Genomic DNA, 69,911 nt, shown 5'->3' with positions numbered 1-69,911 from the left:
TGTTTTAAACCTAGTTCTCTGTTAGAAAGGTGGAACTGCAGTGGAAAAACTGAAACCCAAATCGTCACAACCTGAACATTATCCGATTTTTGAACATGGAAGGTAAAAGCACTGCTCACAGTGTAGAGAAACCGTACACGTGTCCTGTGTGTGGACGAGGCTTCAGCCAGTCATCTGGCCTGTCAAAACATAAGCGCAGCCACACTGGGGAGAAACGCTGGAAATGTGGAGACTGTGAGAAGGGATTCAATTATCCATTTGAGTTGGAAATTCATCGGCGCAGTCACACCGGAGAGAGACCGTTCACCTGCCCTGAATGTGGGAAGGGATTCACTCAGTCATCAATCCTGCTGAAACACCAGCGTGTTCACACCGGGGAGAGACCTTTCAAATGCAAAGACTGTGGGAAATGCTATAAAAGTTCTTGGGAACTGACGTCCCATCAACTTGTTCACACTGATGAGAGACCATTTACATGCTCTTGTTGTGGGACTGGGTTCAGGCGATCATCCGAGCTCACTGCCCATCAGCGAATTCACACTGGAGAGAGGCCGTTCACCTGCTTTGAGTGTGGAAAGAGATTCACTCAATCGTCCACCCTGCTAACCCACCAGCGCACCCACAATGGGGAGAAACCATTCACCTGCACTCAGTGTGGGAAGGGCTTCACTAATTCATCCAACCTCCTGACACACCGCCGAGTACATAGTGGGGAGAGAGCATTTACCTGCTCTAAGTGTGGAAAGAGTTTCATTGATTCATCCACATTGCTGAGACACCAGCGAGTTCACAAGTCACTACAGTGATGGGATTTTGCTGCTACTCACACCCAGGACTGAACCATGTTCATTGGAGTCCGTCTCAGTTGATATATTCACAGCTACGTTATTGGTGTTAATATTCTGGATAAAAGTCAAATCAGCTTTATTATGTATAGTGTGTTGACTCTTTAATATCTCTAACACAAGCTGTTTACTTTCAAAGGGCTCCTCCTCTCCCCGTCTCCTCCATCCTCACCAGCAACAAGATGCACGAGGACTTGACTGACTCCTTTGTCACTAAGATTGAGACAAACCACCGTTTCTGCTGCTTCACATGCTCCCATGAGCCTGCCTTGAACATCTCCCCTTGTCCTATCCGTTTACCCAGAACCTTCCCTAATTTTTCCTTGTCTCTCTGATGGCGTCTCAGTGCTCATTGCTTTGCATGACACTCACTTTCTCCCTCAAGTCTCTTGCAATTAAACTGTATGCCACTCATGGCCACATGCCCACTTTTTCCTTCATATTGTTAATGGTTCTTGGGCATGGGTATCAGGAACTCAAGCTGGCACAGGCCATTTAGCCAGTCATGCCTACTCTGCAAGTGAGAGTTCACATCTGACTTAATCGGTTGGATTCTGTTTTTGCAATGTCTGAGCCTGAACAAAACCTCCTCACCCTGAGCTGATATTCTGATACACATCTGTTCCATCAAGGCTGTCCATTTTCACTTCTGTGGCACCTCCCATCTCCTCCGCCTTCAGCCGATTTGCTGCTAAAACTCTCGCTCGTGCCTCTTCTATTCCTAACCTGACTATTCCAATACTCTCATACGGTTTCTGGTGTCGATCTGGAGCACTGTTGTCTTTTTTTCTTCTAAGTCTTTTGTGGGACGTGGATATCACTGATAAGTGCATTTGTTGCCACTCCTGATTTGTATTTTGAACTGAATGGCTTGCGAGGTTATTTCAGAGAGTGGTTAAGAAATGACCGACATTGCAGTAGATCTCGGGTCACATGAACGTTTGGGGAAGGACGGTAAGTTTCCACATGCAGAGTAGATCAGTGAATCAGATGGGTTTTCGATGACTCTGTTAGTTTCATGGTTGCCATTACTGAGACTAACTTTCAATTCCAAATTTGATTTATGGAATTTATATTTCATGTTGGGATTTGAATTGAATTGAGTTTATTGTCACATGTTCCGAGGCACAGTGAAAAGCTTCACCAAAATATTTCCAGAATATGTTCCAGTGGCTTTACCTGGGAAGGGCATCCTCACAGTCAGGATCGCCTTATGTAAGGAAGTTGGGTACGCTAGAGGTTATTAAGGGGACAAATCCCCAGGACCGAATGGGATCTATCCCAGGGTTGCTAAGGGAGGTGAGAGAGGAAATAGCTGGGACCCTGACAGATATCTTTGTAGCATCCTTAAACACACGTGAGGTTCTGGAGGACTGGAGGGTTGCTCATGTTGTCTCCCTGTACAAGAACAGTAATAGGGATATTCCGGGTAACTACAGAGCAGTGAGCCTGACGTCAGTTGTGGGAACGTTGCTGGAGAAGGTACTGAGGGATTAAAATTTGTTTATATTTGGAAATGAATGGGCTTATCAGTGAGAGGCAACATGGTTTTGTGCGGGGGAGATCATGCCTTACCAACTTAGAGTTCTTTGAGGAAGTGACCAAGTTGATAGATGAAGGAAGGGTTGTAGATGTCATACACATGGACTTTAGTAAGGTGTTTGATAAGGTTCCCATGGTAAAATAATAGTGAAAATGAAGTCACGTGGTGTGCAGGGTGTTCTAGCTAGGTGGATAAAGAACTGGTTGAGCAACAGGAGACAGAGAGTAGTAGTTGAAGGGAGTTTCTCAAAGGAGAAAGGTGACCAGTGGTGTTCCACAGGGATCAGTGTTGGGGCCATTGTTGTTTGTGATATACATAAATGATCTGGAAGAGGGCACTGTTGGTATGATCAGCAAATTTGCAGATGACACTAAGATTGGTGGAGTAGCAGAAAGCATAGGGGACTTCAAAGAATACAGGAGAATATAGATAGTCTGGAGAGTTGGGCGGGGAAGTGGCAGATGGAGTTCACTCCAGGCAAATGTGAGGTGATGCATTTTGGGAAGTCTAATTCTTGAGCCAATTATACAGTCAACGGAAGAGCCTTGGGAAAAGTTGATGAGCAGAGAGATCTGGGAGTTCAGGTCCATTGTACCCTGAAAGTTGCTGCACAGGTGGATAGAGTGGTCACGAAGGCATATGGTATGCTTGCCTTCATCGGACTGGGTATTGAGTATAAGAGCTGGCAGGTCATATTAGAATTGTACACATTGGTTCAGCCACATTTGGAATACTGTGTACAGTTCTGGTTGCCACGTTACCAAAAGGATGTGGACGCTTTGGAGAGGGTGCAGAGAAGTTTTACGAGGATGTTGCCTGGTATGGAAGGTGCTAGCTATGAAGACAGGTTGAGTGGGTTAGGATTGTTTTCATTAGAAAAAAGGAGATTGAGGTTTACAAAATCATGAAGGGTATAGACAGGGTGGATCGAGATAAGCTTTTTCCCAGGGTGAAGGATTCAATAACGAGAGGTCATGCATTCAAGGTGAAAGGTGGAAAGTTTAAGGAGGATACACAAAGCAAGTACTTCATACTGAGGGTGGTAGGCGCTGGGAATGCATTGCCAGCAGAGGTAGGCACGGTAGATTAATTTTCAGATGCGTCTGGACAGATGTATGAGTAGGTGGGGAGCAGAGGGATACAGATGCTTAGAATTGGGCGACAGATTTAGACAGTGGATTTGGATTGGCTCAGGGTTGGAGGGCCCAAGGGCCTGTTCCCGGGCTGTAAATGTTCTTTGTTCCTGTTTTGCCTTGAAGCAGTCTGGGAGGGCTTTCCTCCCAGTTGGCATAATAATGAAGCACTCTGAGAAGAGTGTGTCCTTACAGTTGGCCTAACAGTGAAGGAGTCTGGGAAGGGCGTCCTCACAGTCAACATTGCCTTGAAGCAGTCTGGGAAGGGGTTTCTTGCTGTTGGTATCACAGTGAACCAGTCTGGGAAGGGTGTCCTCCCAGTTGGCATCATAATGAAGCACTCTGAGAAGAGTGTGTCCTTGCATTTGGCCTAACAGTGACGCAGTCTGGGAAAGAGCAGAGAAAGTGTTCAGAATGCCTGAGTCGCAGGGAGGGAAGAATGAAGTGGAGAAGTTTTGTTTGATTGGCTAGTTAGGGACTGACATTAAATAGTAGTAGATTCAGAAAGGAGCACAACAATGTAGGACCAATCAAAGCATAATTTTTAACAATATGTAAAATCTAACTAACTATATTAGAAGTGATGCGGAAGTGCCAGTGTTTTACTGGGGTGGACAAAGTTAAAAATCACACACCTGGTTATCGTCCTTGCAGATAAACCTTTTGGACTATAACCTGGTGTAGTGTGATTTTTAACTATATTAGAAATGGCAGCACAGGTGATGTATTGTTTATTTTGTTTTCGAGCTTTGGATTCCATTACAAGCAGTCGCAACTGCACTGAGTGACTGCAGCTCAAGCAGCATCTGAATTGATGAACTGGAATCCAATCTTCAGACTCTGTGACACACCCAGGACGGCGAGAGTTTACATTAATGCTGTATTGCAGGCAGTCACAATGTGTAGCTTAAATATTTCAAATTTGGCCACTGGTGAGGGACAGGAGGGTGTGACAACCACTGAGGCAGGTAGAGGGATTCTGAAAATTGCACTGAAGGTGCCTCAGCTCTTCATCTTGTCCAAGAGCTCCAAGGTGCTTGCTCCCTGGATGGTTGGATGAGGAAAGAGGATGATTAAACTGACCACAGCACAATGATCCAAGAAGCCATGCAATAAGAGAACAAAGGAAAGTCGTAGCGGTAGAGGATTTGATCATTCGGGAGACAGATAGTGTTGTCTGTGAGGAAGACTGAGAGGCCTGCATGGTGTGTTATCTATCTGTTGCCAAGATGAAGGGCATAGAGTGATAGAGATGTACAACATGGAAACAGACTCTTTGGTCCAACCCGTCCATGCCGACCAGATATCCCAACCCAATCTAGTCCCACCTGCCAGCACCTCGCCCACATCCCTCCAAATGCTTTCTATTCATATACCCATCCAGATGCCTTTGAAATGTTACAATTGTACCAGCCTCCACCACTTCCTTTGGCAGCTCATTCCACACACGTACCACCCTCTGAGTGAAAAAGCTGGCCCTTAGGTCTCTTTTATGTCTTTCCCCTCTTACCTTAAACCTATGCCCTCTAGTTCTGGACTCCCTGACCCCAGGGAAAAGACTTTATCTATTTATGCCCCTCATGATTTTATAAACCTCTATAAGGTCACCCCTCAGCCTCCGACGCTGCAGGGAAAACAGCCCCAGCCTATTCAACCTCTCCCTATAACTCAAATCCTCCAACCCTGGCAACATCCTTGTCAATCTTTTCTGAACCCTTTCAAGTTTCACAACATTTTTCCGATAGGAAGGAGACCAGAATTACATGCAATATTCCAACAGTGGCCTAACCAATGTCCTGTACAGCCGCAACATGACCTCCCAACCCCTGTACTCAATACTCTGACCAATAAAGGAAAGCATACCAAACACCTTCACTATCCTATCTACCTGTGACTCCACTTTCAAGGAGCTATGAACCTGCACTCTAAGGTCTCTTTGTTTAGCAACACTCCCTCGGACCTTACCATTAAGTGTATAAGTCCTGCTAAGCTTGCTTTCCCAAAATGCAGCACCTCCCATTTATCTGAATTAAACTCCATCTGCCACTTTTCTGCCCATTGGCACATCTGATCCCATTGGAATCTGAGGTAACCTTCTTTGCTGTCCACTACACCTCCAATTTCTGGTGTCATCAGCAAACTTACTAACTATACCTCTTATGCTCACATCCAAATCATTTATATAAATGATGAGAAGTAGTGGACCCAACATTGATCCTTGTGGCACTCCACTGGTCACAGGCCTACAGTCTGAAAAGCAACCCTCCACCACCACCCACTGTCTTTACCTTTGAGCCAGTTCTGTATCCAAATGGTGAGTTGTCCCTGTATTCCATGAGATCTAACCTCGCTAACCAGTCTCCCATGGGAAGCCTTGTCGAACACCTTACTGAAGTCCATATAGATCATATCTACCGCTCTGCCCTCATCAAACCTCTTTGTTATTTAAGGAATATCAGAAATTAGGAACAAAATTAAAATGGGACCTCAAAGGTTGTAATCTCTGGATCGTAAACCACATGAAATTGGTAAGGAGATTAGAAGATAGGTAAGTACATGTTAAAGGGGTGGTGTGGGAAAAATGGATTGTATTTTGTGGAACACTATCGGTATTGAGACAACAGTCAGTGGGAGATTGAGGAGCAAATATGTCGGTAGATCACAGAAAATTGCAAGAATAATAGGATTGCAATCGGGGATTTTAACTTTGCTAACATTGACTGGGACTGCCACAGTGTTAAGGGCTTGGATGGAAAGAAATTTATAATTTGGGTTTAGGAAGAATATCTCATGCAATATGTAAATGACCTTATGAGAAAAGGGACAAAACTTACTTCCTCCTGGAAAGTAAGGCAGGGCAAATCATGGAAGAGGAGTAATTGGTGACCAAAATTCCTTCAGTTGTTAAAAAGCTATGGAAAAGGATAGGTCTGGTCTACCAGTTAAAGTTCTAAACTGGGGCAAGGCCAGTTTTGATGGCCTTAGACAGGAACTTTCAAAAGTTGATTGGGGGAGGCTATTTGCAAGCAAAGGGACATCTGGTAAGTAGGAGGCTTTCAAAAGTGAGTTAATGAGGGTTCAGGGCCAGTATGTTCCTGTTAGAGTGAAGGGTAAGGATGGCAGGAGTAGGGAACCTTGGATTGACTAGAATTATTGAGCCTCTTGTCAAGAAAAATACGGAGACATATGAAATGTATAAGCAGCTGAGATTCAAGTGAATTCCACAAGGAAGATAGAGGGTGGTCGAGTACACCTAAGAGAGAAAAGAGCTAAAAGGGGACATGAGCTGGCTTTGGCAGATAAGGTTAAAAATCACACAACACCGGGTTATAGACCAACTTGTTTATTTGGAAGCACTAGCTTTCTGAGCGCTGCTCCTTCAGGTGATTGTGGAGCAGGACCATAAGACACAGAATTTATCACAACAAGATTGTAGTGTTGTGCAAGTAAAATGATATATTTAACAAACCTTGATTGTTGTTAAGTCTTTCATCTTTTAGAATGAGTGACAGATTTTGGTTCCTTAATATGTAAATCCCAGAACTACTTTTAAGCCTCATTCTCAAGATAAGCTATCTGCCAAATTCAGCGCGTGTTGCCTTTTAGCTCTTTTCTCTCTTAGGTATAGTCCAACACCCTCCATCTTCCTCAAGGAATTCACTTGAATCCCAACTGCTTCTACATTTCATTAAGTAGAAGGTGATGGGGAAGCTGAAAGGTTTGAAGGTGGATAAATCACCCAAACTGGATGGATTAGACCCTAGAGTTCGAAAGGAGATAGCTGAGGAGATTGTCCAGGCATTGGTGGTAATCTTTCAGGAATCACTGGGGCCAGGGAAGATCCCAGTGACTAAGTTAACTTTTCATATTAAAAAAAAGGTGACATTTCAGCTCAGACAATGCCTTAAAGGTGTGAGGTCAGAGTCTGTCTGTATCCCAATCTTGACTCAGACTGGGTCTGTTTCCAAAGTGGAATTTATAAAATATTATATGGATTAACTGTCTGCATTGACTACCTAACAATTGTGTACTTTTTAAGCAAAATATAATTCTGCAAATACAAATCCACCCCATAGACTTATATGTGTGTCCGTGTGCAGGAGAGAGAGAAAGAGAGAGTACATGTCAGAGTGTGTATTTGTGTGTGAGTGTGATGGGGTATAAGCCTGGAAGAGGGTGTGAGAATGGGGTGTGTATGTGTGTATGAGAGAGAGCCTGCATGAGTGTGTGAGTAAGTAAGAGTGTGTGTGTGAGAGAATGTATAGTGTAGTGGGGTCACCTGTAGTGTGACATGAACCCAAGGTCCCATCCTCATGGGTACCTAAGCTTTACCAGTTAAGGTAAAGGAGAATCCAAAGGGATTCTACAAGTACCTGAAGGTCAAAGCAGAACTGAGTTGTACTTAAATACATGCAGTAAATGAAACAAGGTGTTGCACAGATTGAAATTGGCAGGTACAATAGGATGGGCATCAGCGAGCTGTGACTGCCAGGGGTTCAGATTCGGAACTAAATATTCAAAAGGATGGGTAGAGGGGGTGAAGTTCCCTTGTTAGTAAGAAATGAATTTAAATCAATAGCAAGAAGTGACAAAGGGTTAGGAGGCATAGAACTTGTGAGCGTTAAATTTTGTGAAGGAACCCCTATGACCACAGGATGGTAGCATTCACCCTGCAGTTTGAGGGGGAGAAACTGGAATCAGGTATAACAGTACTACAATTAAGTAAAGATAACTCCAATGATATGAAGGAGGAACTGGCCAGAATTGATTGGAAAAGGAGCCGAGGAGGGAAGATGATGGAGCAGCAATGGCAGGGGTTTCTGGGGGTAGTTCAGAATGCACAGCAGAGATTTATCCCGAGCAAGAAGAAACATACTGAGGAGAGGACAAGGCAACCATGGCTGACAAGGGAAGTCAGGAACAGCATAAAAGAGAAAGAATGCAATATGGTGACATTTACTGGGAAGCCAAAGGATTGGGAAACCTTTCAAAACCAGCAGAGGGCGACTAAAAAAGCAATAACAGGGAACAAGATGAAATGTGAGGATGAGCCAGCTAGTAATATAAAAGAAGATTGCAAGGACTTTTTTGGATCTATAAAAGGTAAGACAGGCAAGAGAGGACATTGAACCACTGGAAAATGAAACTGTAGAAGTAGTAATGGGGAAAGAAAGAAATGGCTGAGGAACTGAAAAGATACTTTGCATCAGTCTTCATGGTGGAAGATACTAGTAGCACATCAGAACTTCAAGAGAGTTAGGGAGCAGAAGTATGTGTAGTGGCCATCATTAAATAGAAGGTGATGGGGAAGCTGAAAGGTCTGAAGGTGGATAAAACTGGATGGATTAGTCCCTCGAGTTTGAAGGAGATAGCTGAGGATATTGTCCAGGCATTGGAGCCAGGGAGGATCCCAGTGATTGGGAAATGACTAATATAACATCACTTTAAGAAGGGAGGGGTCAAAAGACGAGAGATTATAGGCTCGTTAGCCTGACCTCAGTCATTGGGGAGATTTAAGAATCTATTTTTACGGATGAGGTTGCAGACTACTTGATAGCACCTGATAAAACAACAAATCTTTTCGAATTCTTTCAGGAGGTGACGAGCAAATTAGACAAAGGAAAGTTAATGAACGTCATTGATTTGTTTCTCCAGAAGGTCTTGGCAAGGCAGGATGCTGTGAAATAAGACAAGGTATTGGTGTGGATAGAGGATTGGCTGAGTGGCAGAAGGCAGAGAGTGGGAATAAAGGTTTTTTTTCCAGGTTGGCAACTATGACTAGTGAAGTTCTGCAGGGAGTCGCGTTGGACCATAATTATGCATGTTTTACATTAATGATCTAGACGAAGGAACTGAGGGCATTGTTGCGAAGTTTGCAGGTGACACAAAGATAGATGGAGATACAAGTAGCGTTGAGGAAGCGGGGGACTGCAAAAAGACTTGGACAGACTGTAGAGTGGGCAAAGAAGTGGCAGGTGAAATATGGGCAAGTGTGAGGTTTAGTGGGAAGGATAGAGGCATAGACTATTTTCTAAGTGGAGAAAGGCTTGGAAATCTGAAGTACAAAGAGAATTAGGAGTCCTCATTCATGATTATCTTAAGATTAACACACAGGTTTAGTTGGCAGTTAGAAATGCAATTAATTTTTAGAGGGCTAGAATACAAGAGCAGGGATGTACTGCTGAGGCTATATGAGTCTCTAGTCAGACTGTATTTGGAATATTCTGAGCAGTTTTGAGCCCTGTATCTAGGGAAGGATGTGCTGGCCTTGGAGGGGTTCCAGACGAGGTACATAAGAATGATCCCAGCAATGAGGGGCTTGTCGTATAAGGTGCAGTTGAGGAATCTGGGCCTGTACAGAAAGGAGTTTAGTTATGTGGGGTGAGGTGGAGTGGGCACTTCATTGAAAACCTAAAAGAATAGTGAGAGGCCTGGCTCAAGTGGAAGTGAAAAAGATGCTTCCGCTTGTAGGCAAGACTAGGACCCGATGGCACAGCCTCAGAGCAAAGGGAGACACTTCAGAACAGAGATGAGGAGAAATTTAGAAATAGCCTTTACAGGGCACTTAGCTTGGAGCAACAGCAGCTGGGAAGCAGGGAGGGACATATTAACCAGTCAGGCTATAAATGCAATGCGGTGCAGATTCAGGCCTAGTCTTTACAGGGCACTTAGCTCAGGACAGCAGCAGCAGCCGGGAGGTAGAGACACAGTAACTAGTAAGCCTATAAATCTAGCACTGTGTGGGATTTGGGCCCAGTCTTTACAGGGCACTCAGCTTGGAGCAACAGCAGTTTGGAGGCAGGGAAGGACATATTAACTGGTAAGGCTATCAATGTAGCACGGTGTGGTTTCAGGCCTAGTCTTTACAGGGCACTTATCTCAGGGCAGCAGCAGCAGCCGAGAGGTAGAGACACAGTAACTAATAGGCCTGTAAAATCTAGCACTGTGTGGATTCGGGCCTAGTCTTTACAGGGCACTTAGGATGGACCAACAGCAGCTGGGAGGAACATATTAACTGATAAGGCTATAAATGTAGTGTGGTGCGGATTCGGGCCTAGTCTTTACAGGACACCTATCCTGGAGCAGCAGCAGCAGCTGGGAGGTGGGGAAGAACACAGTAACTGGTAAGCCTGTATATCTACCATTGTGTGGATTCGGGCCTAGATTTTACAGGGCACTTATCTCAGAGCAGCAGAAGCAGCTGGGAGATGAGTACACAGTAACCAGTAAGCTGCAGAGAAACCACAAGCGGCTGATTTAAGTGGCATACTCTTCGGAGGGTCGCTTTGGACTCAATGGGCTGCATAGCCCCTTTCTGAAATGTAGGGATTCCATGTCTATAATTTCAGGCACATCAGAGGACAAATATGATGAAGGGAGGTGGTCAATGCAGAACTGAGGGTGCTATAATTAAATGTGTGCAGTATATGAAAAGTGCAGCTCCTGTTCATATCATAGAGTTTCAAAAGATGAGCAATGCTCCGATTCAGTGAGTTCTGGGCGCCTGACAATTACTGGTTAACCCTTTCTTATCATACAGATTTAAAGCAGTGGAATCATAGTTAGGTAACCTTTTCATAACCTTAGTGATAGAGTGGGGAATCGAACAAAGTAAGTCTAATAATTCTAGTCTAAGGCATTAATTGTAAGTTTAAGAGATGTCAGGTGAGGCCAGCCAAGCAGAATGTCTAACGTGTCACATGTGGGGTGTCTTGGATGCTGCCAGTGTCATGGATGACCACATTTGCAAGAAACTGCAGCTGCAGAAACTGGAGCTCCGGGTGTCAGAGGTTGAGCAATGGTGAAAGACATTGCAGTATATCCACAAGGCTAAGATGGCACTTAGAGGAAAGAAAGGATGGGTGACCACCAGCCAGCCCAGAAAGAACAGGCGAGTACTGCAGGAGTGCGCAAGGCTGATGAGGGTGCTGGTACCTCAGAGGAATGCAGTTAGATCTAAGCTCCTGGCACCGCGAGTGGCTTGACTGTACAGGGGAGGATGAAGAAGCAAGGAAGGTGAAATAGTAATAGGGGATCCTTTAGTCAGGGGAGCAGACCTGCGTATCTGCAGCTGATGATATGACTTGAGGATAGTGTTGTTTCCCTAGTGCCAGGATCAGGGATGTCACTGAACAGCTAAAGGGCATCCTGAAAGGGGAGGTTGATGAGTTAGAAGTCATAGTACTTGTTGGTATGGGCGACTTGGACAAAGGAAGGTATGAGGTCTTGCATCAAGAATTCAAGGAGCCAAGCACCAGATTAAAAAGCAGAACCTCAGTGGTTGTAATCTCTGGATTAGTCCCAGTGCCACGTGTTAGTGAGTATAGAAATAGGAAAATAGAGCAGATGAATGCGTGCCTGAAGAGTTGGTGCCAGAGGGAGGGTTTTAGGTTGCTGGATCACTGCTACTGTTTTTGGGGAAGGTGGGACATGTACAAGTGAGACGAACAGGTAGGTTTGCTTGTGCTGTTGGGAGGAGTTCAAACAAGTCTGGCAGGGGAAGGGGACACAGAGTATCAATACGCAAAGGAAGAAAAGGGGTGGTATGGTGGCTCAGTGGTTAGCACCACTGCCTCACAGAACCAGGGATCCGGGTTTCATTACAGCCTTGGGTGACAGTCTCTTTAGATACTCTGGTTTTCTCCCACAATCCAAAAATGTGCAGGTTAGGTGGATTGGCCATAGTGTGCAGGCTAGGTGGCTATTGTGGGGTTGCAAGGATAGGGCAGAAGAGGTAGGATGCTGTTCAAAGATCAGGGTGGGCTGAATGGCCTGCTTCCACGCTGTAGGGATTCTGTCAGAGTTCAGCTATGTTGAGTGTCAAGAGATTAAGGCAAAACTGGATAGGCTTTACTTTAATGCTATAAACGTAACAGGTAAAACTGATGAATTAATAGTGTGGATCATTCACAGAAACATGGTTGAGAGAAAGGCTGAACTGGGAACTCAACATTACTGGATGTAGGATCTTTAGGCGAGCATTATTGATTAATAAGCCAATTAGTGCAATAAGGAAAGATGATCTCTCGGAAGGGACCTCAAATGAGGTTTTGTATGTCGAAATTTGGAATGTTAAGAGGGCAGCCATTTTACTGGGAGTTTATTATCAAAGTGTCAGCAGGAAATAGAGGAGCAAATGTACAGATAGTTCACAAAGAGGTGTAAGGGTAACAATCAGGGAATTATACGAGGGATTTCAAATTTCCCAACATACATTGAGATAATCATCGTTCTTTTAATTCATTCATAGGATGTGGGCATTACTGGCTAGGCCTGCATTTATTGCCTATTTTTAATTGCCCAGAGGGCAGTTAAGTGTCAACCACGTTGCTGTGGGTCTGGAGTCACATGTAGTCCAGACCAGGTAAGGATGGCAGTTTCCTTCCCTAAAGGACATTACTGACCGAGATGGGTTTTTCCTGACAATTGACAATGGATTCACGGTCATTATGAGACTCTTAATTCCAGATTTTTATTTAATTCAAATTCCACCATTGGCCGTGGTAGGATACAAACCCAGGTCCCCAAAAACGTCACCTGAGTCTCTGGATTCACAGATTCACTAGGCCGTCACTACCCCCTAGTATTAAGGGTTGAGAGGGGTGTGGATTTCTTGAAACGTATCCAGGAGAATTTTTGTATTAACATGTTGAAGGCCCAGCAAGGGGCTGGATCTGGTTGTGGGGAAAGATGCCGGACAAATGTTTGATGTGGCAGTGGGAGAACATCTAAGCGATAGCTGGCACAACATGGTGTGGTTCAAATTTGTGCTGGACAAGAATAAAGATGGCCTGCAAAAGATGGCTTTGGATAAGGGGAAGTAAACAGGCAGGAGGCTGGAAGGACACAGCAGGCCAGGCAGCATCAGGAGGTGGAGAAGTCGACATTTCAGGGCGTAAGAGTTTGCACATTCTCCCCGTGTCTGCGTGGGTTTCCTCCGGGTGCTCCGGTTTTCTCCCACAGTCCAAAGATGTGCCGGTCAGGTGAATTGGCCGTGCTAAATTGCCCGTAGTGTTAGCTGCATTCGTCAGAGGGATATGGGTCTGGGTGGGTTACTCTTCGGAGGGTCAGTGTGGACTGGTTGGGCCGGAGGGCCTGTTTCCGCACTGTAGGGAATCTAATCTAATCTAAACCTTTCTTCAGGACAGGATAAAAGGATTATTGAAGTAAAGCAGGGTCTGGTCACTGTTGAGTGGGAACAGCTCCTTGCGGGTGAGTCTGCAATGGAGCAGTGGCAGGAGGCAATTCAGGAAAAGGAGTACGGGGGCGGGGGTTCAGGTCCAACATGTACCCTTTCGAGGGAAATGTAGGAGCAATGCGTTCAGAAAATCCTAGATGTTGACAACAATTTGGGACTGGGTGAGGAACAAGAGAAAAGCAAGTCCAAAGGGAGCAATTCAGCCCTCCAGGAATATGGGAAGTGCAAGAGGGATTTTAATCAGCAATTGGAAAAGCAAAAAGGACTTGCAAACAGGATTATGGAGAATCCTAGATATTTTATAAATATATTAAAGGGACGTGGTCAACCAGGTAAGAGCTGGGCCCATTAGAAACCAAGGGGGCAACCAGTGTGTGAAGCTATGGACATTGGAAGGATTATTAAATGAACACTTCCCTTCGGTCTTCACTCTGGAAGAGGTATGGAATTCAGGAAAAGGGTCTGTGAGGAACTTTCACAGAGAGAAAATGCCGACTGCAGGTGCTGGAATATCAGAGTCAAAAAGTGTGTTGCTGGCAAAGCACAGCAGGTCAGGCAGCATCCAAGGAGCAGGAGAATCGACATTTCAGGCATAAGCCCTTCATCAGGAATGTGGGGGAGGGGGAATGGGAGCTGAGAGATAAATAGAGGGGTGCGGGTGGAGGGGGGAAAGTGGCTGGGAAGGCGACGGAGATGCAGGAGGGGGTTTACCAGTTTCCTTATCCGTCCTCCCCACCTCATCTCAGATCCAACTCGGCACTGTCCCCTTGAACTGTCCTACCTGTCTATCTTCCTTCCCACCTATCCGCTCCCCCCCCCCCCCCCCCGCATCTACCTATTGCCTTCCCTGCCCCAGCACACACACACGCTCCACAGTTTACATATGAAATGGGGAGGTGTTGGAGATTCTGTAGGGCTTAGAAAGGGACAAATGCCCTAATCTGGGTGAATTGCATCCCCAGGCTGCTGTGGAAAGTGAGGCAGGGGCTCTGATTTTTAATTTTCAATTTTTAATTCCTCTCTGGCCACAGGGGAGGTGCCAGAGGATTGGAGGATGGCTAAGAAGGATGATAGGAATGAACCAAGAAATTAGAGACCGGTGTGTCTCATGTCAATGGGAGGGAAACTAGTGGAGCATATTCTGAAGGAGTGAATTAATACCCGCTTGGAAAGGAATGGGTTAATTAAAGATTGTCAGCATAGCTTTGTCAGAGGGAGGACATGCCGAACAAATTTGTTAGAATTTTTTGAAAATGTGTTCAAGTGTGTGGATGAGGGGAGTTTAGTTCAGATGTAGTTAATATAGATTTTAGCGAAGCTTTTGACAAAGTCCCACTGGGGAGACTGATCGAGAAGGATAAAGCACAAGGAATTGAGGGAAACCTGGCGAGTTGGATCAGAAACTGGCTCAGTAATAGGACACAAAGGATAGTGGTAGAAAGCTGTTCAAGTGACTGGAGGCTGGTGTCCAGTGGTGTCCCACAGAACCAAGACTGAGGCTGTTATTGATTGTTATATACATAAATGATACCGATGAAAATGTGGAGGGAGTGGTTGGCAAAATTGCAGATGACACCAAAATTAGTAGAGTGGTTACTGACGAGGGAACTGCATGGAGGTTGTAGGAAGATACAGATGGCTTGATCAGTTGGGTAGACCAATGGCAGTAAGAGAAAGTGAGGACTGCAGATGCTGGAGATCAGACTCAAGAGTGTGATGCTGGAAAAGCACAGCAGATCAGACAGTATCCCAGGAGCAGGAGAGTCGACGATTCGGGTATAAGCTCTTCATCAGGAAAGAGAAAAGCTCTTTCCTGATGAAGGGCCGATGTCCAAAACATCGATTCTGTGCTCCTCGGATGTATCCTGACCTGCTGTGCTTTTCCAGCACCACAATCTCGATCGAGACCAATGGTGGATGGTACTTAACCCAGATAAGTGTGAGGTGATGCACTTTGGAAGAAGAAACAAGATGAGGGAGTATTAACGAATGGCAGGACACAGGGTAGCTAAGAGGAACAGAGAGATCTTGGGGTAACTATTCACAGATCCCTGAAGTCGGCAGAGCATGCAAATAGGATAGTTAAGAAGGCATATGGGAGACTTGCTTTCATTTGTCGTGACATAGAGTATAAAAGCAAGGAGGTAATGTTGAAGTTATACAGAGCGTTGGTTAGGCCACAGCTGGAGTACTGTGTGCAGTTCTGCCCACTTCACTCCAGGAAGGATGCGCTAGCACTCGAGTCAAATAGAAGAGCTTCACTAGGATGTTGCCTGGGATGGAGAAATTGAGCTACCAGTAACGACTAGAAAGGCTCAGCTTCTTTTTCTTTAGAACAGCGAAGACTGAGGGGGAACATGTTTGAGGTATGCAAGATTATGAGCCACAACCACCAGATGAAGGAGCAGCACTCCGAAAGCTAGTGCTTCCAAATAAACTGTTGGACTATAACCTGGTGTTGTGTGATTTTTTTCTCCTCCCTCACCTCTATCCAAGATCCTAAAGGAGCCTTCCACATCCATCAAAGTTTTACTTGCACATCCACTAATATCATTTATTGTATCCGTTGCTCCCGATGCGGTCTCCTCTACATTGGGGAGACTGGGCGCCTCCTAGCAGAGCGCTTTAGGGAACATTTCCGAGACACCCACACCAATCAACCACACCGCCCCGTGGCCCAACATTTCAACTCCCCCTCCCACTCTGCTGAGGACATGGAGGTCCTGGGCCTCCTTCACTGCTGCTCCCTCACCACCAGACGCCTGGAGGAAGAACACCTCATCTTCCGCCTCGGAATAATTCAACCCCAGGGCATCAATGTGGACTTCAACAGTTTCCTCATTTCCCCTTCCCCCACCTCACCCTAGTTCTAAACTTCCAGCTCAGCACTGTCCCCATGACTTGTCCGGACTTGTCCTACCTGCCTATCTCCTTTTCCACCTATCCACTCCACCCTCTCCTCCCTGACCTATCACCTTCATCCCCTTCCCCACTCACCCATTGTACTCTATGCTACTTTCTCCCCACCCTCACCCTCCTCTAGCTTATCTCTCTACGCTTCAGGCTCACTGCCTTTATTCCTGATGAAGGGCTTTTGCCCGAAACGTCGATTTCGAAGCTCCTTGGATGCTGCCTGAATTGCTGTGCTCTTCCAGCACTACTAATCCAGAATCTGGTTTCCAGCATCTGCAGTCATTGTTTTTACCTAGTTGATTTTTAACTTTTTCCACCCCAGTGCAACACCAGCATCTCCAAATCAAGATTATGAGGGGTATGGACAGAATGAATAGAGACCCCTTGGTTGAGGGGTCAATAACGAGAGGGCATAGTTTTATGGTAAGGAGCAGGAGATTCAGAGGGAATGTGGAAAAGAAGCTTTTCACTCAGTGAGTGGTGGGAATTTGGAATACAAAGCCTGGGAAGGTAGTGGAGACCAGAAACCTTACATCCTTTAAAAAGTATTTGGATGAGCACTTGAGAAAACATTCAGGAATATGGCAGGAGACTGGGTAGCTGCGAGGAACAGAGGGATCTTGGGGTAATTATTCACAGACCCCTGAAGAGTGATAGAGATGTACAGCATGTCTGTGTGGAGTTTACACATTCTCCTCATGTCTCCGGGTGCTCCGGTTTCCTCCCACAGTCACAAAGACGTGCAGGTCAGGTGAATTGGCCATGCTAAATTGCCCATAATGTTAGGTGCATAAGTCAGAGGGAGATTGGTCTGGGTGGGTCACTGTTTGGAGGGTCGGTGTGGACTGGTTGGGCCGAAGGGCCTGTGTCCGCACCGTAGAGAATCTAATCTAATCTATCCATGCCCCTCATGATTTTACAAACCTCTATAAGGTCACCTTTGAGGAGAAAGTGAGGTCTGCAGATGCTGGAGATTAGAGCTGAAAATGTGTTGCTGGAAAAGCGCAGCAGGTCAGGCAGCATCCAGGGAACAGGAGAATCGACGTTTCGGGCATAAGCCCTTCCTGAAGAAGGGTTTATGCCCGAAACGTCGATTCTCCTGTTCCCTGGATGTTGCCTGACCTGCTGCGCTTTTCCAGCAACACATTTTCAGCTCTATAAGGTCACCCCTTGGTCTCCACTGGAAGGTCATTGCTGAAGCAGCTAAAATGCTTGGGCTCAGGACACTGTGGTGTGGAACTGCTGCCTCACATCGCCAGGGGAGGGGGTCAGGTTCGATTCCAGCCGCCCGCTACTGGCTCGTCTGGAGCTTGCACACTCTCCCCGTGTCTGTGTGGGTTTGCTCCGGTTTCCTCCCACAATCCAAAAGATGCGCGGGTGCGGAGGAATTGGCCACGCTAAATTACCCAGTCGGTGCATGAGTCAGGGGGAAGTGGGTCTGGGGTGGGTTACTCTTGTTGGAATGACCTGTTTCCACACTGCAGGGAATCTCAAACTTCTCCAGCGAGCTTCCTGGGGCTCGGCGTTTCTACCTACCCCCCCAAACGGATCCTTCCCGTTCCAGAGCCTTCAGTTTGCAAACCCCCAGTTCCCCAACCATGACACTGAATATTCCTTTCGGTCCTGCATTGTGTTACTCCCTCCAATGATCTCTGCCTGCATCCACCCTTGAAATGATTTGTGCATTGGTTCCTCACAGGGTTAATGCCAGGAACAGGGAGCTCGCTTTCCCCCCCCTGAAGTCTCGACACGGATTCCCAAACTGAGGCGGCGTTGGAGCCGATGGCCGTGATCCAAGCTCCCGCCCCCGCTCCATCCCGATTGGTTGCAGGGTGAGCCCGCTCCTTCGGATTGATCAGGACCTGCCGTCAATCAGCCAGGGCGCCGCCGGGGGATCTAGCCTCAGGGTAAGGGAAACGCGCTGCATTGGCTCTGCAGGGTGTCCCAGGGCGCTTGCTGAACAAGGGGCGGGGGGGAACCACTTGCAGTCGTAAACGTTAACGCGGTTTTCTCTGCACAGAGGCGGAATTTCTCCCGCACCTTCTGACCCAGATCTCCAGCAAACGCATTGCTTTGTGTGGTGCAGCCAGGCAGTTTTCCTGGCTGGGGATATGGACCCCCCCCCATCCTCTGAGGGAGAAGGGTCGGTCAACCCACTATTGGGTTGGGTGAGGGTATCAATGAGGCTCTGGTCAGGGAGGGAAACCCTGAGATACTGGGTGGAATTCGCCCAGTCTTGCCAGAACAAGGATTAGATTAGATTAGATTCCCTACAGTGTGGAAACAGGCCCTTCGGCCCAACCAGTCCACACCGACCCTCCAAAGAGTAACCCACCCAAACCCATTTCCCTCTGACTAACACTACGGGCAATATAGCATGGCCAATTCACCTGACCTGCGCATCTTTGGACTGTGGGAGGAAACTGGAGCACCCAGAGGAAACCCACACAGACACGAAAACGGACAAACTCCACACAGTCACCCAAGGCTGGAATCGAACCTGGGACCCTGATGCTGGGAGGCAGCAGTGCTCGCCACAGTGCCACCCTTAATTGATTTGTTTCTCAGTCTGTAGACAGGAGTTGGAGAACTGAAGCCCAGGCAGAGGAAAGGGAGGGAGGAAACTGGGAGTGAGGGAAAGAAGTTGGGGTTAAAGGGTCACACAGCACGGAAATAGACCAGGTTTTTTAATAGAATCCCTACAGTGTGGAAACAGGCCCTTCGGCACATCAAGTCCACACCGACCCTCTGCAGAGTCACCCACCCAGACCCATTCCCCTACCCTATTACTCCTGATTGATGCACCTAACCTACACATCCAGAACACCATGGGCAATTTAGCACAACCAATCCACCCTAACCCACACATCTTTTGGATTGTGGGAGGAAACTGGAGGACCTGGAGGAAACTCGCACAGACATGGGGAGAATGTGCAAACTCCCCACAGTCGCCTGAGAGCTGGAATCGAACCCGGGTCCCTGGCGCAATGAGGCAGCAGTGCTAACCACTGAGTCACCCTGCTGCCCCATTTCCTATCCATACACCTGTCCAAATGTCCTTTAAATGTTGTAATTGTACCAGGCTCTACCATTTTCTCTGTCAGCTCGTTCCATATACACACCACCCTCTGTGTGAAAAGGTTGCCCCTTTGGGGTCCCATTTAAATCTTTCCCCTCTCATCTTAAACCTATGCCCTCTAGTTCAGGACTCCCCCACCCCAGGGAAATGGCCTTGGCTGTTCACCTTATCTGTGCTCCATGATGTGAGGGGTTTGAATTCCAACAGGGGGGCGGTGGCAGCTATGCTGATCTGGGAATTTCCAGCTTTGGGGGAACAGGAGAAGAAAAATTGCTTCAGAGGCAAGGGAATTGTTTCATTTGAATTTCTGTTGTTTTACTGACAGTGATAACGTCTGTAAATTCCTTTTCTAGGACATTGGGAAAGATTCACAGATGAGAAACGCCTTAAACATTAACAGAGTCATTTGATTCACCCAGACTGGATACAGTTTGAAATAAATCTCAACACTCATAGCGAGGAGAGAAATTCCACGAATTGTGTGCATGGTTGGGGCTTCATCTGATTGTCCAACCAGGAGAGACACCGAAACACTGGAACCATGGAGAAGCCATGGAAATGTGAGGATTGTGGGAAAGGATTTACTTATTCCTGCCGGCTGGAAAGCCATCGACGCAGTCACACTGGGGAGAAGCCATTTGTTTGTTCCGTATGTGGGAAGGGATTTACTCAAACAACCTCTCTGATGTCACACCAGAGGGTTCACACTGAGGAGAGGCCTTTCAACTGCATTTACTGTGGTAAGAAATTCAACAACTCTTCCACCCTCACTGCACACCAGCGGATTCACACCGGCGAGAGGCCGTTCACCTGCTCCGTGTGCAGGAAAGGATTCACTCAGTCCTTCGATCTGGTCAGGCATCGGCGGGTTCATACCGGAGAGAAACCGTTCACCTGCCCTGTCTGCGGGAAGGGGTTTGCTCGCTTATTTGGCCTCCAGTCACACCACCGAGTGCACACCGAGGAGAACCTGTTCAGCTGCACTTCCTGCGGGAAAAGCTTCAGGCATTCCTCCACCCTCGCTGCCCATCAGCGCACTCACACCGGGGAAAGGCCATTCACCTGCCCCACGTGCGGGAAGAGGTTTGCTCAGTCCTTTGATCTGGTGAGGCACCAGCAAATTCACACGGGGGAGAGACCGTTCACCTGCCCCGTGTGTGGAAGGGGATTCACTCGGTTATTCAGCCTCCAGTCACACCAGCGCATCCACACCCAGGAGAATCCATTCAGCTGCGATTCCTGCGGGAAGAGGTTCAAGCATTCGTCCAGCCTCATGGCACACCAGAGAATTCACACCGGCGAGAGGCCATTCAGCTGCCCCGAGTGTGGGAAAAGCTTCAGCAGTTCATCCAAGCTCACTGTACATCAACGGATTCACACCGGGGAGAGACCGTTCACCTGCACTGTGTGCGCTAAGAAATTTGCTCAGTCCTTCGATCTGGTCAGGCACCAGCGTGTTCACACCGGAGAGAAACCGTTCACCTGCCCTGTGTGTGGGAGGGGATTTGCTCGCTTATTTGGCCTCCAGTCACACCACCGAGTTCACACGAAGGAGAAACCATTCAGCTGCACTTCATCCTGAGCAGAGTTTCAGCAGTAAATCTGCTAAATCTGCTGTGGGCTAATACCATCAAACCGGAGAGATGCCATTTACCGGCTCAGGAAGCGATTTGCGATAATTGGGTGATTGGGTGCTGTTGTTAATCACACCCGGGAATAGTGACACAAAAAGGTTTAGTTCATTTCTGCTGATATTAGCAGCTATATAATTGCCTGGAATTTAATATTCTGGATATGTTGCTGAAGTTTTAGACATGCAGTATTCTTTATTAATACCTGTATCTGTGATCTTTCGCCTAATTCAAGAACTCTCGACAGGAATTCATTCACAATATAACTGTGAAATGTTACTTCAATCCTAAATGGATCTTTGGTGTAAAATCTACAATTCAATGTCTGAAAGGTTCCACAGATGAACATCACTTATTCGAAAGTCTTGATTGATTTGGGTTGACAATTCTTACTGACATACACAGTGTGTTACAGTGAGTACACAGTACTCCAATATGAAACTAAATTGTCAGGGGACTTGAAACAGAATAGTGAAATATTTTACAATAACACCAATACAAACTTCATGAATCATCATTGATAGTGATTACATTTGCTGAGTTCAGTTACTTGTAACACAATATTGACTGAAGGCAGAACCCATGACAAAGACCAGTTTGAGGCCCCCATCCTGAAGAAATTGTGCTCTTCCCTCCGACAGGAATTCTGTTTTTTTTTTAATCACAGTGTAAATCTTCGTTGCTTTCTATTTCACTGCTGGCGTTTGCCAAAACTGGCTTTCACAGCCACATTTGTCAGTGATGGCCAACGACTCAGACTTACCTCACGTGAGTTTCAGCCTTCACGGGCATAAATGCTGTCCTCTCCACACTTCGTGGAAGCTCTGATGAAGAGTCATCTGGACTCGAAACGTTAGCTTGCTCTCTCTCCACGGATGCTGCCTGACCCGCTGTGATCTCCAGCAAATTTTTGTTTTCAGTCTAGTTTGAGGCCAACCCAGCAGAGATGGTATCCGCTATTGAAGCAAAAAGGACAGCCATGGCGATGCTCAATGGGCACAGCAATAGGATGAAAGTAGGCAGGAAAACTTCTCAAAAGACTATTCAAAACTGCCCATGACAGTTGAAGCTATTCAGCCCTTCGAGCCTGGTTGAATTTAGATTTAGACTAGATTCCCTACAGTGTAGAAACAGGCCCTTCGGCCCAACCAGTCCACACCGACCCTCCGAAGAATAACCCACCCAGAACCATTTCCCTCTGACTAATGCTCCTAACACTGTGGGTAATTTAGCATGGCCAATTCACCTGACCTGGACATCTTTGGATTGTGGGAGGAAACCGGAGCACCCGGAGGAAACCCACGCAGACACAGGGAGAATGTCCTGGTTGATCATCCAACTCAGTACCTTTCTCAGTCCTCCCCTTTGATCCCTTTCGCCTTCAGAACTATATCTAGCGACACCCATGTCACTTGAATGAATTAAAAAAAACTTGTAATCATTCAATGTTTAGCCTCCATCACTTTCTATGGCAGGAATTCCACAGGCTCACCACTCTCTGGGTGAAGCCATTTCTGCACCTGTTGTGGCCAGATGGTGAAGCCCTCACGGATGTCCTGCTGGGGTTGAACATGACTGAGAATTATACTCTGATGAAATTGACATCTCCCAGTCTCTGGTGCCCTCCTGTCGCGGTTGAGTTGACCAACAAAGCCGAAAGGCTGCAAAGGCTCTTGCTTGCTTTGCACACAAAGAGGCTGCTCCGGCATAAGGAACTCCTGCTGAACTGCTCAAACACAGGCCGTCTCCTCTACCCACACTTTCTCATCCATACCTTCCTCCTCTGCAAGGTCAACAGATCTATCCTACAGGATGGGTGATGGAACAAAATCACAATTTGCATGAAGAAAGGGGACAGAGAGGGGCTTGCAGTGACTACAGGGATATCTCAATCAGTGTCATGGGGAAAGCCTCCACGAGAATCATGTTTAAAAGAGCTCATCTACTCTCAGACTGAGTGCTTCCAGAAGCAAAGTGCAGGGTCCTCTGCAGGCCAATCCAGAGCAGACAGGATCTTCTCCACTCACCAATGCAAGAGAAGCAGGGAATAGGGTAAACTCCCTTACCTTACTTCTGTCGATCTCTTTAAACCTTCCAATGCTGTCAAGTAGAGCCAGATTCAACGAGATTTTGGTGAAATTGTCTGCATGACAAAGCTCCTCGGTCTAATCTAGTCCTGGACCATCTGACTGCACCACCTCCGACAGTTTCAGGATGAGGAAGGGAGTGAAATAAATACCAACACCAAAATCAGCAACCCACACTGCTTCCTGATAACCAAGAATAACAACTGCTTCTCTCAGCAAGATCAAACAGGGAGACATATCATTGTATGTTCATTATTTGAGCAATAAGTGCATTTAAAGTCCCGAACGGGCTTGCATTATATGATTCCTCCCCAAAGCCCTTTGTGGTGTAACCCCTTCAAAGCCTCGGACTTGGTGAGACCCCAGAGTAAAGTTTCGGAGGGGTATGAGGGTTGTTGAAGGCTGGTGGAGTGGGAGACATGTAGGTGGTTATTAACAGAATATTAATGTATTTGGATGACTAATACATTAGTCTGTATTATTTATCTTATACAATCTATTGATGCAGTTGACAAATAACTAATGTAAACTGATTATTGATAGCATATAGCTAAATTATTGAAATAATTTTATTTTTATTTATGTGCATCTTGATTATTGATGCAATAATTGCCTGATTAATGATGGACTGGGCAAGTGGTTATCAATGTAACATAAGACCATAAGACATAGGAGCGGAAGTAAGGCCATTCGGCCCATCGAGTCCACTCCGCCATTCAATCATGGCTGATAACAGGAACTGTATAAATAATTAGATCAAGATCATTAACGTTATTATTGTAATTATAACACTGAATATCTCTCAATTTAGACCCTGATTGTAGCTACAGTCGGCACTAAACTATTAATGTAATTGTGTTCTGATTATCAATGTGTTAGTATCCTGAGTCTTAATGTGATAGGGCTGAGCAATGGGAAGCTGATATTAATGTAATCAGTCTCTGAGCATTGATGCAGCAGGACCTATGTCATTGATACAGTAGAATTTTGATTATTAGTAGTCTATAATCATGATTATTAATACATTTTGATGTTGATGATGGATGCAGGGAGATCCTGATTACTGACAAAATCCGTTACAATAAGGAACAAAGCTCCAGGTTGATGAGAAAATATAGAATTCCTAAATTGCAGAAAGAAGCATTCGGCAGATTGAATCTGAATTGATTCTCCAAAGAGTATCCCACCCAGCCCCAGCACCAGACACAGACAGACACACACACACAGTATCCCCGCATTTCCCTTGGCTAATTGACCTAGCCTGCACATCCCTGGACACTTTGGGGCAACGTACATTGGCTAGGCCACCTAACCTGCTCATCTTTAGATTGTGGGAGAAACCGGAGCACCTGAAGGAAACCCACGCAGACACAGGGAGAATGTGCATTCTCCACACAGGCAGTCACTCGAGGCTGGAATTCAACCCAGGTCCCTGGTGCTGTGAGGGAGCCACCATGCTGCCCCATGTCTATAACAAAGTCTGACACCAAGCCACACGTGAGGGAAAATGAGGAAATGTTTGGTGAAAGAGTTTGGGCTTTTAGGAACTTTAGGAAAAGCAAATGTTCCATCAAACAGCAAATTCATTGTCAGTGGCTGTGAAGTTTGTGTTCGACTGCTATGTCATTTTGTAGGAGAAACTTACCTCTGGTGAAAGTGATCTGAAATGAAAAAAATGCAAAAACGGTGTCTTTAAGACGAGTTACTTATGTCATAACATCTTCACCGGTGTTTTAGCAGTTAGGGTTCAGTGCTGTCACTCCCATGGTATGGATTTACAATCCCATCCATTGAAACAGCAAAGAAAGACAAAATCAGAGTTTCACATCAAACCTAGCATATGGGGTTGGGAACAAATGTGGAGGAGTGACAGAGAAGGGTTGCAACCATTGGATAACAAGAGTCTTACCAGAACAAGCACAGAGAATGCTGGAGAAACTCAGCAGATCTGACAGCATCCACGGTATTGTGCCAATCAAAACATTGTTTTACTCTGCACACATGTGCCAGACCTGCTGAATTTATCCACCATTCTCTGTATTTGTTTTAACTCTCCAGCAGCCACTGTATTTTGTTTTATTTATTCCTGCTTTTCTACTGGCACAGATTTTAGTCCTAACCACTGAACCAGAACTGCCCTTTCAAAACACTTTGCCAGGTCTTTGCTGTAACTTGCTATCCGTTTACATTCCCCAACATCAAAGTTGCTACTTTCACAGTCATTCGGCCTTTTTCAGAGAATCGTAGAATCCCTACAGTGTGGAGACAGGCATTTGGCTCAAGAAGTCCACACTGACCCTCTGAAGAGTACCCCATCCAGACCCTTTCCCTATCCTATTACTCTATATTTACCCCTGCCAATCACCTAACCTACACATCCCTGAACACTGTGGGCAACTTAGCATGGCCAATTCACCTAACCTGCACATCTTTGGATTGTGGGAGGAAACCGGAGCACCCGGAGGAAACCCACACAGACACGGGGAGAATGTGCAAACTCCAGACAGACAGTTGTCCGAGACTAGAATCGGACCTGGGTCCCTGGTGCTGTGAGGCAGCAGCGCTAACCACTGAGCCACCATGCTGCCCATTTTTATGACATTATATATTGCATTCCCTGACCATGTTTTCAAGGTAAAGACTGATTTTTTAAAATCAGCCTTAAGAGAAGCAGCGACAGTAATTCTCTTCGCTGATTATTGAGCTTGTGGAGTTTCCCATTGTTGCTCAGGAGTCTGTAAACAGCACAACTCTGCTGAGTCAAGATGCCATCTGTCAGGCTAGGGGGATGGAAAACACATCTGACTAAGGTTTAGAAACTTGGAGGTTCAACATTTTTACCCGTTTTCTGACACTGAGTTCTAACTGGGGGTGGGGGGGGGGGTTATTCTGCTGTTAATTACTTAGGACAGAGGTGTAGTAAATGGCCTGTACACTTTGGATGCTGTACCAAATGATTTAACAATCAGTCGGGGCATTACGATGGCTCAGTGGTTAGCATTGTCACTTCACAGTGTCAGAGACCTGAGTTCGATTCTAGCCTCAAGCACCTATTAGTGTGGAATTCACACATTCTCCCCGCCTGTGTGGGTTTCCTCTGGGTGCTCTGATTTTCTCCATGACAAAGATGTACAGGTTAGGTGGATCGGCCGTGCTAAATTACCCATAGTGTCAGGGATATCTAGGCTGGGCGGATTAGCCGTGGGAAATGCAAGGTTATTGAGTTAGAGTAGGGGGTTGGGTCAGCATGGACTTAATGGACTGATGGCCTGCTTCCACAGTATAGGGATTCAATCCCTGCAGCTGCAATCATGATAGATCACATGATGATGCTGTCCCTTTAACAAGGTTATGTTGCCTTGGTTTTTGTTCAAGAGGGATTGTAAAGTCAGTGATGCCGAAATGGCTGACAGACCCTCCCTAAGTCAACAATGGAAAGAGATCTTTAGGTTTTTAAAAACAGTTTTACAATGAAAGGGGAGTGGCCAGTTCTCCCAGTTCAGGTTTTTTTTAAATTTGGTTTAGTTTCAGCAGGCAGTCAAAAACTGCTGAGGACCTAGAGAAGCAGCTACATTGAAAAGATGTTCCATGCTTCGACAGAGGTCTTGCTTTAACTTTCTCTCTGGAAGTCTCTCCTGCCTGTAAGAACCTGTATTTGAATTTACCTTTTGCTGAGGGGTGCGTTTATGGGATGTTGCAGGGTTTTGAACAGCTCCTTTGTTAACTCGCCATAGAGTTGGTTGGGTTTTCAAATGAGTTATTATTCTAATTGTTTTCCTTCGTGTTTTATCCGTAGTGTTTAAATACATTCTGTTTTGTTTAAAGCCAAGTGGTTTGACCAGCTGCATTACTCCTGCAATATTCCCTTTACAATCGCCTAAAAGAAATGATGTGGAGGAGCTGGTTTTGGATGGGGAAGACAAAGTTAAAAATCACACAACACCACTTTTGTAGTCCAACTAGTTTATTTGGAAGTATGAGCTTTTGGAGCGCTGCCAGTTAGCTAGTGGGGCGGGATCATAGCATTTATAGAAAAAGATCAAAGTGAAATACAACTGGTGCGATGTATTAAACAAACCTAGATTACTGTTAAGTCTTTAATCACTTAGAATGGGTTGCAGGTTTCGATTGATTAGTAGGTAAATCACCTTAAGTTATCTCAGGACTGTGACTTGAAAGAAGTTCTGGGATTTACATACAGTGGTCTCCCCGTACCCACAGGGGATACATTGCAGGACCCACTGTGGAAACCTGAAACCGTGGATAGGAGCGAACCCGTTCATTTCAATGGGAAACTTACCTTCCCGGCAGCCTCCTGGTCCCTGGTTCCCTATAATATGTTCGGGGTGCAGTAATCCGCAGGTAACTGAAACGGGGGAAACAATTCCGTGGATACAGGGGTTGCCCTGTATTAATCAATCGAAACCCTCATCCCCATTCTACGTGATTAAAGATTTAACAGCAATCTTTGTTCAATACATCTCATCAGTTGTCTGACACTTTGATCTTTTACTATAAATTCTGTGTTCTATGATTCTGCCCCATTAGCTACCTGATGAAGGAGCAGCACTCCGAAAGCTAGTGCTTCCAAATATATTTGTTGGACTAAACCTGGTGTTGTGTGATTTTTAACTGAAAAAACATAAAAAGTTAGGGTCTGGCCCACTGTTTAAAAATGTTTTGAGGGGTGTCTGGCCTGGTCTGTAACAAACAAAGCATTCTTTTATTCAACAACATAGCTTTTCAAATGACATGGATGTAGCTCAGGACGGAAGACATTGCGCCGATGGGCTGAATGGTCGCCTCCCATTGTGCCTTGTCCTGACGACACGCAATAATTGCGCAATGTGGGCGGAGCATAGGGCAGAGACCAGCGCATGCGCCTTGCGGAACCTGGGTACAATGACACCGAGGATCTCGAACGGTCAATCCGTGAGCTGAAACCGATTGTACGAGGATAATACAGATGGCGTTGTGAGCATGCAGGCTTCATAAACACGCGGTGATACTCTTTGGCCCCGAATAAAGAACGACTGGTGCCGGGGTTAACCCTGGACCGGCAGTCGCGTTTCCCCGGTGGAAGGTCCTTGGCCCACCGCCGCCATCTTTGTTGGGGGCAGGGCGGTGAAGCGCATGCGCGGCCCTGCACGGGCAGGAAGAGAATGACAGCACAATAGCTGGAGATTGTGGTCTGCCATGTGGGCCACAGCAGGTAAAGGTGGCCAGATCCTCTCCCCTGCAGGACATCAGGGAACCCGATGGGGCTTATCCCATTACGGGCAATGCAAGCCATCAAAAGTGAAATGGTGGTAGGGAGGAAGGGAAGGGACTAACTCAAAATGTAACCAGAGGGGGAAATAAAGCACTGTATCTCCCATGGTGCCCACCTCTGGAGGACTCCTTCTACAGGAGGTTAGAAGGGAAAGTTTTCTCAATGGGGTACTCAAATGAAGAACCCCAGATCAAGATCTGAAATCGTCGATTAATCAGAACATGAATACAAACAGCTTCTGAATGTGGAAGGATTGCAGGTCGTCTGTGGAGAAAAATTTGAACCTCAAAATGAAAAGGAAAAGACTGTGGCGAAATTATGACAGGGAGGTGAATTTTAAACAAATTTAGAAATTGCTGGAGAAACTGTGGCAAGAAAGCAGAGTTAATACTTCACGACCAACTCTTTGAAGACTCAGATCTGCTGAGTTTCTCCAGCATCTTCTATTTTTGTTTCAGATCTCCAGTATCCGAAGTTCTTTGTTATATTTTAGAGGTAAATTTTAATATTGAGGAGTGCTTAACCAGGAGCCTTTGCAGATCAATAGGCAGAGTTAAGGAACAATGGATAAAGGGGACATGGGGTGAGGAAGAACACAGCAGAGATTGTATGGTCCCAAGTTGATAGAGATTCATTATGGAAAACTGGATAGGAAGGTGTTAGGATCATCAAGTCTAGAGAGTAAGAAGGAATTGATGAGAGTTTGAGAAACAGCTGAGACGGAAGGAAAGTTGGCTGACGTTACTGAGGTGGATCTGCCTGATCACAGATTTGCTGTTTTGTTTCCTCCCCCTATTCCCCTGCACCCCCTTTGACTTTCACACACTCAATTCTCTTTCCTCATTTCTGAGGGAGGGTCACCTGAATGGAAACCTATACAATCTTTCTGTCCATTGATGCTACCTTACCTGCTGGGTTTTCCAGCATTTTCTGTTTTTATTAAGACCATAAGATGCAGGGGCTGAATTAGTCCAATCAGCCCATCAGGTCTGCTCTGCCATTTCACCATAGCTTCTATGTTTCTCAACCCTCTTCTCTTGCCTTGTCCCTGTGACCCTTGATCACCTTACTAATCGAGAACGTACATCTGAAATACACTAAATTGTTTTGCCTCCACTGCCATTTATCACAATTAGTTCCAAAGATTAACCACCTTCTAGATGAAGAAGTTCCTTCTTATCTCAATTCTAAAGGGTTCTCTCCTTCATCTGAGGCAGTGCCCTTGAGTTATAGCCTGTCTTACATCCACTGTCTCCAGGCCTCTCAGTATTCTGTAAGTTTCAATAAAATCCTCTATCGTCTTTCTAAACTCCATTGAGTAAAGAACCAGAGTCCTCAAATGCTCCTCAAATGACAAACCTTTCACCCTGGACATCCTTCAAGGCTACTACATCTTCCCTTAGATATGAGGCCCAAAACTGCCCCCAATATTCCAAATGCGGTATAACCAGAGCCTTATATGGCCTCAGCAGTACATCTCTGCTCTTGTATTCCAGCCAGTACAAAGTGAGGACTGCAAATACTGGAGATCAGAGTCGAGAGTGTGGTGCTGGAAAAGCACTTCAGGTTAGGCAGCATCTGAGTAGCAGGAAAATCTTTTCCAGCATCACACTCTCGACTCTTGTATTCCAGCTGTCTTGAAATGAATGCGAACGTTGCATTTGCCTTCCTAATGAATTTGCGTTTTAACCTGAAGAGAGTTCTGAACTAAGACTCCCAAGTCTCATCGTGCTTCAGATTTCTGAAGCCTTTCCCCTTTTACAAAATAGTCTATGCCTCTATTCTACCTACCAAATGCATAACCTCACACTTACCCACTTTATATTCCATCTGCCACTTCATTGCCCACTCTCGTAGCCTGATCCAGTCATTCTGCAGCCTCCTTGCTCCCTCAACGCCATCCCTCCACCTATCTTTTTGTCATCTGCAACCATAGCAACAATTCCTTCAGTTCCTTCATCCAGATTGTTAATATATAACGTGAATACTTGTGGTCCCAAAATGGACCCATTCAGAACTCCATTAGTCACTGGCTGCCATCCTGAAAAACACCACTTTGTTCCGACTCTACTTTCTACCAGTCAGTAAATCCTCTATCCATGCCAATACCTTTCCCCTAATACCACGGGCTCTGATCTTTTTTAGCAGCCTCCTGTGCAGCACCTTGTCAAAGGCTTTCTGGAAATCCAAATAAATCATGCCCACTGGCTTTTCATTGCTTGTTCCCTCCTCAAAAAGTTGTATCAGCTTTGTCAAGCATGACCTACCCTTGACGAAGCCACGCTGACTCAGCCCTATTTTATCATGCACTTCCAAGTACTCTATAATCTCATCCTTAATAAAGAACTGTAAAGTGTTACCAACGACCCAGGTCAGGTTAACCAGCCTATGTTTCTTGTCTTCAATCTCCCTCCCTTCTTAAACAGGGGTAGTACTTTAGCAATGTTTGAGTTCACTGGCACTCTCCCTGACTCCACCACTGAAGAGCAAAGTAATTTAGATGATGTAGATTTGTGGTGGGAAGCTCAACTTGGATTGAAATATTTCAACATGACTTTGACAATTCAGTTCAGCCTCAGATGCTTGGAGGGTGTATTCAGAACTGGCCTTTGTAGCAGAGACTGAAACAGTGGCTTCAGTCTTCCTAATGGAGATTTCTTCTCATTCTTTCTGCACTTCGGCCAAGTCAGGAAGTGTGTGGAGAGGAACTTGTAGCTGATGGAGTTCACATCTGCCTGCTGCTGTAGTGTTTCTCAGGGACGGAGATTGTTTGGGATTTTCTGTCAAAGTCCTGGTCACGTTGTAGCTGTGTGGAACACCTCGGTCTCTTTCGACTTATGTAGAGACCAGAGCCATGTGTAAGCCAAGGCAGTGTGGCTAGTATCCATTCCCTGAAGGTCAGTAGTGAGCCAGTTGGATTTTTATGACTGTCTTGAGGTTCATATGGTTAATAGTTTACTCATGCCAGATTCATCCACATCAAGTTCATAACCTGCATTTGTTTGGGATTTCTCTCATTCCCTTTTTTTCTGTTTCAAATCAATTTCCCAGGGAATTAGAACAGGAGGATTTGAAATCGGAAAACTGAAACCCAAAATCACATCTCGATCTGATGGAATTGTCCAATTTGTCCCACCTGAATAACATTGGACTGTGAACATGGAAGGTAAAAGCACTGTTCTCAGTGAGGAGAAACGATACATGTGTCGTGCTTGCGGACAAGGCTTCAGTCAATCGTCTGGCCTGTTGAGACACAAGTGCAGTCACACTGGGAAGAAACCATGGAAATGCGAAGACTGTGGGAAGGGATACAGATCCCCATCTCAGTTGGAAATTCATCGACGCAGTCACACTGGAGAGAGGCCATTTACCTGCCCAGAGTGTGGCAAGGGATTCACTCTGTCATCCAACCTACTGACACACCAGAGAGTTCACACTGACGAGAGACCTTTCAAATGTCCAGACTGTGGGAAGTGCTATAAAAGCTCTGGGGAACTGATTCGCCATCAAGGTGTTCACATTGATGACAGACCTTTCAGGTGCTCTCAGTGTGGGTCTGGGTTCAGACGATCATCTCACCTCACTGTACACCAGCGAGTTCACACTGGGGAGAGACCGTTCATCTGCTCTGAGTGTGGGAAAGGATTCGCTCAGTTCCCCAACCTGCAGAAACACCAGCAGGTTCACAGCGCTGAGAAGCCATTCACCTGCTCCGATTGTGGGAAGGGTTTCACTCAGTCATTCAGCTTGCTGAGACACCAGCGAGTTCACACTGGGGAGAGACCATTCACCTGCTTGCAGTGTGGGAACACGTTTACTCAGTCTTGCAGCCTGCTGAGACACCAGCGAGTACACACTCAGGAGAAGCCGTACTCCTGCTCCTTGTGTGGAAAGGGATTCGCAACTTCATCCAGTCGACTGGAGCATAAGCGAGTTCACACTGGGGAGAGGCCATTCAACTGCTTTGAGTGTGGAATGGGATTTACTAAGTCATCCACCTTGGTTAGACACCAGCGAGTTCATAAATAACTACAGTGATGAGATTCTGCTGTTAATCAGATCAAGGACAGGACCAAGTTCATTGGGTTCCTGCTGATACTAATAAACTTCTGCCCAGTCATAAGCATTAATATTCTGGATAAAAGTCAAATAAATCAGCTTTGTCATGAACACAGTCTGTCAAGTCTTTTAAACATTGCTAATAGAAGTAAGTTCCTTTTGATGGGACGTCACTCTCCTGTCTCCTTCATCTTCACCTCCAACAACACGTGTAAGGGAGCTTCTGCAACCTCTTTTGTCACTAAGATTAACATTATCTAACCGGCTGCCTCCCTGCTTTCCACTCATCATTGGCAGCAAAGTACCTAGATACATCTTGTTTGCCTGAGCCTTGAATCCACAGCTTTCTCCTCTGTCTCATCACACACTCTCTGTACCGCTCATGTTCATCAGTCCCACCTCCTGGTCCATTGACCCTATTACTACGAAATGCCTGATTCCCCCCCCCCCCCCCCCCCAACATTCTCATGTCCGTTACTTTGTTCAAAGATCTCTCTCTTTTCAAATACTGTCTCTCCTCCTCAAATCTGCTGTCATCACCATCTGCTCAAAATGTATACACCTGACTGCAATATTCTTGAAAACTACTACCCCACCTCCAAACACCGTCTTGTCTCAAACTCTCAGAATTGTTGCGCCTCTCAATAAATTCAGCCCATTGTGCCTGCACTGTCTCTTGAGAGAAACATCATTACCACAGGCCAAGTGATTTTTCTCCAAACCTTTGAACACTACTTCAAATAACCATCCAATGTTCTCTTGAATTGAGCCTACCTCCACCACATTTCCACGTAGTGCATTCCATACTCTATAAAGACTCACTGCGTGAAAAAGTTTTTTTCCGACATTGCTTGAGCTTTTATTTGCACGTCACTTTAACTCTATTGTTAAAGTGGAGATTTGAGGGAATCCCCGTGGACTCAGACCTGTAAAGCCTCTCTCTTGGTTCATCCCGGAGATCGTACTCTTTGGAAGTTTGGAATAAAACCCTCTTACGGACAGTTTAGTTTAATTTTAGCCATCCCCTTTATTCACTAATAGCATCACTGTTGCAATATAACACAAGCTAAACTAACTAGGTTCTAATAACCTAGGAGAGTAGGGTACCAGTTCTTCAAGTGCCCCAGCAAGCTTATCTGATGTAGTGATACACATTGGCTTACTTTATATACAATAGTTTAAAAAACATTGCCTGTTCTTAATTAGACAATGAAAGACAATAATTCGTAAAGGAGAAAAGTTAATTGACAGGTCTGTGCACACTTGATTAATCATTCCTACAGACCCTAAGCCATTCATCAGGTGGGAAAAACATACCCAGTTGAGTTAGGCGCCTGCTAGTGAGATAAGCTCTTATCATAAAGTCTGAGCTAATTGGAGAGTTCATAAGGTAACCTTGCACAGCTCACATGTCAGATACAATTCTTTTAATTCCAAACATATACTTTATTCATAAAACTCTTTTGAAATCTGTACAGTGGGTGATGCCATTGCACATCTTTACATACAGAGATCAGACTGAGTCATTTGTACGTTAACCATCCAGGTGTTCAGCTGACTCGTCAGCGGAGCCCAATTTCTGAGTGGGCCCCCTGTTCTTAAGCAGGCAGACCTTACACAGTCGTCTTTCCCCACCGCGCCTTAGCAGCAGCTGCCCCAAGCTTCAGCGTGTTCCTCAACACGTAGTCCTGGAACTTGGAATGTGCCATTCTGCAACACTCAGTTGGGGTCAACTCCTTCAGCTGGAAGATCAACAGGTTTTGGGCAGACCAAAGAGCGTCTTTGACCGAGTTGATGATCCTGCAGGCACAGTTGATGTTCGGCTCGGTGTGCGTCCCAGGGAACAGGCCGTAGAGCACGGAGTCCAGTGTCATGGAGCTGCTCGGGACTAACTTCGACAAACACCACTGCATTCGTCTCCAGACTTCATTTGCGTAGGCACATTCCAGAAGGAGGTGTGTGACAGTCTCATCCCCTCCACAGCCGCTTCGAGGGCAGCGTGCGGAGCGACAGAGAGTCCGGGCCTGCATAAAGGATCTCACAGGCAGAGCCCTTCTCACCACCAGCCAAGCCATGTCTTGGTGCTTGTTGGCAAGTTCTGGTGATGAGGCATTCTGCCAAATGGCTTTGACAGTCTGCTCAGGGAACCGCTCGATAGGATCCGCCCTCTCCTTTTCCCGAAGGGTCTCAAGGACACTATGTGCTGACCACTTCCTGATGGATTTGTGGTCAAAGGTGTTTTTCTTCATAAATTTCTCTATGAAGGACAGGTTATAAGGAACGGTCCAACTACTTGGAGCGTTCCGCAGCAGCGAGGCCAGGCCCATCCTTCACAACACCAGGGACAGGCAGAACCTCAGTACGTAGTGACACTTGGTGTTTGCATACCAGGGATCCATGCACAGCTTAATGGCCATCAGGGTGAGGGTGACATTGGGCATGTTTTTTTCCCCCATTGCACAGAGCTTTGTACAGCGAGTCCCTTTGGACACGGTCCATCTTTGATCTCCACATAAAATGTAAGATGGCCCGAGTGACTGCGACGGCACAGGTTCTGGGAATAGGCCAGACCTGTGCCATGTATAATAGCAATGACAGTGCCTCACACCTGATGACCAGGTTTTTTCACGTGATGGAGAGCGACCGTAGCTTACATCTGCCCAGTTTCTGCCTCACTTTGCTGATACACTCCTCCCTAGACTTAGCGCATGCCCCAGCCCCTCCGAACCAAATACCCAGCACCTTCAGGTGGTCGGTCCTGACGGTGAAGGGGATCGAGGATTGGTCGGCCCAGTTCCCGAAGAGCATGGCCTCGCTCTTGCCTCGGTTTACCTTGGCCCCCGAGGCCCGTTCGAACTGGTCACAGATGCACATGAGTCTGCGCACGGACAGCGGATCCGAGCAGAAAACAGCGACGTCATCCATGTACAGGGAGGCCTTAACATGCAGGCCCCCGCTGCCAGGAATAGTCACCCCTCTCAGGCTCACATCGTTCCTGATGGACTCGGCAAATGGCTCTATGCAGCACACAAGCAAGGCAGGAGAGAGAGGGCAGCCCTGCCTGACTCCAGATCTGACTGGGAAGCTATCTGATTCTCACCCATTGATTGAGACTGCACTGACAATGTTGGTGTAGAGCAGTCGGATACAATTACAGATTCCCTCCCCAATGCCCATTTAGGAGAGGACATGTGTGATATCCTGTCAAAGGCTTTCTCCTGGTCCAGGCTGATGAGGCAGGTGTCCAGCCCCCTGTCCTGCATGTAGACGATCGTATCCCTGAGGAGTGCGAGACTCTCAGCGATCTTCCTGCCCAGTACAGCGCAGGTTTGGTCAGGATGGATCACCGATCCCAAAGCTGACCTGACCCAGTTGGCGATGACCTTTGACAAGATTCTGTAATCTACAGTTAGCAGCGAGATTGGTTGCCAATTTCTAATTTCCTCCCTGTCCCCCTTCTGCTTGTAGATGAGGGTGATGATGCCTTTCCTCATGGATTTGCTCATGGTACCTGCCAGAAGCATACTGACATACACCTCCAGCAGGTCCTGGCCAATCAAGTCCCACACAGCAAAAATGGACTCGACTGGTAAGCCGTTGTTTTTGGGAGTTTTATTCTTTTCGAAGGCTTTGGTCAGCTCCTCCAGAGATAGCAGCTGGTTTAGCCTCTCCCGTGTTCTGATGTCTAAGACCTCCGTGATAGAGGACAGGAACAACTGGGAGGCCGCGCTGTCATTTGGCTTCGAGTCATACAGACTGGCATAGAAGGATTTGCTAATCCTCATGATGTCAGTCTGAGATGACGTTAACAACACATCTTTTTCCTTCAGGCTGCTGAGCGCGGAGTTCTCCTTGTGCACCTTCTGGAAGAAGAAACGTGAGCACATCTCGTCCTGCTCCACCGAGCGGACCCTGGACCAGAAGATTATCTTGGAGGCCTCTGAGGCAAAGAGCGAGGCGTGCTGGCCCTTCACTTCCTGGAGGTCCTCCATGACATCCACCCCCATCGTCTGCAGCAGGAGCAGGTTCTGCATACTTTCCTGGAGTTGGGACAGTTTTCCCTGCCTCTCTCTCGCCTCCTGAACACCTTTGAGGATGAAGAACTTCTTGATGTTCCCTTTAACCGTTTCCTACTAGTCCGCTGAAGACTCAAAGAGGGGCTTCATGGTTCTCCAACCTGCGTAGTCCCTCTTGAGCTCCTCAATGTTTCCCGGGGTCAACAGCTTTGTGTTCAGCTTCCATGTTCCCTTAGCAGCCCGCTGCTCATCCTGTAGGTGACAGTCGGCCAGCAGGAGGCAGTGGTCAGAGAAGAACACCGGCTTGACGTCGGTGGATCTGACCGAGAGCGTTTGGGACACAAACAGGTAATCTATCCTTGAGCGGATAGACCTGTCTGCCCATGACCAGGTGTATCTACGCTGCGCTCCGTCTGCAGGGGTGCTGAAGACGTCATGCAGCTTGGCATTTTTGACAGTTTCCATCAGAACTCTGGATGTGGCGTCCAGTTTACTGTCCCCCCCGCCGGATCGTCCATCTGCATCAATGATACAGAATGACCGGCCTGGATGTAGCCAGCAACAGTGGAAGCTGCTGCAGGATGGCCAGACGTTCCCTCTGACCCACTGGGGCGTACACATTAATCAGTCTCAGGGGAGCATTCCTGTACATGACGTCGGTGATGAGGAGGCGCCCGCCCACCACCTCCTTAACCTTGGAGATGGTGAAGCTGCCTCCTCACAGCAGGATACCTAGGCCGGAGGAGTGGTTATCATTGCCCCCCCGACCAAACTGACGGCCCATGGGCCCACAAGCTCGACCACCTCCTGTAACTGCTCAGGTGCGGTATCCCACACTCCTGCAGAAACGGGACATCAGCTTTAACGCTGGCTAGGAAGGCCAATGTAGAAACACATCACGTAGAAGATTTAACGCTACGCACCTTAATCCTTGCAATTTTAACGCCCATTTTACAGTTTACAAAGTTATCACTGTCCGTTTGTCAATGGTCCTGTCTCTGGGGCAGCTGTCTGCATCCCCATAGTGAAGGCGAATTGCTGGACCCTCACAGAGCTGAGGTAGCTGTCCAGCTCCTCGCTGGGGGTCATTTCCCCGCTCTGGTGTCAGCAGGTCGGGACCAGGGTCCGCACAATCCAGTTCTGTGTCTGACAGTGGGGCTGCCAAAGGTTCGCGGTTCCCAGTTACCTGGAGCTGTGGTGTAGTGGGTACCTCCTGGTTCTCAGTGGTTGGGGGGGTTGCCTTTACCAGCCCCCTCAGAGGGTGCTTCGCTTCCTGGTTGGAGGGTGCTACCCTCCTTTCTCCCCTCAATGCTCTGCCTCTTCTTAAGGTGACGACCCTCCTTGCACCCACCTTCACCATCTGAAGAGCTGTTTGTATCCTCCTCGTGCAGCTGCTGTTTCCCCCTTTGCTGGGAGGCTTTGGGGACCTGGCAGATTTTCCTTTTCCTGTTTGTCACAGGTATCCACTCCCTTACCTCCTTGGTTACCTCCTCCTCCATTGCCTCCATCCGTCCCACTGGAGCTTGGGCCGACTGGTGTACCTCTCCGCTGGCTGCCGTCTGCTCCGCTCCACCCTGTCCTTCCTTCTAGGTACCCCCAGACTCCGTTTCCCTGCTGTCTGGTTGGACCTTGCTGGTCTTTGGGGGTCCATGGCTCACCTTTGCCACCTCCGGCCATCTGCGCGTAAGTGGCTGCCCCCCTCGTCTTGGGCAGGCCTTGTACATGTGGCCCGTCTCTCCACACAGGTTACAGTTCTTCGCCTCTTTGCAGTTCTTGGTCAGGTGACCCTCCTGCTTACAGTTCCTGAAGATCCGCCGCCATGTGGCCTGACCTCCCGCAGGTTCGGCACACTTTCGGCTGCCCTGTGTAAGTCAGGTAACCTCTGCTCCCTCGGATTGCGAAGCTGGAGGGTGGGTGGAGGATGTTCCCGCTGGCATCCACCGCGACCAGCCACTTGCTGGTCCGGATTCTGAAAGGGTCGACCACATCAGTTGCTGTCTCCTTCGACCTGTACTTACCATCCCAGAAAGGTCAGGACATCAGCTGCTGGGACATGGGGGTTGTACATATGGATGATGACAACCCAACTCCTCTGTGCTGGGAGCACACACAACAGGACCACAGACAAGATGGAGAACAGTGACTCCTCTTCCTTCTCCTTGAAAACCTTCAGGAGCTGCTCGCCCTGCTTCACACTCCTGAAGGTCACATCAAAATAGCCCAGACTGGGGAAATCCTGCAGGCAGTAGATTTTATTAAATTTCAATAATATTTTATTCATAAAATTATTTTGATATCTATACAATTGGTTGTGCCATTCTTATGCACACATTGCATTTCTTTACATATAGAGATCGGAATTAATCATTCGTATGTACAAGTCTGTACATTGACCATCAAGATATTTAGTTGAGGTATCAGCGGGGTCCTATTTCTGAGTGGACCCCCTGTTCTTCGTTAGGCAGGCAGACTTTACACGGTGGTCTTTCCCCACCGCGCCTTGGCGGCAGCTGCCCCAAGCATCAGCACGTCCCTCAACACATAGTCCTGGACCTTGGAATGTGCCAGTCCGCAACACTCAGTTGGGATCAACTCCTTCAGCTGGAAGATCAATAGGTTTTATACAGACCAAAGAGCGTCTTTGACCAAGTTGATGATCCTCCAGGCACAGTTGATGTTCGTCTTGGTGTGTGTCCCGGGGCACAGACCGTAGAGCACGGAGTCCCGTGTCACGGAGCTGCTCGAGACGAAACTTTGACAAACACCACTGCATTCGTCTCCAGACTTCCTATGCGTAGGCACATTCCAGAAAGAGGCATGTGACAGTCTTGTCCCCTCCACAGCCGCTTCGAGGGCTGTGTGTGGTGCGGCAGAGAGTCCAGGCCTGCATAAAGGATCTCACAGGCTCATGTCTTTGTTTGAAAGTTCTGGCGATGAGGCATTCTGCCAAATGACTTTGACAGTCTGCTCAGGGAACCGCTTGACAGGATCCGCCCTCTCCTTTTCCTGAAGGGTGTCAAGGACACTATATGTACAGGGAGGCCTTAACCTGTAGGCCCCCGCTGCCAGGAATAATCACGCATCTCAGGCTCACATCCTTCCTGATGGACTTGGCAAATGGCTCTATGCAGCACACAAACAAGGCGGGAGAGAGAGGGCAGCCCTGCCTGACTCCAGATCTGACTGGGAAGCTATCTGATTCCCACTCATTGATTAAGACTGCACTGACACTGTTGGTGTAGAGGAGTCGGATCCAATTACAGATTCCCTCCCGAAAGCCCATTTAGGAGAGGACATCTCTCATGTACGTGTGTAATATCCTGTCAAAGGCTTTCCCTGGTCCAGGCTGATCAGGCAGGTGTCCAGCCCCCTGTCCTGCCTGTAGGCAATCGTATCCCTGAGGAGTGCGAGACTCTCAGCGATCTTCCTGCCCGGCACAGCACAGGTTTGGTCAGGATGGATCACCGATCCCAAAGCTGACCTGACCCGGTTGGTGTTGACCTTTGCCAAGATTTTGTAATCTGCATTTAATAGTGAGATTGGTCTCCAATTTCAGATTTCCTCCCTGTCCCCCTTCTGCTTGTAGATGAAGGTGATGATGCCTTTCCTCATGGATTCGCTCATGGTACCTGCCAGAAGCATACTGACATACGTCTCCAGCAGGTCCTGGCCAAGCAAGTCCCATAGAACAGAATAGAGCTCGACCGGTAAGCCGTCGCTTCCGGGAGTTTTATTCTTTTCGAAGGACTCGAGGGCCTTGGTCAGCTTGTCCAGAGATAGTGGCTGGTCCAGCCTCTCCCGTGTTCTGTCATCTAAGACCTCCGTGATAGAGGACAGGAATGACTGGGAGGCCACGCTGTCAGTTGGCTTCGAGTCAGACAGACTGGCATTGAAGAATTTGCTGATCCTCATGGTGTCAGCCTGAGATGACGTTACCAAGCTATCTTCTTCCTTCAGGCTACTGAGCACGGAGCTCTTTCTGGAAGAAAAACATGAGCAGACCCTGGACTGGAAGATTATCTTGAAGGCCTCTGAGGCTAAGAGCGAGGCTTGCTGGACCTTCACCTCCTTGAGGTCCTCCGTGACATCGACCCCCATTGTCTGCAGCAGGAGCAGATTCTGCATACTTTCCTGGAGTTGGGACAGTTTTCCCCACCTCTCTCTCGCCTCCTGAATAGCTTTGAGGATGAAGAACCTCTTGATATTCCCTTATCAGATACAATTGTTTTACAAAACTTTTGATCATAAAATAGCTTCCTGACATATTGTACCAGAATCTCTTCAATGTTACGCTTAGAATAATTTCTCCGCTAGGAGCAGACTCCTGCTCTTTAAGCACTGAATCACTCTGTACCTGAGGCTGAGGTGTTACCATAAGGTTGCATATAAACTAACTCATTAGTCTTTGAATTAAACATGCTTTCTTTTCAAGGTTGTGATTCAAATTTAAATAAGATCTGATTAGTTAAAATTGACAGTGGGGCAGTCTGTAAGGTCTATGGAGTGGTCTGCAAGAACAGCAAGTAAGTTAAATCTTCACGAATATTACCTTTTACAGAGTTTTGTATTTAGTAACCGGTAATGGCTACTCAGTATCATCATAAAGTCCAAAATGCAATTAAATTCAATCCATAGCAGATAAGCACTAAGTGTTAATTTTCTACTGGCTCCAACAGCCTCAGTACTAAAACGGTCTCTCTCTCTCGTGTCCTTTTGAACTCTCAAGTCAGGGTCCTGTAACAGCAAAGATTTTTTTTTCTCTCTATGTCTGTCCCGCTTGCAAGGGGGTAATAAGAATCCATTATAATTGGCAGCATCTGACCATTAATTACAAAGCTTTTGATAGTACTGAGTTTTGTTTCAGGGTCAGAATCGAACACTGTCCTTAATTTCACAAGGGAAGGGCTGTGAATGTTATCACTTGGTGTCCTGTTCACACAGATTCACCGATGCTGAGGCAAATGTTCTTAATTGTCTTACAGCATCCTGTTATCACTTGGTGAGCCCAGATGTCCCTCTCTTCTGCATTCCTTGAATTCCCCCCTTTTTCTGAGCCTTTCTGCCTGTCTATTTCCTAGTGTCGTAAATGTGCTGTATAATTCAGCATTATATTTTAAGCTAAATGTTTAAACACAAGTTTTAAGGCTGTAGACTGTCTCACTATTCCCTCTCATTTTTGTCCCTTTTACGAGCAGGACAGTTTATTCTGATCTGTCTCATGATTTTGAAAACCGCTATAAAATCTCCTCTCAGACTTTTCTTCTTAGACCTATTCTCATTACTTAAGATTTCCATTCCTGAGGCCATTTGTGTAAATTCCTTCTGCACTATCTGCAGTGCATTCCCATCTCAATTATAATGTGATGCCCACATTGCGCAAAATATTCCAGCTGACGTCTAACAAGCGTCACACTCACATTCAACATCTCCTTGTTCTTGTGCTCTGTGCGCTTTTTTTTATATAGATATTTTTATTAGAAATTTAACATTTTTACAAGTTTACAAAAATAAACAAAACTCTCAGATATAAACATTGATATACAATTAGCTCAAATATACAATAGCCAAAATTTAACAAAAAAACAAAACAAAAGAAAACCTGAAAAAAGAAAAAAAACAAACAAAACTCAACTATCTACTAATCTAACCTACGACTAACCAGAGTGTATATTTAAGTCTCTTACATGCTCGGAATGTGTTAACATCAGATGTAATAAAACCCGTATTCGTGCGGGATTCCTCCCCCGAGGGGCCCCGGACCAGCCAGGTTTGTAATCTCAATTAATTAAAAGCCCTTGTTAGGATAGCCGAAATATCTGTATTTATGTAATTCAAGAAGGGCTGCCATATTTTATAAAATAATTTGGTCTTTCGGTGCACCATATTTGTAAGGAAGTCAAGGGGAATACATTCCATAATTAATCTGTGCCAATTTGAAAGTCTGGGGGGCCCTCAGCCTCCCAGTTCACCAAAATATTTTTCCTTGCACAGAAAGAAAGAATAGAAAATAGTCTCTTCCCGTACGTGTCCAGGGAGGGAAAGTTCGAAAAGCCCAAGAGGAGAAATACAAGGTCCACTTTAATTTCTGTTCCTAAAATTTCTGCCAGGGTACTTGCTACTTTAGTCCAATATCTACGGATCTTATGACAGGTCCATAGGCAATGTACAAGAGTGCCCACCTCTATTTTGCATTAGGGACACATTGGAGATGCTCCTGCCTTAAATTTTGCCAGTCGAACCGGTGCTATATGGGCCCTATGAAGTATCTTCAGCTGGATAGCCTGGGTTCTGTTACAGATAGTAATTCTTCTAGCATTTTCCCAAATATCATTCCACGTTTCTATAGAGATTTCTAGTCCCAAATCCTGATCCCATGTTTTAAGCAGATTATCCATATCTCCCGATACTTCATCATGTAGTAAATGATAAATAGTACTGATGGAAGATACCCCCACTGGTCGTAGGACACTACATTCTCTATCTGATTTATAAAGACTATCTAATAACGTAGTCTTCTTCTGTATATAATCTCGAATTTGGAAGTATCGAAAGAGGTCTCCATTGGGTAATCCGAATTTCTGACGCAGCTGTTCAAAAGACATCAGGACCCCATCTTTAAATAGATCCCCTAGACATGAGATACCCCTGGATCTCCAGAGTTTAAAAGTGGCATCTGTTAACCCCGGTTGGAATCCCCATGCTCCCACTATCGGTGCATAGGGGGATGTTTTATGTGAATTGCCCTCATTTTGCCGCATTATATTCCAAGCCTTGATTGTATTTAGTATTATAGGGTTTTTACAGTGATCTGTAATGATTTTCCTCTTGTCTGAGAATAAAAGGTTAATAAGTGTGTATTTTACTTGAGAGGCCTCGATGTCTAACCAGATTGATTGTGGATCAGACAAGACCCAATCAGCTATATAACTTAATAGGGAACTTAACTGATATTTCCTAAAATCTGGGAAGTCCAATTCTCTCCTTGCCTGTGGAAGCTGTAGCTTCTTCAGCTTATTGAGGGGCCACCTATGATTCCAGATAAAGGAACCCAGCCAGCCATATAATTTACATAAAGCCGTCCTCGGCAGCATCACCGGAAGCATTCTCATAGGATATAGGAGACAGGGCATTTTGATTAGTGCTATTCTACCCAACCAGGAAATTGGTAGGTCTCCCCATCGCTGGAGGTCCTGCCTTATCCTTTCCAGTAAATACACAAAATTAGCCTTATACAACTGACCAAATACTGGAGTAATAAAAATGCCTAAATATAAGAAGCCCTCCAGGGACCAACGAAAGGGAAAAAGGGATCCGTCTGCTAAGTGGGGTATCATAGCAAGACCACCCATTGGCATAGCCTCCGATTTTGATAAATTAATTTTATAGCCTGAGAATGCACTAAATGTATTGATAACTTGGATTAGGCGAGGTATGGACATCAAAGGATTACTGAGGAATAGAAGAACATCATCTGCATAAAGGGTAATTTTATGTTTACCTGTACCAATCCTTGGGGCCACTATATTAGGATCAGCTCGTATAGCTTCTGCTAGTAGTTCAATTATTAGCGTGAATAACAATGGCGAGAGGGGACATCCCTGACGGCAGCCCCTACCCACACTGAAGCTATCCAAACCTAATCCATTGGTAACCACAACTGCTTTGGGATCACTATACAATGTCGAGACCCATTTGGTAAACACCTGTCCAACGCCAAACCTTTCCAATGTGTAAAACAAATATGACCATTCGACCCTATCAAATGCCTTTTCCGCGTCTAATGAAACCACTACTCCTGGTATCTTTCCCTGATGACAAGCTTGAATCATATTCAGAGCCCTTCTAACATTATTGGATGATCTACGGCCCTTAATAAACCCCGTCTGATCCTCCTTTATAATATGTGGCAGTATCCTTTCTAGTCTCAGTGCTAATGTTTTAGAAAGGATTTTAAAATCTACATTTAGCAAGGATATTGGTCTGTATGATGTACAATCTTCTGGGTCCTTTCCTTTTTTATGGATAAGAGAGATATTTGCCTCTTTCAACGAAGGTGGGAGACAGCCCTGACTATATGCATAGTTATATGTCCATAGTTATATGTCCATAAGTGGACCAGCCAATATTTCTGTAAATTCTTTATAGAATTCAGCTTGAAAACCACCTGGGCCCGGTGCCTTACCATTCTGAAGTTGCCTAATTGCATCAAGTATTTCTTGGAGTGTAAGAGGAGCATTTAGGACCGATGCTTGTTCCGGAGTTAGGTCTGGAAAAGTCAATTTTTAAAAAAATGACTGCATCCTCTTCGTCCTATCTTCACAATCTTGTGATTTATATAACTCAGAATAAAATTCTCTAAAGATCGCATTAATCTTTTTGTGATCATGAGTCAAAATACCCGTACTTTCCTTGATAGATGTAATAGTCTGAGGGGCCTTTTTTTTCTTTGCAAGAAATGCTAAGTATCTACCCGGTTTGTCGCCATATTCATATAACCTTTGCTTTGCAAATAATATTTCCCTCTTAGCCGTTTGAGTAAGTGTAGTATTTAGAGCTGTCCTAAGAGCTGTAATCCTTTGCAATTTAATAATAGAAGGTCTATCAGTATATGCTGTTTCAGCCGCTTTTAAGCGAGCTTCGAGCAGACGCTGTTGTTCTCCCTTTAATTTCTTCTGGGTCGCTGAGTAGGAGATGATCAAGCCTCGCATGTAAGCTTTGATGGTCTCCCACATCATTGACGGGTTGCTAGCTGTACCTGAATTAATTTCTAAAAAAGTTTTAAATTCTTGAGAGAAGTACTTTACAAATTTACTATCTTTCATTAGGAAGGGGTCCATACGCCAATACCGAGGGGAAGTCCCATTGTTCCTCGCCTTAGTTTCCATATATACAGCAGCGTGGTCGGAAATTGCTATACTACCTATTTTACAGGATGATATGGAATTTTAAAAAATCGAGGCAAAAAACATATCAATTCTGGTATGACATTTATGTGGATTAGAGTAGAAAGAAAAATCTCTGCCCTGTGGATGAAGACATCTCCATACATCTACTAATCCTAATTCTTTGTTCAGATCCATCAATTGTCTAGATCTGGGAGATACTCCTGCAGTACTCTTGGGAATCCTCTCTATTTCCGGATCCATAATACAATTAAAGTCTCCCCCTATAATTATATGACAGGCATCAAAAGCCATCAATTTTGAAAAGGCTTCCGTTATAAATTTAAAGGGGTGTGCCGGGGGGCAGTACAAATTTAAAATCCCATATTCCTCTCCATTTATGAGGGCTTTAATCAAGATATATCGTCCAGATTCGTCTTTTATCTGCTTTAGGATTTTGAAAGGGAAATTCTTCCGAACAAGAATAACAACTCCCCTGCTTTTTGAGCTAAAAGAAGAAAAAAAGGCCTGATCAAATCCGCCCTGTCGTAATTTCAAGTGTTCTTTATCTGACAAGTGTGTCTCCTGTAGGAGAGCTATATCAACTCTTTCCTTCTTAAGATTTGATAATATTTTCTTCCTTTGGACTGGCAAATTACTCCCCTTGACATTCCAGGTGCACCACTTAACCGATTGATCAACCATAATCCTCTGGGCCAATCCGAGACCCCTCGGGAGGGGGAACCCTGTCCAGAACATCCCGAGCATAGAGCATATAAAATTTACAAAAATAAAACCTCTTTAATACACCCACAATAACACAATAAAAAACTATTTCTAAATAAAAAAATATAAAACGTATCTAAGTGGAGATTTTCCCCCTTGTTCCCAGGGGGTGTCACTTCCTCTCCAAAAGTCCATCATATCCTCTCCCAACCAATGCCCCACCCTTGACCCAGGCACTCCTCAATAAAATGAGGAGAATTCAAATATAATACAAAGCTAGAGTTAACAGTGAGCACCCTACCCCCACCCATACCAACACCTGGATATATTTGGTAATGTTAATACCATATATAAACATATAACTATAAAATTACCACCTCAACAAATAATAATTAAATATAATAATACAAAACAACAAGGGGAAAACAACCCCGCTCCTAGAGACAGAGGTAAAATTGAATAAGGTAACCACCTCCCCCCACCAACATTAACCAAACCCCCCAGCTTTTATATATATATATTTACACACACACATATACATATATCCCTCATATATACATAAAATAATAACAGAAAACAACCCCAAGGGGGGGGAGAAAATCAAATCCCTCTCCCCACCCCCCATGATAATATTAAACAGTAAGGTAAGAGATAAAAAAAGGGGGTGATATAAACCAAAGCGGGGGGAAAGGCAAACCAACATCCATTATGTCTTACAGTTTATCTAAGAGAGTCCAAGAATTCCTTAGCCTTTTCTGGTGATCCAAAGTTATATACGGATCCTTCATGGTTAAAGCGTAACGTCGCTGGGTAGCGTAAGGAGTACTGAATATTTAAGTCCCTTAAACGCTTCTTCGCCTCGTCGAATGCCTTCCTCTTTCGAACCAGAGCCGGGGAAAAGTCCTGAAATAGCATGATCTTGGATCCTTTGTAGATCATAGCTTGGGGGTCTTTTCCAAGATTTCTAGAGGCTTCTAGGAGTATCTGCCTCTCCTTGTAGCTCTGCAGCCGGAACAGGACCGGGCGTGGGCGCTGGTTCGAGCCGGGCCCGCGTATTGCTACCCGGTAGACCCATTCCACCCTTACCTGGCCTGATCCAGCTTGCAGATTTAAAAGCTATGGCAGCCACTGCTCCAGGAATGCTGTAAGCTGGCCTTCCTCTTCCCGTTCGGGAAGGCCCAGCAAACGAATATTTTTTCGACGACCTCGATTATCGAGGTCGTCAATATGATTTTCCAAGGTCCGGACTCGCTGCTCGAGAGTCCGGACCTGATCCACGGCCGATTGAGCGGTATTTTCGGAGGTCGCGGCCTTTAACTCCGCCCCTCCGACTCGGCGCTCGATTTCTTGGATTTCTCGGTCGTGCTTCTGCAGCGCGGCCGAGAGCAAGTCCCAATGATTTCTGGATTCTGCAATAAAGGCATCGATCTTCAAATCCAGCTTGGAAATCATTTCTGCAAGGCTTGTCACTGTAGGTAAGTCCCCCGGGACGGCTGTGGACGCCTCTCTTGCAGCTGGAGAGGGTGGGGGAGGGGTTCCTGCTTGCTGAGAGCTGCGGGCTCCCTTCCCTTTAGTTATTTTTACTTAGGATTAAATTGTTTAAATGTAATATTACACAACTAATTAAATTACGCAACTATTATAAATGATTTGGTGAGCGTGGTAGGGGGTGGGTGACCCACTGTACCCAAGTCTTGGGAAGAGCACTATAGACTCAGTCTTGCTGGGTCGCCACCATCTTGGATCCCTCTGTGCGCTATTAATAAAGCTGAGAGCATTGTACGCTTTATGAACTAGTCTCCCAACCTGTCCTGCTACCTTCAATGATCTGTGCAGATCTACACCCATTTAGCACAGTGATAATGCGTTACAACACAATGGCGCATATTCTCAATGTGAAGGCTAATTGTTATCTCCACAAGGAAGGTGGTGGTCACTCTTACCAATACTGTCATGGACATACGCAGTGAGGATGAGGTCAAGTGTGTTTTCCCTCCCCACCTACAGCAGACCCAGTCTAGCAGCTCAATAATGCTGCTGCCGAACTACTCTTGGTGGTGGACATTGAAATCCCCCCAACCTGAATACATTTTGCACCCTTGCCGTGCTCAGTGCTTCCTCCAAGTGTTGTTCAATATGTAGTGATTCAACAGCTGAGTTTCCATGTGTTTGTTTAACCTGATGCCCCGAGACTTAACAGGGTCAATGTTGAGGGCTGTCAGAGCAATTCCCTCCTGTCTGTATCCCACTGTGACACCACCTCTCCTGGATCTGTCCTGCTGGTGGGACCGGACATCTTCAGGGATGGTGATAGTGATGCCTGGGACGTAGTCATACTTGTGGAATCATACCTTACGGACAATGTCAGGCTGTTGTTTGACTAGTCTGTGGGACAGTCCCCCCCAGTTTGGCACTAGCACCTCCCTGCCCCAGATATTAATACAGAGGACTTTGCAGGATAGACCGGGCTGTTTTTTCCGTTACCATTTCCAGTGCTGAAACCGGTTGTCCAACCGGTTTCATTGCTTTGTTGAGACTTCATTGCAATTGATACAACTGAATTACCAAGTCACTTCAGAGGGCAGTTGAGAGTCGCACATTGCTGTAGCTCTGTCTCTTTCTCTGCTACAGGCAGCAATGACACTCACATTTTGGTTCACACAGGTGACAGTGTGTTGTTTTCCTTGACCATCCTGAAAGGAATGATGGCTAGATTATTTTTTAAATCAACCTATTCAGAGACGTTATGACACACTTCTGGAGCTAAGGGATACAATTCAATGGGGACCAGTGTTTACCATGTCTGCAGAAGTAGCCAACCCAGTTATAATGTTACTTCATATCTGGGTATATGAAATCTCCAGCACATCACTGTCCTGTGTTGAAGTTTTCCCCTCCCGGATCCAGGGCGCTGAAGCCAGTTTAATTGTCAAGCTGACTGAAATCATCCAGTTTGGCAGACAGAATTCAACCGAGAATATCTGCACAGCTCAGTTTTAGATTTCATATTGTATTAATCGACACAGATCTGAAGAGAGACTCATTCACATTTTACAAGAGACATATTTTCTGATTGGGAGGCAAACTAAGGCAAGTTTTGTACACTAAACATGTATGAATGGAATTAGTTAAGCACGAAGAAACAGATTGGAACATAGCAAACATGATTCCATTACTTCAGGGAGCAGGAGAGAAGACAAGCAACTACAGACCTGTTAGCATTACATCAGCAATGGGGAAAATGCTAGAATCTATTATAAATTTTGAAATAAATAGACACCTGGATAGATGTGATAATGATCTAACTGGGCAGAGTCAGCATAGATCTGCTAATGAGAAATCATGTTTGATTAACTTGGATCAATTCTTGGGCCCCAGCTGTTCACAACATGTATCAATGACTTGGAACTTGGGATTAAATGTAACATTTCCAAGTGTTCAGGTGTTATAAAGCCAATTGCGAATGTGTGTTGTGAGGAAGATAGAAAGCGGTTTCGGGACAATTTGGGCAGGCTTAGTGAATGGACAAGAACATGGAAGATAGAATGTAATTTGCAAAAATGTGAGGTTATCCACTTTGAAGAAATAGATGCGTACGAGTATTTCAGAAATGGTAAGACGTTGCAAGTGTTCATGTACAAAGAGATCCAGTTGTGTTCGTCAATAAGTCACTGAAGGCTAACATGCAGCAAGCTACTGGGATCGCAAAAGGATTTGAGCCAGGAATAGTGCTTTAATTGAATAGCAGCTTGGTTAAACTGCACCTGGAGTATTGTGTGCAGGTTTGATCTCATCCCAGGAAAGATAATAATGCCAGAGTGGGAATGCAACCAAGGTTGACTGGATTTGACCCAGGATGGCAGGATCATCCTATGAAGAGAGATTGTGAAAAGTGGGTCTGTATTCTTATAAAAAAAAAGATGACCACATTGAAACTTACAAAGTTTCCATGAACGAGGGGGCATAGCCTCAAAAGAAAGGGGAAGCAGATTTAGGACTGAATTGAGAAGGAACTTCTTCACCCAAAGGGTTGTAAATCTGTGGAATTCTCTGCCCAGTGAAGTAGTTGAGGCTTCCTCATTGAATGTTTTTTTTAAGACAAGGATAGTTATAACAGTAAAGGACTTAAGGGTAAGTGGAGCTGAGTCCATGAAGAGATCAGCCATGATCTTATTGAATGGCGGAGCAGGCTCAATGGACCGGATGGCCTACTCCTGCTCCTAGCTCTTATCTGCTTAATGTATGGACAGGATAGATGAAGGTAAGATGTTTCCCCTGGTTGGGAATCTAGAACCACTTGGCACAATTTAATAAAAAGGGAGATGCCAATTAGATTAGATTACATTACAGTGTGGAAACAGGCCCTTAGGCCCAACAAGTCCACACCGCCCCGCCGAAGCGCAACCCACCCACACCCTTACGTTTACCCCTTACCTAACACTACAGGCAATTTAGCATGGCCGATTCACCTGACCCGCACATCTTTGGACTGTGGGAGGAAACCGGAGCACCCGGAGGAAACCCACGCAGACAACATGCAAACTCCACACAGTTAGTCGCCTGAGGCGAGAATTGAACCTGGATCTCTGGTGCTGTGAGGCAGCAGTGCTAACCACTGTGCCACCGTTACGTCCAAGAGGGGTAGCATTCTTTTTTACTCAGAGGATTGTGAACCTGTGCAGTTCTCTACCATAGAGGAATGTGGAAACTCAGTATTTAAGTATGTTTAAGGTAGAAAGTGATAGATTTCTGATAACCGATCGCACGCAGACAAAGGGATGGGGGAATACAGGCAATGATGTATTCAATCAGCTACAATACTGAATGGCAGGGCAGGTTCAACAGGCAAAATGGCCTTCTCCCAGTCCTATGTTCACAGAATACCTGAAATTCCTTTTCAAATATATAATAATCTCTTGGAAAATAGTGTGGCAAACTAAATCTCAAAGACTTATTCAGATGGTATTCTTAAATAGTCTGTGTGGAGGAACAGGTAGTGTTGAAGAAGCAATGAGTTTGCAGAAGGAATTGGACAAGCTAGGAGAGTGGGAAAAATAGCAGGTGGAATAAAATGTGGGAAAGAGAGAGGTTATGTACTTTGCTAGGAAGACTAGAGGCACAAACTATTTTCTAAATGGGGAAAGACTTCGGACATCTGAAGCATAAAGGGACTTAGGAGTCCTAGTACAGGATTCTGTTAAGGTTACAGTTTCAATTAGCAGTTAGGAAGGCAAATGCAATGCAAGCATTCATTTCCAGAGGGCTGGAATTCAAAAGCAGAGTACTACTGAGGCTCTAGTCAGGCCGTATTTGAATACTGTCAGCAGGTTTGGGCCCCGTGTCTAAGGACGTGCTGACATTGGAGGGGGTCCATTGAGGGTTTGCAAGAATGATCCCAGGGATGAAAGGCGTGTCATATGAGGTGCAGTTGTGGTCACTGGGTCTGTATGCGATGGAGTTTAGAAGGATGAGCAGGGGATTTGATTGAACCTTACAGAATACTGAAAGGCCTAGATAGAGTGGATGTGGGGAAGAAATTTCCATTATTACGAAAGTCTAGGATCTAAGCGTACAGCCTCATAGTGAAGGGACAACTCTTTAGAATTGAGATAACGGAGCATTTATTTTAAGAATCCCTACAGTTTGGAAACAGGTCATTCGGTCCAGCAAGTCCATGCTGACTGTCTGAAGAGCATCCAACCCAGATTTGCCCCCTACCCTATCTATTTCCCACGGCCAATTCACCCAACCTACATATCCCTGAACACTATGGGCAATTTAGCATAGCCAATCCACCCTAACCTACACATCTTGTGGGAGGAAACGCACACAGACACAGGGAGAATGTGCAAACGCCACACAGACAGTCGCCCGAGGCTGGAATCGAACCTGGGTCCCTGGCGCTGTGAGGCAGCAGTGCTAACCACTGAGCCACCAGGCCACCCCACTCCTGCAGCGACTTCTTCTGTTCAGCTGGCGTGTCCCATCACGGACTCCAGACTTCATAGATCTTCAAATTGCTGCTTTAACCAAGAGCAGGTTGGGGACAGCACAGCTGCCTCACAGCACCTGGGACCCCAGTTTGAATCTAGCCTTGAGTGACTGTGTGTGTGTGTGTGTGTGTGTGTGTGTGTGTGTGTGGAGTCCGCATGTTCTCCACATCTGCATGGGTTTTGGCCAGGTGCTCCAACTTCCTCCCACAGTCACAGGTTGGGCAGATTAGCTACCCTAAATTGTACATAGTGGCTAGAGATGTGCAGGCTTGTAGCTATGGTAAAAATGCGGGGTTACGGTGATAGTGTAGGAGCTCAGTCTGGGTGCGATGCTCTTCAGAGTGTCAGTGCAGACTCAATGGTCCGAATGGCTTCTCTCCATACTGTACGCATTCTTTGATCCGAGATCCAGGAGCAGGTCTCCAAACACCCGACCATCTTCCCCATCGAAACCTAACAGGGATAATCCTTCAAACGGAACCAGCATGTGTTAGAAATTTAACAAGACTCAATACATTGTGTGTTTCTCCACATTATTAGCCCATGTAACTGGGGCTGGAGTTTATCAACATCAATAGAAACAGACCTCAATGAACATCGTTCAGTTTTGGACGTGATTAAAATCCAATCACTGTAGTTACCTGTCTAGGATATTGAACTTTGATCTATTCTTTCCTTCCTGCTGGTGTGTCAGCAGATCGGATTACTGAGCAAATCCTTTCTCACATTTGGAGCAAGTAAACACCGTGTGGGCGGCATGGTGGCACAGTGGTTAGCACTGCTGCCTCACAGCGCCAGAGACCCGGGTTCAATTCCCGCCTCGGGCAACTGACTGTGTGGAGTTTGCACGTTCTCCCCGTATCTGCGTGGGTTTCCTCCGGGTGCTCCTACAGTCCAAAGATGTGCGGGTCAGGTGAATTGGCCAGGCTAAATTGCCCGTAGTGTTAGGTAAGGGGTAAATATAGGGGTATGGGTGGGTTGCGCTTCGGCGAGGCGGTGTGGACTTGTTGGGCCGAAGGGCCTGTTTCCACACTGTAAGTAATCTAACAATCTCTCTTCGTGTGAACTCGCTAGTGTGGATATCTGAGTGAATCCCCCTCCAAACTCTGAGCAGGTGAACAGCCTCTCTCCATTATGATTTGGAGGTGCCAGTGTTGGACTGGGGTGTACAAAGTTAAAAATCACACAACACCAGGTTATAGTCCAACAGGTTTAATTGGAGGCAGTAGCTTTTGAAGCTAGTCCTTCCAACTAAACCTGTTAGACTATAACCTGGTGTTGTGTGATTTTTAACTCTCTCTAGTATAAACTTGCTTGTGTACAGCGAGTTGTCATGAACATCTGAACCCAGACCAACACTGTGAGTGCCTGAACGGTCTCTCATTTGTGGTTGGTTCAACAGTTCCCCAGTACCTTTATAATATTTCCCACAATCTGGGCATTGAAGAGGTCTCTTGTCAGTATGAATTCGTTGATGTGTCAGTACATTGGATGACTGAGTGAATCCCTTCCCACATATGGAGCAGATGAATGGTCTCTCCCCAGTGTGAACACATTGACGGATCATCAATTTGCTGGAGCTTTTATAGCACTTCTTACAGTCTGGGCATTTAAAAGGTCTCTCCCCAGTGTGAACCCGCTGGTGCGTCAGCAGGTTGGATGTTTGGGCGAATCCTTTCCCACATATGGAGCAGATGAATGGTCTCTCCCCAGTGGGAACTTGCTGCTGTTTCCCTAGGTTCGAAAAACAAGAGAATCTCTTTCCACACGCATAGCAGGTAAATGGTCTTTCTCCAGTGTTACTGTGCTGATGGATTTCCAGGTCTGAGGAATCCCTTTCCACAGTCCACACATTTCCACAGCTTCTCCCCGATGTGGTCGCATTTATGTTTTGACAGGCCAGGTGATCGGCCGAAGCTTTGAAAAATGTGGTGCTGGAAAAACACAGCAGGCCAGGCAGCATCCGAGGAGCAGATCGGCCAAAGCTTTGCCCACATACACATGTAAGGTTTCCCTCCACTGTGAACAGAGCTTTTTCTTTTCCATGTTAAATTTTCTATGGTGTTCAGGTTGCGATAAATTGGGTGTCAGATCCATACGTGGTTTGGCTTCAGATTCCTGGCTGCAAATCTCTTACCCTGTGAGACTAACTTAAAAGAGAAAAAAGACAACTGAGAGAGAACCCACAAATACAAAGGCAGTTTGAGAAATTCAGTGAAATGAATCTGGTCTGTCATAGGACTGGCATGTGGAAAAAGCTGACATATTGTTGTCGATAAGATGAGATTAGATTACAGTGTGGAAACAGGCCCTTCGGCCCAACAAGTCCACACCGACCCGCTGAAGCGAAACCCACCCATACCCCTACATTTACCCCTTACCTAACACTACGGGCAATTTAGCACGGCCAATTCACCTGACCCTGCACATCTTTGGACTGTGGGAGGAAACCGGAGCACCCGAAGGAAACCCACGCAGACACGGGGAGAACGTGCAAACTCCACACAGTCAGTCGCCTGAGGCAGGAATTGAACCCAGGTCTCAGGCGCTGTGAGGCAGCAGTGCTAACCACCGTGCCGCCCACAAAGAAGCACATCAACATTACTTCAAAGAAACTCCAGTCTGAGCTCATCTAAAATTATGCAAAATTTGAAGTTATAAATCACACAATAACAGGTTTAAACCTGCTGGACGATAACCTGGTGTTGTGTGATTTTTTAACTTTGTCCACCCCAATCCAACACCGGCTCCTCCAAATCATGGCAAAATGTAAAACTGTCCCCTGTACACAAAGGTCAATTCCATCCAAAATATAACAAAGAACTGCAGATACTGGAAAGAGAAACAAGGGCTGACAGTGCTGGAAAAATTCATCTTATCTGCCAGCACCGGTGGAGAGAAACAGAGTTACAGTTTTGAGCCTGGTACTAGACTTTAAACATTAATTGCGGTTTCCCTTCCACAGGTGCTGCCAGACCTGCTGAGTTTCTCCTCTGCTTCAATTGCATCAAGTTCATTTATGCAAATCAGGAAAAGAACTCTACGACTAACTTCAGTAGTAACTCCACTTTCCTGCAGCCTAATTATCAAATAACGAACGATCTCTTTCCCCTGTGTTCCAGTCAATTTCTTATTCAACTTGCTGCCATCCCTTTTATTCGAGTTCTAACATTGCTCAAGAGTCTGTTGCATGGCATTTAACCAAATACATTTTGCAAGTTTACAAAAAGCACATCAGCAACATCACCTTGAATCTTTGCTCTCCCATCAAAAAAATGTAAGCAGGGTAGTTAAATATGATTATCCTGGAACAAAATCAAGCTAGCTTTCCTTAATTAACACGTGTTTGTTCTGAATTATTGGTTCGGGAGGTTTCCCCAGCACCAAGTTCAACCGACTCGCCTGTTTTACTGACCTAATCTTTACCCCATCTTTTGAAACGACCTGTCACTGCCCTCAAGTCCAATGAAAATTAGAAAATTACAGCTATTGCCTACCCAATTTTCACTCTCACTTACCCCAGTTACACTGGATACATTTTATATGCTCCTGATGCCTTATTAACTTTTATGCACATCCTATCCAATGTCTCCTCCTTATCAATTTTAAACACTCCAGGTACCTGAATTTCCTCCTCTTTCACTGTGGCCTGCATAGCATCTTCTTCCTTGACAAAGTTCGAGTCAAAATCCATATTTAGGGGGCGGCACAGTGGTTAGCACTGCTGCCTCACAGTGTCAGAGACCTGGGTTCAATTCCAGCCTCGGGCGACTGTCTGTGTGGAGTTTGCACATACTCCCCGTGTCTGCGTGGGTTTTTTTCCGGGTGCTCCGGTTTCCTCCCACAGTCCAAAGATGTGCAGGTTAGGGTGAATTGGCCATGCTAAATTGCCCGTAGTGGTAGGTGAAGGGGTAAATGTAGGGGAATGGGTCTGGGTTCGTTGCGCTTTGGCGGGTCAGTGTGGACTTGTTGGGCCGAAGGGCCTGTTTCCACACTGTAAGTAATCCAATCTAATCAATACATCAGTCATGCCCTCTGCTTCCTTTTCAGTTCCCAATTCGACTCACTGCTCCTTTTACCACTTTTTACGTTTTACGTACCGAGAGAAGACTTTTTGATCAACTTCAACATTAGTTTCCAGTCTTTACATACTCCGTTTCTCCTTTTTGCCCCTGAACCCTCCAAATTCAGCATCTGAATTATCAACCTGATTTTTGTCACACGTATAATTTCCTTCTTCACCTTAATTTCCTGACTTTGTCATCTCATCAATTTGTTTGTGCTATCGCTGGTAGAATTTGAAGTCAAGAAAAAAATTAAGAGTTTAATGATGACCATAAAACCATTATCAATTGTTGGAAACCCCCCACCAGTTTTTTTATTGACCTCTAGGGAAGGAAACTGCCATCCTTACCTGATTTGGCCTACATGTGACTGCAGACCACATAGTGACGCGGTTGACTTTTACCTGCCCTCTGGACAATTAGGGATGGGCATTAATTGCTGGCTTAGCTGTCAACATGCCGTCATGAATGAGTCATAAAAAGTTTCAGGCGCATCTGTGGAAAGAAAGTTACCATTTCTAGTCCAAATTCTTTGTCTATTAAGGCATTAACACAGTTTTTCTCTCCACAAATGCTGCCAAACCTGAGTTTTTATTTATCTTGGTGTGTCTCTGCAGAAGATAACTCCTTCCCTCTACAACCACTCCCACCACCCAACCCCCCCCCCCCCCCCCCCTCCCCACACACACACACACACCCGCCCAACTCCATAAAAGGAGTTTATAAACTCCATTCCTGTCAGTCCAAGGTGAAGCATTCACTTTGATGTGGAGGTGCCGGTGTTGGACTGGGGTGGACAAATCACACAACAGCAGTAATAGTGCAACAGGTTTAATGGAAGTATAAGCTTTCAGAGCATTGCTCCTTCATCAGGTGGAGTAGGATCATAGGACACAGAATTTATAGCAAAAGATCATAGTGCCATACACTGATGCGATATATTGAATAATCCATCACACTCACACTCTATCAATTACACACACACACACTCTATCAATTACACACACACACACACACACACACACTCATGCACACACTCTATCAATTACACACACACACACTCTATCAATTACACACACACACACCTTCACACCCTCTCCCATATATACACACACTCACTCATTGCCATACATGCACGCATGCATATACACACACACATGTAAGTCTATGGGGTGAATATGCATTTGCAGAATTGTATTTGCAGGAGCATTTTATTTTGTTCAAAAAGCACACAATCTACGGGCAGTCAACATTTTTTATAATCCGTGTGACATTTTATAAATTCCTACTTTGCAAACAGAACCAGCCTGACTCAAGATTGGAATACGTACAGACTCCATCCTCACACCTTGAACACATTGTCTGAGCTGAGACCTCACTTTTTTCAATAAAACCTTAAGTTATCTCAGGAATGTGACTTGAAAGAAGTTCTGGGATTTACATATGAATGAATCAAAACCTGCAACCCATTCTAAAAGATTACAGCAACATGGCTCAAGGACTGACAGGACTGGCAGCTTAATGTTCCAGGATACAAATGCTACAGGAAGGATAGAAAGGGAGGCAAAAGAGGAGGGGGAGTGGCATTTTTGATAAGGGATAGCATTACAGCTGTGCTGAGGGAGGATATTCCTGGAAATACATCCAGGGAAGCTATTTGGTTGGAACTGAGAAAGGGATGACAACCTTATTGGGATTGTATTATATACCCCCTAATAGTCAGAGGGAAATTGAGAAACAAACTTGTAAGGAGATCTCAGCTATCTGTAAGAATAATAGGGTGGTTATGGTAGGGGATTTTAACTTTCCAAACATCGACTGGACTGCCATAGTGTTAAGGGTTTAGATGAAGAGGAATTTGCTAAGTGTGTACAAGAAAATTTTCTGATTCAGTATGTGGATGTACCTACTAGAGAAGTTGCAAAACTTGACCTACTCTTGGGAAATAAGGCAGGGCAGGTGACTGAGGTGTCAGTGGGGGAGCACTTTGGGGCCAGCGACCATGATTCTATTAGATTTAAAATAGTGATGGAAAAGGATAGACCAAATCTAAAAGTTGAAGTTCTAAATTGGAGAAAGGCCAATTTTGATGGTATTAGGCAAGAACTTTTGAAAGCCGATTGGGGGCAGATGTTCACAGGTAAAGGGACGGCTGGAAAAAGGAAAGCCTTCAGAAATGAGACAATGAGAATCCAGAGAAAGTAAATCCCTGTTAGGGTGAAAGGAAAGGCTGGTAGGTATAGGGAATGCTGGATGACTAAAGAAATTGAAGGTTTGGTTAACAAAAAGAAGGAAGCATAGCTTTGGCAAATAGACATGAGATAGCTTTGGCAAATAGAATTAAGGAGAATCCAAAGAATTTTTACAAATACACAAAGAACAAAAGGGTAACTAGGGAGAAAATAGGCCCCCTCAAAGATCAGCAAGGCGGCCTTTGTGTGGAGCCGCAGAAAATGGGGGAGATACTAAATACTGATGCAAAATACTCATTTAATGTGAAAAAGGATATGGAAGATATAGACTGTAGGGAAATAGATGGTGACGTCTTGCAAAATGTCCATATTACAGAGGAGGAAGTGTTGGATGTCTTGAAACGGGTAAAGGTGGATAAATCCCCAGGACCTGATCAGGTGTACCCTAGAACTCTGTGGGAAGCTAGAGAAGTGATTACTGGGCCTCCTGCTGAGATATTTGTATCATCGATAGTCACAGGTGAGGTACCAGAAGTCTGAAGGTTGGCTAACGTGGTGCCACTGTTAAAGAAAGGCGGTAACGACAAGCCAGGGAATTATAAACCAGTGAGCCTGACGTCGGTGATGGGCAAGTTGTTGGAGGGAATCCTGAGGGACAGGATGTACATGTATTTGGATAGGAAAGAACTGATCAGGGATAGTCAACATGACTTTGGGCGTGGGAAATCATGTCTCACAAACTTGATTGAGTTTTTTGAGGAAGTAACAAAAAGGATTGATGAGGGCAGAGCAGCAGATGTGATCTATGTGGACTTCAGTAAGGCATTCAACAAGGTTCCCCATGGGAGATTGATTAGCAAGGTTAGATCTCATGGAATACAGGGAGAACTAGCCATTTGGATACAGAACTGGCTCAAAGGTAGAAGACAGAGGGTGGTGGTGGAGGGTTGTTTTTCAGACTGGAGGCCTGTGACCAGTGGAGTGCCACAAGGATCTGTGCTGGGTCCTCAACTTTTTGTCATTTACATAAATGATTTGGATGCGAGCATAAGAGGTACAGTTAGTAAGTTTGCAGATGACACAAAATTGGAGGTGTAGTGGACAGCGAAGAGGATTACCTCAGATTACAACAGGATCTTGACCAGATGGGCCAATGGGCTGAGAGGTGGCAGATGGAGTTTATTTCAGATAAATGCGAGGTGCTGCATTTTGGGAAAGCAAATCTTAGCAAGACTTATACACTTAATGGCAAGGTCCTGGGGAGTGTTGCTGAACAAAGAGACTTGGAGTGCAGGTTCGTAGCTCCTTGAAAGTGGAGTCACAGTTAGATAGGATAGTGAAGAAGGCATTTCGTATGCTTTCCTTTGTTGGTCAGAGCATTGAGTACAGGAGTTGGGAGGTCATGTTGCAGCTGTACAGGACATTGGTTAGGCCACTGTTGAATTATTGCGTGCAATTCTGGTGTCCTTCATATCGGAAAGATGTTGTGAAACTTGAAAGGGCTCAGAAAAGGTTTACAAGAATGTTGCCAGGGCTGGAGGATTTGAGCTATCGGGAGAGGCTGAACAGGCTGGGGCTGTTTTCCCTGGAGCGTCAGAGGCTGAGGGGTGACCTTATAGAGGCTTATAAAATTATGAGGGGCATGGATAGGGTAAATAGGCAAATTCTTTTCCCTGGGGTCAGAGAGTCCAGAACTAGAGGTCATAGGTTTAGGGTGAGAGGGGAAAGATATAAAAGAGACCTACGGGGCAACTTTTTCACACAGAGGGTGGTACATGTATGGAATGAGCTACCAGAGGAAATGGTGGAGGCTGGTACAATTGCAACATTTAAGAGGCATTTGGGTGGGTGTATGAATAGGAAGGGTTTGGAGGGCTATGGGCCGGGTGCTGGCAGGTGGGACTAGATTGGGTTGGGATATCTGGTCGGCATGGGCGGGCTGGACCGAAGGGTCTGTTTCCATGGTGTACATCTCTGTGACTCTATGTGGAAGTGCCAGCGTTGGACTGGGGTGGACAAAGTTAAAAATCACACAACACGAGGTTATAGTGCAACAGGTTTACTTGGAATCACTAGCTTTCGGAACTCCGCTCCGTCATCAGTAAGATCATGTTCACCAAAGTTATAGCCAAAGGAGTCCATTGTCATGAAGATGTGATAAAAAATGAAAGTTTTAATCTAAGATTGTTTACTGTATCGCATCTCCCTGACACTGGACTCTTTGGCTATAAGTTCTGTGAGCATGATTTTAACCTCCACACCGCCTGATGAAGGAGAAGCGCTCTGAAAGCTAGTGCTTCCAAGTAAACCTGTTGGGACTATAACCTGGTGTTGGGCAATTTTTAATTCTAAAGGATGAAAGACTTTAACAGCAATCTAGATTTGTTGAATACATTGCATCAGTTGTGTGACACTTTGAACTTTTGCTTTCAATCCTATGTGCTATGATCCTGCCCCACTAGCTACCTGACAAAGGAGCAGCGCTCAGAAACCTTGAACTTGCAGTTAAACCTGTTGGACTGTAAGCTGCTGTTGAGGGATGTTTAACATTCACTTCCCCCCCAGGCAGCCAGCCAGGATTCCCACGCATGCGCCCTGCTGCTCCTACAAAATGGCGACGCCCCCCCGAACCTGTCGCCGAGGTGTAGCCCCCGTCACGTCCGTCCAGTTCTTTGCCAATTCCGAATCAGGAGCATCCGGTCCGGGGTCCCAGACTTCGGTCTGTGTTTGGGAAGCCTCCTCGCTCTGTCCACCTCCTTTATCACCCTCCCGCGGTTTGCATCTTTCTCGCCGGTCACGGACCCTTGCAGTAGGAGAAAGTGAGGTCTGCAGATGCTGGAGATCAAAGTTGAAACTTTATTGCTGGAACAGCACAGCAGGTCAGGCAGCATCCAGGGAACAGGAGATTCGACGTTTCGGGCACAGGCCCTTCTTCCATTCCTGAAGAAGGGCCTGTGCCCGAAACGCGAATCTCCTGTTCCCTGGATGCTGCCTGACCTGCTGTGCTGTTCCAGCAATAAAGTTTCAACTTTGATCTCCAGCATCTGCAGACTTCACTTTCTCCTCGAAGACCCTTGCAGTAGCCTAACATTACAATGCGCATGCTCCGATCAAGGAGCGAACTGCGCATGATCACCTGCATTGAGACTGGGATACAGTCTTGTCCATTGTCAATGCTGAGCAAGAGCCCAGTCATTGACATAACAGTTAGGTTTAATGATTCGATCATGATGTATTTTTTTGTAATGTGCAAACGGAGTCTCTGATATTATTTTTGAAAATAATAAAACAAAATTATGAGGTAGATTTCAATTTAATGCTTTCAAAAGATATTTTTTAAAAATCCACATGGAGTCTTAGAGATCTACAGCACTGGAAAAGATCCTTTGGCCCATCAGTTAAAAACAACCAGCTAGCTATTAGCACAGAACAATTAAGCACAGAAACGGGCCCTTCAGCCCACAATGCCAAATTAAACCAATCCCTTATGCCTGCCCGTGCTCCGTATCCCTCCATCCCTTGCATTTTCATTTGCTCATCTAAAAGCGGCTTAAACGTCCCTATCATATCGGACTACACCACTGCCCTTGGCAGCATATTCCAGGCACCGACCACTGTGTAAAATGACTTGCCCCTCACATCTCCTTTGATCTTTCCCCCCTCACCTTAAAAACATGCCCTCTAGTATTAGACATTTCAACTCTGGGAAAAAGATTCTGAGCATCAACTCTATCTCCGCCTCTCATAATTTGATAAACTTCTATCAGTCTCCCCTCAGCCTTTGTCACTCCGCAGAAAACAACCATAGTTTGTCCCGCCTCTCTTTATAGCTCATCCCCTCTAATCCAGGCAGCATCCTGGTAAACCTCTTCTGCACCCTCTCCAAAACCTCCACAGCCTTTCTGTTATGTGGCAACCAGAATTGAATGCAATACTCTTAAGTACAGCCTAACCAAAGTTTTATAAAGCTGCATTATAACTTCCTGACTCAATACTCTGACCAATAAAGGCAAACATGCCATATGCTTTCTTTACCACCCTATTGTTACGACACGGGGTAAACTCCCCCACTCTAATTTAAAACAGCAACACAGAAAAGATTTACCCCGTGCGATAATCTCAGTTCACCTTAACTTCTTCCTATATAAAAAAACATATTGGATGGATGCACCTTATCGATACTTTATCAGTTAAATTCACAATAACGCAATTGTGATTATATTCTTAAGACCTGTAACATGTACGATTTTTAAATTAAAAGTCTGTAACACAAGACTCCAATGAAATAGTCTCATAATCTTGTCTGTAAAGCATTCCAAGAATGTAAGAGGATTGTGATCCGTGTACACAACTGTCTCCGACACATTGTTTGTGACAGACACATTAAAATGTTGTAAGGCCAGTAACAAACTCAATAGTTCTTTTTTGATTGTGGAGTATTTCCTCTGCTGGATGTTGCAGGTTTCTTTGAAAAGTAACCAACTGGCAGTTCAATCCCATCCTCATCTTCCTGTAGCAGTACAGCTCCAACTCCTATGTCACTAGTATCAATGGCGACTTTAAAAAGTGTTGTGGTTCTGTTCGCCGAGCTTGGAATTTCTGGTGCAGACGTTTCGTTCCCTGTCTAGGTGACATCCTCAGTGCTTGGGAGCCTTGAGGATGTCACCTAGACAGGGGACGAAACGTCTGCACCAGAAATTCCCAGCTCGGCGAACAGAACCACAACAACGAGCACCCGAGCTACAAATCTTCGCACAAACTTTGAACTTTAAAAAGTGTTGAAAAGTTCGATGGAGCTAAAACTGGTTTGGTGGTTAACATTGCTTTCAAATGGTCGAATGCCTCCTGGCATTGTTCTGTCCACCGAAACTTTGTGTTCTTCTTCAGCAAATCGGTTGACGGTGCCACTACACTGCTGAAGTTTGGAAAAAGCTTCCGTTAGAATCCGCTGTGTCCTAAGAATCGAAGCATCTCTTTCTTCGAGGTTGGTCATGGAAATTCCTTGATAGCCTTCATCTTTGCATTCTATGGAGTCAACCTTCCATGTCCCAAGAACGTCACCTCTGCTTTCACAAATTCAGTTTTACTTAAGTTGATCACCCAGTTTTGCTTCTTGCAATCATTCAAAGAGCTCTGCAAACTGTAGCATGTGATACTTCTTTACAATTTGATAGGGACCACTAAACCTGGCTTTGAAGGGATCTCCTATCACTGGTAACAGTACTAACATGTTATCCCATCGGGAAAATGTCAGAGTGTCAGAGCTTTTATCTGCCACCTGCTTCATTTTACACTGTGCCCTCTTGAGATGCTGTTTAGCCATCTCACCTACTCTGTTTAATCTCTCACTCATCTCTGATAAATAATCTAAGGTTGAGTTCTCCGACTTTGGTCCTGTCAATTTTTCTTTAATTTTAAAGTGCCTCTCACTTCATGACCGAATATTAACTCGAACATAGTGAACTCAGTAGATTCGTTTGGGGCATCTCTAATGGCAAACAATACAAATGAGATCCCTTTATCCTAATCATTCGGGTAATCCTGACAGTATGCTCTCAACACGGTCTTCAAGGTCTGGTGCCACCTTTCTAAAGCTCCCTGGGATTCAGGATGATACGCACTGGATTTAAAGTGCTGTATATACCTAAGCTATCCATAACCTCCTTAAACAGCCTAGTGGTAAAATTTGACCCTTGGTCTGACTGAATCTCTCTGGGTAACCCATACCGTGTGAAGAAAGCTACTAACACCTCTACTACCCTTTTGCCTTGATTCTCTGTAATGGAATTGCCTCCGGAAATCTGTTAGACACGTCCATTATGGTTAACAAGTACTGGTTCCCCTTTTAATTCTCGGGAGGGGACCTAAACAATCTATTATAACCCACATGAAAGGTTCTTCAACTTTGGAATTAGCAACAAAGGGGCTGGTTTTATTACTGCCTGTGGCTTACCTACCATTTGACATGTATGACACAAACGGCTGAAGTTAACCACATCCTTGTGCATTCCAGGCCAATAAAAATGTTTTTTGTACTTTAACCAGAGTCTTTCATACCCCTAGGTGACCTCCTACAGGTAGCTCATGTGCTACCCAGAACACTTCCAGTCTGTATGCTACCGGCAACACAATCTGGTGCACATCAGCCCAGTTCTCCTCTGCACTAACCTGCCATGGTCTCCATTTCCATCTTAGGATGCTATCTTTCAGATAATAACCCTCCAGAATATTCCTTTTCGGAGTACGTCTTCTCTTGCTATTGCAAGGCCCTCAGCCTTTCAGGACTAAACACTTTTGTCTCACCCTCTGCCCGTTCAAGTTTTTCCTGCACCATTACATCAAACAGAGTGTCCATTAACTGAATCTCGACACTTCCATCTTTCTCTTTAGTTTCTGCTTCGTGCTGTGACTAATGATAGTGGGATCTGGTTACCACACGGTCTGGGAAAATACCAGGATATTTCAGTTCCCTGGTCTTCCTTAGGCACCTCCACAACAAGGGGTGTCACTCCCACCTTGGATCCTGCCAAACCATTCCTGAGAACAAACTAAATTCCTGAAACTGACACTCTGCCAATCACTCCTACTGTAACTTTCCCAGTCTTGAGTTGGCACTCTAACCTGATCTTACATAGGGGAACGCTAAATTGTTGTCCATCTATCCCACGAATTACCACGCCCTTGGGTAACAGATCAGGAAGAGTGCATATTCGTTCATCTCTATTAGCGACTGGTTAGATCTTGTATCTCTAAAAATTGTAACTTCTTGTCCTTCTCCCCCTGTTCTTTCTGAGTAAACTTTACCCACAGAGGCGAATTCTTTGTCGAGATCAGGTACTAACTCCATACCCAGCCCCTGCCTAGGCTGTGCAATGTCCTGCAGCTCCTCAGCTCTTCTTGGGGTCTCCTTTACTACCTTCACTAATACCACTAGCTTAGCTTCTTTTAGCACATCTTTTCCCACTGTGTCTTTCTTAAATGACCAGCACTGTGACTTTGCGTGTCCCACTTTAACACAGTGGAAACACCTGAGGCCTTTCACCTCCTTTCCTCTCTTGGGCTTTTAAAAAAAATTCTGGTAAATTCTTATCGATGTTCCCTACTTTTGGTTTCATAGTGTAGGATCTCCCTTTCTCCCAATTTCTATTCCTCACAGGACAGAATTCTGGCCTGAAGCTTGTCTTATGCACCAACATGTACTCATCTGCTAATTCTGCTGCCCTTTTCATTTCCCTGAACTTTCTGTTCCACCACATGAATTCTTACCATCTCTGGAAGTGAGTTTTTAAACTCTTCCAGCAGAATAATCTCTCTTAGAGCCTCGAAGGTACTGTTTATCTTTAAAGCATGCACCTGTCTGTCAAAATGACAAAGTTTAATTCTTTCAAACTCATCATACATCTGACCTGGTCCCTTCTTTGTGTTCTGAACCACTGTCTATATGCACCTGGTACCAATTCATAAGCACTTAATATAGCTTGTTTAGCCTCTTCATAATCTCTTGACCCCTCATCTGACAGCATGGCAAATACCTCACTAGCTCTGCCCACCAATTTAGTCTGAACTACTGTTACCCATAAATTCTTGGACCACTTCATCTGTTAGCCAATTTTTCAAATGAAATAAAAAAGGCTTCAACATCTTTCTCCTGAAAATGTGGCAGAGTTTTTACATATTTATATATATCACTACCTTCTCTTTTAATCTCCATTCTGTTAACTTGACTTTGCTGACTAAGTTGCAACTTCTCAAGTTCAAACTCTTTCTCTTTCTCCCTTTCTTCTCTCCCTCTCTTTGCTCAGCTAAGAACCTTCTCTCTGTCTTTTTCCTTTCTTTCTCTCTTTTTCTTCTTTCTCTATCTTCTCTCTCTTTTTCTTTCTCTCTCCCTCTCTCTTTCTTTGTTTTTCTTCTAACTCCATTTTTCTCAATTGTAATTCATGGTTTTCTCCCTCGACTGCACTTGTCTGTTTCTCTGACACACCTAAATGTTTGAGTAATTCCCTTACAATTGCAGCGTTACTTTTGTCCTTGGTTAAACCCACATCTAATTTATTTCCTAATTCTAAAATTATGGCCTTTTTCTTTCCTTCTAAACTTTCTTGGCAAATTTGAGAATCATCTTCAAATCCAAGAACCGCTTTATCAATTTTAAGAGCCATTTCTCTCACTTTTAATTTAACAATACAAGTCACCAAAATTAAACAAATTGCCTCACTTGCTGATTATTTAAAGATCTAGGACACTAACCTGCAAGGGTTTAAATCTACTGTGCATTTTCATATGCCCAAATCTATTCAAATCTGTCTAAACCTGTTCAAATCTCAGGTGAAAGTCCCCAACTGTTAAAATATGGGGTAAACTCTGCCCCCCCCCCCCCCCCCCCAACTAATTTAAACCAGCAACTCGGAAAAGATATACCCAGTGAGGTAATCTGTTAAATTTTGAGAGGCAAAGAACTATTCCAAAAGTCACTATTTAAAGTAAAAATTGACAACTTTTTTAAAAAATCTAACAGAGAATAATTAACTAACAACTATTTACAACTCCTTTCTCTAACTTTTGCTTTCCCTTCTACAATACTGGTCCAATAAAACCCCCAATTAAGATTTACCAAAAAATTCAAATTTCAAAACCAGCCAGCTGTTGAATCTTCTCTTTGTATCTTCCTCTGTCTTCTTTTCTTCTTCTTAGGGATTGTGTTTCCCAGGTCGTTGATAGATAAAGGTACCTTTAAGAGAGCTATTCTGCAGGCAGTCTGCAGATGTTGGTGGCCAGTTCTTCCCCAACCCATCAATCTTTCCTGGTCTTATAACCCAAAGCATCAGATCATTTCATTGATTTTAATATTGTCAACATATCAAATTCAAACTTGATTGGAGTTCAGTATCTTTGGGCATAACTTGGCTGATTTGAATTTTTTTTGTATCCAAGCAACCCAGCTACTCTCACTGTTCGACCAAATGTTACATTGTTACCTTGTTCAGAACACATGGTGCTGTATCAGGTAGTTCTGCAAGCTTTTAAATCTCTTAAAGGTACAGTACCCCTTACATCTGCATAACGCTATCTATTTGTGTGGCCACTTTCAGGAAACTATGGACTAGGACACCAAGTTCCGGCACGGTGGCACAGTGGCTAGCACTGCTGCCTCACAGCACCAGAGACCCGGGTTCAATTCCCGCCTCAGGCGACTGACTGTGTGGAGTTTGCATACTCTCCCCGTGTCTGCGTGGGTTTGCTCCGGTTTCCTCCCACAGTCCAAAATGTGCAGGTTAGGTGAATTGGCCACGCTAAATTGTCCGTAGTGTTAGGTGAAGGGGTAAATGTAGGGGAATGGGTCTGGGTGGGTTGCGCTTCGGTGGGTCGGTGTGGACTTGTTGGGCGGAAGGGCCTGTTTCCACACTGTAACTAATCTAATCCCTCTGTACATCAGTGCTGTTAAAGATCCTACCATTAACTGTATACTTTCCCTTAACATTTGATCTCCCAAAATGCAACAGCTCACACAGTTGCCCAGATTAAACTCTATCTTCCATTTTACCACCCATATCTGCAACCCATCTACATCCTTTGATAATCATATACACTTTCCACAACTCCGCCGATCTTTGTGTCATCTGCAAACTTACTAACCCCAGCCATCTCCATTTTCATTGATGTAAATCCCAAACAGCAGAGGTCCCCAGACGGTTCCCTGCAGAACGTCGCTAGCCTTGGACCTCCAGCCAGCAAAAAAAAACCCTTGCACCACGACCCTCTGTCTTCTATGGGCAAGCCAACTCTGAATCCAAATGGCCAAGTCACCATGGATCCTGTGCATCTCGATGAGCCTACCATGAGGGACCTGATCCTATGTTCTATTTACATTTTATATTCTAATCCTAATTTCCAGACTTGGCCCATAGCTTCATATGTCTTGGCATTGTAAGTGCATATCTAAATATTTCTTAAAAGTAATGAGAGTTTCTGCCACTACCACCCTTACAGACAGTGAATTCAAACTCTCACCACCCTCTGGGTGAAAAATCTTTTCCTCACATCTCCTCTAACCCCCTACCTTAAAGCGATGCCTTATGGTCATTGATTTCTCCATCACGGGGACAAAATTAGTCCTTCCCCTCAATTTAGACACCTCAATCATGCCCCCTTTCTCTGCTCTGAGGAAAGCAACCTCAGTCCATCCAATCAGTCCTCGTAATCTCCAGCCAAGCAACTTTCTGGCAATTCTCCTGGGGTGGTACAGTGGCTCAGCGGTTAGCACTGCTGCCTCACAGCACCAGGGACCTGGGTTCGATTCCCGCATTGGGTGGAGTTTGCACATTCTCCCCGTGTCTGCGTGGGTTTCCTCCAGGTGCTCCGGTTTCCTCTCACAGTCCAAAGATGTGCAGGTCGGGTGAACTGACCATGCTAATTTGCCTACAGTGTTAGGTGCGTTGGTCAGGGGTAAATATAGTGTAGGGGAATGGGTCTGGGTGGGTTACTCTTCAGATGGCCGGTGTGGTCTTGTTGAGCTGAAGGGTCTGTTTTCATACAGTAGGGAATCTAATCTATCTCCTCTGCACCCTCTCCACTCCTACTACATCCCTTCTATAATGTGGAGTCCAGAATTGTACACAATACTCCAGCTGCGGCCGAACTAATGTTTAATACAGTTCCCAATGTAACCTCCCTGCTCTTAAACTCCATGCCTCAGCTAATAAAGGCAAACCTACCATATGCCTTCTAAACCATTTTATCCTCTTTCCTGATACCTTAAGGGACCAGTGTACACACACACCCAATGTTCCTTGATTCTTGGTGCTTCCCAGGGTCCTTCCATTCATAATATGTCCAATTGTCATGTTTGTCCTGGCGTGCTAAGGGGTATATTGGTGTGTGGGGTCAGAAGACATGGTAGAGTGTTAAACAAATGCACCACAACTATCTTCATCAGGAGAAGGTGTATGTAGGCACAGAATTCATAGAATGCTCGCATAGAATCCCTACAGTGTGGAGAGCGGCCCTTTGGCCCAACAAGTCCACTCTGACCCTCCGAAGAGTAACCCACCCAGACCCATTCCCCTACCCGATATTTACCCCGATTACTTCTGTGAACTTCTTCAGCAGACTGATATAGCAAGTGAGGAGGCATTGGGAGTTTTGACATGTTTAAATGTCGACAGATTCCCAGGTATCTGAAGCTGCTGTGGGAAATGAGGGAGGAAATTGCAGGGGCCTTGGCCCAAATTTTCGGTTCCTCTCTGGCCACAGCGGAAGTGCCAGAAGACAAGAAGACTGC

General features: G+C 45.5%; 2 protein-coding genes, 1 long non-coding RNA gene and 1 pseudogene across 4 annotated transcripts in view; all 4 read left to right on the top strand.

Moving 5' to 3' along the window:
• The window catches only part of LOC122543919 (uncharacterized), a 14,800-nt gene extending 14,760 nt beyond the window's left edge, over positions 1–40 (top strand). The window contains exon 3 of the long non-coding RNA XR_015754576.1: positions 15–40. This is a non-coding gene — a long non-coding RNA (uncharacterized LOC122543919). The remainder of the gene's footprint in view (positions 1–14) is intronic.
• Positions 1–839, top strand: part of LOC122543915 (uncharacterized) — a 52,883-nt pseudogene extending 52,044 nt beyond the window's left edge. Inside the window, exon 6 of the transcript XR_015754575.1 lies at positions 103–839. The product of XR_015754575.1 is annotated as an uncharacterized LOC122543915 (transcript). The remainder of the gene's footprint in view (positions 1–102) is intronic.
• Positions 840–19,351: 18,512 nt separating this feature from the next.
• On the top strand, positions 19,352–24,282 carry LOC122543912 (uncharacterized). The gene has a single exon (XM_087983632.1). The coding sequence runs from the start codon at positions 20,253–20,255 to the stop codon at positions 21,291–21,293; it is 1,041 nt and encodes a 346-aa protein (XP_087839758.1). The 5' UTR covers positions 19,352–20,252; the 3' UTR covers positions 21,294–24,282.
• Positions 24,283–28,318: 4,036 nt separating this feature from the next.
• Positions 28,319–32,898, top strand: LOC122543917 (uncharacterized). Its single transcript, XM_043682832.2, has 2 exons — positions 28,319–28,641; positions 31,753–32,898. The coding sequence occupies exon 2, from the start codon at positions 31,861–31,863 to the stop codon at positions 32,728–32,730; it is 870 nt and encodes a 289-aa protein (XP_043538767.2). The 5' UTR covers positions 28,319–28,641; positions 31,753–31,860; the 3' UTR covers positions 32,731–32,898.
• Positions 32,899–69,911: the final 37,013 nt, after the last annotated feature.

The sequence above is a fragment of the Chiloscyllium plagiosum genome, unplaced genomic scaffold (assembly GCF_037043375.1).
Source record: "Chiloscyllium plagiosum isolate Xiang-an unplaced genomic scaffold, Cpla_swu_hap1 HiC_scaffold_46, whole genome shotgun sequence".
NCBI lineage: Eukaryota > Metazoa > Chordata > Chondrichthyes > Orectolobiformes > Hemiscylliidae > Chiloscyllium > Chiloscyllium plagiosum.
The sequence above is the reverse complement of the archived record's forward strand: the minus strand, read 5'-3'. Positions and strand labels throughout refer to the sequence as shown.

Excerpts from the sequence above, each read along its gene's own strand:
- LOC122543917 (XM_043682832.2), top strand. The coding sequence starts at position 31,861 with ATGGAAGGTAAAAGCACTGTTCTCAGTGAGGAGAAACGATACATGTGT.
- LOC122543912 (XM_087983632.1), top strand. The coding sequence starts at position 20,253 with ATGGAGAAGCCATGGAAATGTGAGGATTGTGGGAAAGGATTTACTTAT.